General features: G+C 43.8%; 2 protein-coding genes across 3 annotated transcripts in view; both read left to right on the forward strand.

Annotated features, from left to right (window-relative positions):
* Positions 1-6,107, forward strand: part of c21orf62.L (chromosome 21 open reading frame 62 L homeolog) — a 14,523-nt gene extending 8,416 nt beyond the window's left edge. The window contains exons 1-2 of one of the 2 annotated variants that reach the window (XM_041581565.1): positions 1-191; positions 4,987-6,107. The exon at positions 1-191 is cut by the window's left edge and continues 37 nt beyond it. In XM_041581565.1, the coding sequence (XP_041437499.1) occupies positions 5,011-5,697 (687 nt within the window). In that variant the 5' untranslated portion in view covers positions 1-191; positions 4,987-5,010 and the 3' untranslated portion in view covers positions 5,698-6,107. The remainder of the gene's footprint in view (positions 192-4,986) is intronic. The other variant, XM_041581564.1, reaches the window with a different exon arrangement.
* A 7,490-nt stretch (positions 6,108-13,597) lies between these two features.
* On the forward strand, positions 13,598-60,443 carry paxbp1.L (PAX3 and PAX7 binding protein 1 L homeolog). Its single transcript, NM_001096036.1, has 5 exons — positions 13,598-13,859; positions 20,114-20,242; positions 20,332-20,505; positions 26,905-27,094; positions 60,128-60,443. Exons 1-5 carry the CDS (start codon positions 13,616-13,618, stop codon positions 60,138-60,140), a joined length of 750 nt encoding a protein of 249 aa, NP_001089505.1. The 5' UTR covers positions 13,598-13,615; the 3' UTR covers positions 60,141-60,443.
* The last annotated feature ends 505 nt before the right edge of the window (positions 60,444-60,948 follow it).

The raw sequence follows: 60,948 nt of genomic DNA on the forward strand, positions 1-60,948 counted from the left end.
CTGCTTTAACCGAATGTATCCAGCCAAAAGCTTCTCACATTCATTTCCTGCTACTGGTGCTGCTGCTGCGTGGCAGGGAATCCAAAGATAGATCAAGGGGAAGAAAAACACAATATGAGAACCAGTTGAAAAGTAGAGTGGGATTTCAGCTCCCGGAAAGCAAATGGAAAGCTGAGCCGATGCATTGTGTGGTGAGTCCACAACTTCATGCAAGATGTTTCCTTTTGCTATGAATCAAAATAATTCATGAAATCAACGGCTTTTATAAAATGTTTAAAAATGTTCCTTCGGGCATTACTTTTACAGCAGGTGGGGCTGGCAGGTTGGTGCTGAATTTTGTAATGATGCCGTACATCCATAGGACAGCTCCCGAATCACCTTAATATTGTTTTTATACGAGCTGCGTTATGGAATTGCTTCTGGGATGGCAGCAGAGCGCGGCCAGATGTGAGACTTGGGCTTGAAGTTGAAGCCAAACAAAAACACATGGAAGAACAGAGAAATCTCAGATTCTGAAACCTGGATTCTTCAGAGAAAAAAAAGAAGTGGGGTTTGAGACAAAAGCAATTATTTTAACCATGAGAAATAAGTTAACGTGAAATGCTTATTTAGCCCTAAGCAGGAATAGTAGATACCATCAGCCCAAATGTCTTTATTGTTGTTCATTTCTATTACTAATGCCTTTGGTTTCCATAAAATGACATGTTTTTTTGTATGGCTTTTATGGATTTATCTTATCACAGTTACGCTTCTAAATAGTCTTGTTAAGATTTAAACATTCTGCAGTGTTGTAAACAAAAGTGTTCATGTAGGAACCCTGCCAACTGCAATTTGACTGTTCTGTTATACAGATAGCTAGAATCTCAGCCATAAAGCAGGACAGGACTGCTGCTTACAATGGGGCTCAGATAGGATCTGTGCAGCCACTGGGACAGAATGCTCTGTTATACAGATAGCTAGAATCTCAGCTGCCATAAAGCAGGACAGGACTGCTGTTTCCAATGGGGATCAGACAGGATCTGTGCAGCCACTGGAACAGAATGATCTGTTATACAGATAGCTAGAATTTCAGCTGCCATAAAGCAGGACAGGACTGCTGTTTATAATAGGGATCACATAGGACCCGTGCAGCCACTGGGACAGAATGCTCTGTTATACAGATAGCTAGAATCTCAGCTGCCACACAATGCTTACAATGGGGACCAGATGGGATCTGTGCTGCCACTGGGACAGAATGCTCAGCTACAATCTCAGCCATAAAGCAGAGGGTGACCTCAGCGAAATGCGTCAGGTGTGGCATCACTTCCGGTCTCAGCAGTGAGTGGATGTACAGGTGGAACATACTGTATTGTCACATTGCTGCAGTAGGTGATAAGTGGGATGGGGAGTAGTTGAGGGAGAGTGGGGGGAAAGATCAAGGAAAAATAGGAGAAGACAAGTGTAGAGGGGGAGGGTTACTAAATGTATTTGCTTCTGAATGTCCTTGTCCGGGACAAAGAATCTTTCATATTTCGACGTAGTTCTTATGTAGAAGCATTGATCCTGGGTTGGCGACTCTCCAAGTACTGGGCCCACGGGTATCACTCCAACTCCCCCTCGTAGGAGTTTGTCTATAATGGATTCCATTGCTCTGATCCAGTTCACCTTGGTCTCCAATGTTTGCCGACCTGGTATTTGCGGTCGTTTTCCAGTTTGCTGCCAATAGTGACCTTGCTGCTGATGTGTGTAGCTAGTTTGTGAGATTGTTTGGAACAAATGGCTCTGATTTTCATACCCAGGAGAAATGTATGGGAGGTTGCCTGAATGGTGAAGTGAAGTATCTCGGAGAGCTACTAATTTCCAGAATTTTCTGAGCTTAAGTCCACCAAGTATGTAGGAATGACCCTTGTTCACCACATCCTCTAAAACAGAGGGAGTAGTCTGGATTACCGATAAGTCTGCTGATACGTGTAGGAGTATAGTACCAACGAAATATAATTTTATATTCTCTTACGCTGGAGACTGTACAGACAGATGTTTTTTTTGGCTGTTTCCCACACGTATGACCAGGACTTCTCGGATATCGTGAGGTCTAGGTCTTCGCCCCATTTTGTCATGTATGGCTGATGTAAGTTAGTGTTGCCTGAAGAAAGACAGCTGTAAAGCAGAGAGATTAGGTGTGATGGGTAAGTGTTTGAAGCACATGGTTTCAAAATAGGTTGGAGATTGAATCGTTTGGCTTTTAACCTCAATTTCTACATAGTGTATGAGTTGTAGGCAGGCCCGGACTGGCAATCTGTGGGCTCTGGCAAATGCCAGAGGGGCTGCTATAAGGTGCCATAGAAAGCCACTATTTAGTGGGCTGGTGGGGGGCTGTTTGGGCCTCTGAGTGGGCTGATTGGGCCTCTGTGTACCTGAAATGCCAGGGCCTATTTTAATTTTAACTCAATCTGGACCTGGTTGTAGGTACCCAAAAAACGCTGGCCTCTTTTCCTTTTTTCAGAGTGATAGCCTGCAAAGGTCCGTAAATTTTGTAACCCCCTACATTTTCTAACATACGAAACATTAACTATACACTGGGCTCATGTTTGGGGCATTATAACAACTCTATTTTATTTATTACGATTCCCTGGACTTGTGTAATGTAATGTATTTGCTGAAACATATATGTCCATGTAACTTTATCATTGCCCGCCCTATGCAAATTAGGCAACACTAGCGCATCTTCGCTTTGATTGCTGAAGTAATGCTAGCGAAAATTCGCCAGCGTTCGGCACCCTGGATGCAAATTTGCACTTTATGGAATTGGCTTTGTCTTAGCAAAATTTACACCTGGCGAAGTGTTGCGATGGCAGCGAAGCCGTCGCTGGCGAATTTTCGCAGTTTATGGAATTTTGTCCCCAAGAGAGGTGATAAGTATGCCATATGGATAAATCTTTTTTGAGCTTGTCAATCAGTTTTGGGTAGTTAGCTTTATATAAGGTGTCATAAGATGGCGTAAGGTGAATTCCAAGATATGCTAGGGATTTCAAAATGAAGTTGAAGTAGTTTCAGTTCTGACTCGGATAATGCGTGTGATTTTGTGGGGTTAATTTTGTCTCCAGGTATTCGTTGGAAACGGTTTAATGAGTAAATTAAGTAAGGTGGTTTGAGGTGATGAAGTGTAAGGAGGATGCCATCAGTAGTGATGGGAGAATTTCCCCCATTTTGCTTCGCCCAAAAATTTGCAAATTTCCCTTGAAATTCGCATAACGGCAAACAATTTGTGATACTCGAAAATTGACCCCCGTGTCAATTTTGGATGCGTGTCCAAAAAGTCATTCATGTCAATTTTGACACAGGCGTTAAAGTCAATGGGTGTTATTGTCTCTTCGAACGCGCGTCCAAAATTTTTTGACGCCAGTGAATTTTTGCGGGAGATTCGCAAATTTATTCGCTGGCTGTGACAAGTGAAAATTCTCCAAAAATTCGCACTAGGCCATCGCCCATCACTAGTCATCAGCAAGGAGGTTAATTTTGTGTTCCTTCGTTCCCACTCGAATGCCTTTGATGTATGGGTTATTTTTAATAGCGTGGGCCGGGGGTTCCAAGGATAGAGCAAATATTAATGGTGACAATGGACATCCCTCACGCATCCCTCCTTTTATCTCAATCTGTTTGGACTTGAGACCCATATTGAGCAACTGTGCTGAGGGTTCTGCGTATCGTTGTCTCAGTCCCGTTAGAAATGGATGTGGTATTTGTAGTTTTTCCAAGACTGCAAACATATAGTTCCAGTCCAATCTATCAATCAATCTTTTTGTGCATCTAGGGATAGGAGTAGGGAGGAGGTCGGTCATTTTGGTGCCAGACATATTAGATGAATCGCCTTTCGGATGCTGTCTGCTGCTTGGCGCCCTGGTACAAATCCCACCTGATCCTTGCCCATTGCACCTTATTTTAAATTATTTTGCCTTTTAAAACAAGCATTAGAAGCACCTTGTTTGACTTAATTATCATTTTATTATGGAGATAGCGCTTTGTAGAAATCACTATAGAACTTTAGAACACACACAAAAAATCTGTGCATAGACTTTCTATGGTTCAAGACACACACAGATTAGTGTTGTAACACTTTGGTGTCTGCACTAAATATTAACAATATTGCACTAGGTTCTGTTATTTGTTTTTTTCCATAGCATGTGGTGCTGATCTATAATTGTATCTTGATTACTAGAATCTCAGCCATAAAGCATGGCAGGACTACTACTTACATTTGGGATCAGATATTATCTGTGCAGCCACTGGTACATAATGCTCTAGATACAGTAAATAGAATCTCAGCCATAAAGCAAGGCAGGACTGCTGCTTACAGTGAGGATCATTTACAAAGCAAGTGCACGGAACACCATTCAAATGCAGTGTACAAAATGACAGTGTATTTGTGGGCAACCCATGATTGGCAGCTTCTTTTAATGACATCATCCTATTAATACAACCAGAGAAAATGAACATATGCAAAGGCCAAGTACAATGGAACATTCTGGGGGTACCATTTTGTAAAGGTACAGCTGATGACTGCAGTTGTAACCTTCCTGTTCATGCCAGTGCTTCTGACCAGGTCATCTCCTTTCAGCGGCTCCAACTTGAAAAAGCTCCGAGGGTCCTGGTCCCTGTCTTGGAGCTTGGGTAAAGTACCTCTGCAGTGTGCATGTGCCCAGTAAAAGAGATCGGTCCAGAAAACTGGAAGCTGTTTCCATGGTGGTGAATGGTGAATACCTGGTCAAGAAGCACTAGAGAGGACAGAAAGGTTAGTGACTACAATCACCAGGTGTACCATGTGGTCTGACTGTGGTCGGTCTCATGGTGCCCGCCATTGACCAGTTTGTGATAAGCTGTTGCCATTCAAGTCAATGGCTTGATAGGTGTTTCTCCACTGATGAAAGTAAACTAGTGCAGCAAATGTGCTTGTGCTATAATGCAACGTAATAACATGTACAAATAACAAACTTGTGATCTTCCCTCTAGATAAATTATTCCATCCCCTAGTTGATGAAGGCTTTCAGAAGGTTGACCCCTACTGGAAAAAGCATTTCAATGTCCTGCAACCCCCGCCTTTTCTTATTCAGCTTCTTAAGCTTTGGTCTAACAAGAAACCTTGCAAGCAGCCAGAACAGTACGCTCTTGTTTGCCAAGGACAACAACGTTCGAAACTGCAGCTGCTCCAGCGACATCAAGAGCTGCGAGTACAGCCTGGCCAACTTGATGTGCAACTGCAAATCTGTCTTGTTCCAACGAAATAGAACCCTGTCCAGAATCAGTTACACCGGTGACCTGGTGGTCTGGTTCACGGACACATCCATCCTTGGCCAGTTGCTCAACTTTACCTTTGTGCATGATCTCAAGCTGTCATTATGTGGGGCTTTGCCTCTCCCAACAGATTACCTGGCTATCATTGGCCTCCGACGATTAGAAATCCACACTGCCAACTCAACTGAGCAGAGGCTGGTCATATACAACCATGACAAGAAACCCATGGACAAGACCTCCCAAAACCCCAGCGAAAAGACATCCTTGTTGCACATTTCATATCTGGATACCTCTCTTTTTAATGGACCATCCTTAAAGGCCTACAGTGTGGAGGATGTTTCCAGCATTAATGAACAGTTTCCAAACCTGCCATACCCCAACACATTCTCTGTAACAAATATGAGCTACATTGTAACACTAATCTACTGACACCTAGGCATGGAGTGACTGCGCAATGGCAGCCAATAAATAGACCCTATACTACGGATGTCAAACTCAGCAGTGCAGCTGAAGTTATCTAGAACCCTCAACATCTCCCAACAGCTGAGAACATGATGCATATTACATCATATATTATTAGTTACTAGGCTAAACCAGGGATCTTCAAATTGTGGTTCTTATAAATAAATAAATCTCAATGTGCCTCAAGAGTCATGGAAACAGATGATTCACAAGTGGAAGATACGCACATTGAATTCTACTGAGGCCACCTATGCTATGTTATACCCATTTTACCCATCATTTTTGACTGGTCATCCACAGGTTGATAACCATTGAGAGAACTGTCACCTGAACGTTTAAGTTTCCATCAATACATACTGATAGGACAGTGTTCTCCATTTTTGGTTCAAGCCCTTTGAGTTTCAACATTATGCCAGGGTCCTGCTTTGCTCCTAACAGGGTTAAAGATGAATTAAAAACTTTGGTATTTTCCATTTAGCAACACTTTCAAGCCCTGCAAGTGCTGGTGGGCCTAAAAGGTACTGGGGATTCATAGACTGGGAGCAATATAGACCAATAGATGACTGGTCAACTACAGGTTGGGAACCACTGATAGAAGTGTCACCTGAAGGTCTAAGTTCCCATAAATACATACTGATAGGACAATGTTCTCCATTTTTGGTTCAAGCTAAGCCCAAATTTGAGCTTTAACATTAGGTCAGGGACCTTCTTAGCACAGAACAGTTTCAAACAGGGGCATGTCTATAGAAGAAGCCAGCCATGTAAGTGCTGGTGGGCCCAAAAAGTACTGGGCATACTGGGAGCAATATTTATTATATATTTATATAAAATGTTTTGTGCCCAAAATTAAGGAGGGCCTAACATGATCTTGTGCTTGGGGTACAGTAAGTTCTAGTAACCTCACTGGTTAGGGAGGAGGGCAAATAAGGTTTCCCCATAAATCTCATTCTAATTAATGTTTACGTTGAGCCTCTAGTATCTGGAAACATTGGCATTTTATCTCCTCTAGACATTGCTATGGTTTGGGAACCACTACAGTAGGTGGGTCCAGACGCATCCATTCTGTGGATCAGGTTATTTTGAGATGGTACTGGCTGTTTATTAGTGTCTTGTGTTAAGTCAAGGGTTATCAGACCTCCCTTTTTAATAGGGACACTTTTATACAAAGACTTCAACACAGGGATTTCATTTTCTCGGTTTGTGACCCACAGTGCAATGTCACCTCTCTATACATGTAACCACCACTGATGAGTTGAGGTTTTACCCGTAATCATCTCTAAAGTACCTAAAGGATTGTTCTGCATCAACCCATGAATATTAAATTGGGCTTTGGTTACAAACCAGAAAAAAGATTATGGAAATTACTAAGGTTCTTAAATTTCTGTTTTCAGGTTTAATATACAGAAATGTCCTATGTTTTAATGTCAAAACTTTGGATGTTGTGGTTTATGCAGAGTTCATGCAGCTCAAAGGCTTTTTATGCCAATTCCTTCCTTGTTAAAACTGAAGAGTCGCTGTGGGAGGAGAGGTCAATGATTTAGTCTCACTCTCCCTCTCTAGCGTTAAAATACATGAGGGGTAATTGATGACCCTGCAGTCAGTTGTGCATAAAACCCTATTCATTAAAATGCACTCCTTGTACTACTACGTATATTTCTGCTTGGTGCCACTGCCTTCCTCCTGCCTCAAGTTCCAAATGATTTACTGCTGCACCTATTGACATGCAGCAAATGGCAACTGGGCTTAGAACACTTTCGGAGCAACTGTGTTAATATTTTGTTAATAACTATCTGTGGGGCCTAATCACGCTAGAATTCTGGGGAAAAAACATGGCTATTGTGCTCAAAATTGCACTTTATTCACTGCACCTGCGGTCATAAAAAATCCCTATAATAAGATTTGTGCAGTGCAATGAACTCCTCAGACCCATGGTGTATTATTTTGGGTATAGTAGACATAGGGGGCTCATTATATGGACATGGATGATCTGGCAGGAAAAGGTTGGGTTGAGCACTGTTGAGGGGTTTTGGCAGAGGCAGGAGGCCTGGAGGGGAGGGGGGCCATCCAGTCTGACACTGCTTGCACCCATAGGATTTACTGCAATCTGCACCATGTGCTCTCGGATACAAGGGAGCGCTTTATTTAATGATTGCCATAGCAGGAACTTTGTGTCCATTGGTGATCCAAGGGGATAGCCACATGCCATGCGCAGTCCACCCCTCACAAATACAACTCTGCCAAATGCCGGCACCTCTGTATTCAAGTGAAAAGCACAGTCCTTTGTGCCCACTGGGTAGGGACAAAGTACAAAAACATGGAATATAGTGCCCCCATCGCAGGCCATTAGTAACTCAGCTGAGAGAATGATAATGTCCTGATAAAAAAGCCACTGTAACAGCCATGAGTTGAAAGGGTCTAACTCTGGGGTAATGGAAGCCACACAGTTCTTTCCCAATAGGCAAAACACATAATATTCCCTCTATCAGTAAAGAACTGTTCTGCCTATAACATTCCAATGGGCAACAACCACTATCATCTGTCTGCTGCTAAGGAAGTGAGGGAAGAGACATGCAGCTGTTAGGAACAAATCCAAAGCCTGTAATGTTCTGCTCCAGAGGCTCACTATTAAACTGATGCACGGCAGCTGTTGTTTAGTCAAAGGGGTTGTTCGCGGCATATTTTGTAACAGTTTGCAATTGGTTGGCATTTTTATGGAATTATTACACTTTATGTTCAGCAGCTCTTCAGTTTGGAATTTCAGCAGCTATCTGGTTGCTAGGGTCCAGTTAACCCTAGAGACCAGGCAGTGGTTGGAATGAGAGACAGGAGGATGAATGGGAGAGGGTCTAGAAAGATAAGTGATAAGGAGTAAAGGTGGCCATACACAAGCCGATAAAAGCTGCCGACAGACCAAGTCGGCAGCTTATTTGCCCGTGTATGGGGGCCCCCGACGGGCTTCCCCGATTGAGATCTGGCCAAAATTGGGCCAGATCTCGATCGGATGGGACTAAAAATCCCGTCGGATCGCGGCTGCATCTGTTCGTTGATGCGATCCGACCGCCCGTTCCCATTCGTTAGGATCTGATCGTTGGGCCCTATGGCCCACGATCGGATCAGCCAGATATTGCCCACCTCAAGGTGGGCAAATCGGAGAGAGATCCGCTCGTTTGGCGACATCGGCAAATGAGCGGATCTATCCGTGTTTGGCCACCTTAACAGTAATAATAAAATTGCAGCCTGACACAGCAATAGTTATTTGGTTTATGGGTTCAGTGACCCCCCAACAGCCAGACAGCTGCAAGTTGGAAAAACAAGCAGAAGAAGAAAGCTAATAAGTTAAAAACCATTAACGAAAATAAAGGCCAGCTGAAGTTGCTAAGAGTAGGCAAGTCAGTACCATGGCCAGTATCAACAGAATTGGTTCAGCCCAGCTTAGCCTCTCCCAGTGCTGATGGAACATTCTATTCTGACAGATTCTAATACACAGAGCTTTCCAGTCATGTGTTTACGTGTGCAGTAGGTAAATGAGCCAAGGTGAGCAATGAATTCCCCATGATATAAACACTGATCAGCTTAGGCCGGCAGTACGTCTGTCCCATGTCTCTCTGACCTGCTTGATTCTGGGGTTTTTGAAACTGTGAGTAAAAAATGAATTTCTGAGTATATCGTTGAATAACTGATTGGATTGGACAAATATGGATTTATCCTCCCACTGCAGACTCCACCCCCCACAGCTAGGGTTGCCACTGGAAAAAAATACCGGCCTTCCTATATATTTATCTTTTTTCCCTATTAATAACATTGGGATCAGCCAACATTTTTACCGGCCAGGCCAGTAAAATACCAGGTGGCAACCCTACCCACAGCAGCACCTATCCCCATTCACCTTAATAGGGGGAAAGATTCCCATATCAACTGATATGTATCTATATTGCCATTTATTGTTTAAAAGGTCTAATTATACATTAAAACATAATTATTCTTGGCTATAGAATAATAACAGAATCAGAACCAGCAGTGCAGTGAATACAAAAGGACAAACAGATTTTTTTAATGACAAAAATAAAAACAATGACTGGATTTATATTGGATAGTTGCTTATAATTATTACTTCTTTTAATAAGCAAAATGGGTTTACTTACCCTTTAGAACGGGAAGCACAGACAATTCATCAATGCGGCTCAGTATCATGAATAGGAGCTGGCAATCATATGGGCTGTACTTTACTTTCTGGGAAAAGTCTGGATTATCATAAGGAGGGGTAACCTCTACTCCATTGGTCTCATTATTGGGCTTCCAGTTTTAGTGGCTGCTCCTGGGTAGTGACCCAATACAAAAGGTATTGGATGCTAAAATAAGTAGCTCTAACAGTATCATTGTCCAACCCTGCTCTGACTTATCCTAAACCCACGTCCAAGGCATAAGGTGGCGATACACCAGCCGACCCACACAATACCTGATCTGCCCACAGGCCAAATAAATGGATATAGTACTAGTGGCCTCTCATATTTATCTGATACTTGATCCACCACCTTCTACACTTAATGCTGGGGGTGATTGGATATATATATATATATATATATATATATATATATATATATATATATATATATATATATATATATATAGTCAATGCAGAAAAGACGGCACTCACGGGCAAAAAATCAAACAATCAATTAGGGTGAAACCATGCGGTTTATTGTGATCACAATAAACCGCATGGTTTCACCCTAATTGATTGTTTGATTTTTTGCCCGTGAGTGCCGTCTTTTCTGCATTGACTTTATGATTTTCTTCCAGGCTGGCACCCAGGCTATTATTTACTTTATGGTGTGCGCTCCACAAACGGATTATATATATATATATATATATATATATATACACACACTTGGGCAGCTGGGGCACATATTACATGGTTTCTTCTGGTCACTGCAGACATTGGAATCCCTAGTTAGTAATCAGATCATTATTGGAGCTGCCGGGAGTTCTCCCACTCACACCCACCCTGGACTTAACTCTCTAGTCACAGATAGGGGGCACCATTCTAGTATCGCCCACTGCTGAAATGATTCATCCACAAATGCCACCTTTATTTTCAGAAACAGGACAGATACAAATGAGTATTCAGATGATAATAAAAAAACGTGCAGCAATGAATGTCCTGGATGAGTTTCAGTTTTCCTTGTCCTTTAAATATCCCCTCCATTTATTCTAAGCCACGTTTGTGCAGTTGGAGGCCCCAGAGCCAGACATTTGCCCACCGAGGGATTTACATGCTCAGTCCAGTCAAATGCTCCCTTTGAATTTATTGTATGACGCCCACATTTCATCAGACTCTATCAGGATCCATTCATTATACACTGGAACACACACTTGGATGACACAGCACTTTTATGCACTTGCACTGTAGGTTCCACCAGGAGAATTTGTACTAAAAGCCGACCTGACTCCCGGCCTCAAGGCACATACTCCCTGGCTCAGTGGATGCAGCAGTGCAGGGTCTGCAATAATAACCACAGGCAGACATGGGCCCCCGCACAACCCCTTACGTACAGGTAGGGTTGCCACATTTTCTGGAAAAAAATACTGGCCAGGTGGCAACCCTACGTACAGGTGAATAGGAGTCTGAGTGATGTGACCATGTTAAAAGTCTCATTCAACACATTAGAAGCATCTCCCATCTTCCTCTCTCTCTCTCTCTAATCACTCTCTCATGTGTTCTCTCTAATCTCTCTCTCTCTCTCTCTCTCTCTCTCTAGCTCTTTTGCTCTAATTCCTCTCTCTCATCTCTCTCTAATTGCTCTTATCTCTCTCTCTCTCTCTAATCTCTCTCTGTGTCTCTGAGCAGTCTCGCAGCCTGTCTATTACACATGGAAGTGTTTTATACAATATGGGCTTATTCCCATTGGCTCCCAGCCCAGCAGTTCTACCTGGAGGTCTGTAGCGTCTCCCTGTCTGATGTGTGTGTGGGCGGCTGTAGGACTGTTTGTTGCTTGAAAACTTTGCAGAACAAGGTCTGGTTGCTGCCACCACCCACTGTAGGATTTATAGCATTAGCCACCAGGTGTCGCTGTTTCCTAACGTCCCTGCATTATAAGCCAAAGTCTCTTTCAGCCATGGGCCACTAGGTGTCGCTATTTCAACACTGCTGGTCAGTTTTACCATCTTTCCACGTGTCCCTTGATTTATGAACAATTTCATTAGTTTTAAAGGTTTATATTTCCTTAAGCTATAGACCTTTAGTGAATCTTGGCCTTTGCTTTTAGTCTTCAGCCCCCAGATTCCTTACTGGAACTTGACCATTAGGGGTCACTAAAATAAAAGGACATTGTTATAAGAATTGTCTTCAGTCTATTCCGCCCATGACCCACTAGGTGTCAGTATTTCAGCAGGGAACTGACATTCTGTCCTTCCGCCGCTAGGTGTCGCAATAGACTGAGACAGAATCACTCGATTTACAAATGAACCTCAGGTTTTGTCATAACGCAGAGCAAAGGGAAATATCATTTTCTGAGTTCATTAATTATTACAGGTGAATCAAAACTTCTGATAGGCTTGTTCTTAAAGGGCATGTAAAGGCAAAAAAATAAAATCCCATTTTTACTTTCTTTAATGAAAACGAACCCTATCTCCAATATACTTTAATTAAAAAATTTGTACCGTTTTTATAAGAAACCTGGCTGTATGTAGTGAAATTCTCCCTTCATTTACTGCTGTGGATAGGAATTGTCATACGGTCCCTAACTGCTCTGCAGGGAAACAATCATAGTTATGAACAGCAGGGGGAGCCCCCACCTTACTTCCCAGCCATGCAGAACTCAAGCAGCTTTGTTTGTTTCCCTGTTTTGATAATTTATGACGATCCCTAAGCAGCCCAGACCACACTGAGCATGTGCACAGTCTTGGTCTTGCAAAGATGTTTAACAAAGTTACAAGATGGTGACCCCCTGTGGCCAACTTTGAAAGCATAAATCATTTGTTTAATTAGGCTTGTGGTGCAGTAAGTTCATGTTTATGTTTAGTATACAAAATACAGCATTTATAGCCTTATTCTCTTTTAGACTTTACTTGCCCTTTAAATAGGCTGTTCACCTTTAAATTACCTTTTAGTATGATGTAGAGGGTGATATTCTAAGACAATTTGCAATTGGTTTTCTTTTTTTATTATTTGTGGTTTTTTAGTTATTTAGCTTTTTATTCAGCAGCTCTCCAGTTTTCAGTTTCAGCAGTCTGGTTGCTAGGGTCTCTTTTACCCTAGCAACCATCCATTGAGTTAAATAAGAGACTGGAATGTAAAAAAAGGAGAGGCCTGAATAGAAAGATGAGTAAAAAGTAGCAATAACAATTAATGTGTAGCCTTACAGAGCATTTTTTTTTTTGGATGGGGTCAGCGACCCCCCATTTAAAAGCTGGAAAGAATCAGAAGAAGAAGGTGAATAATTCAAAGACTATACAAAAATACATAATGAAGACCAATTGAAAGTTGTTTAGAATTAGCCATTCTATAAGATACTAGAAGTGACCTCAAAGGTAAATCACATGTTTATCTCGTCCAGTAACGAGGGCTGCTGTTTCCTAAAAGCCGCTCTCCCCTCTGGCCGAGAGGCGTCAGCATTGTTAAAACCTATAGATAAATGTTTTTTATGGTGAACGCTAGGTGTCGCTATTGTGCAGCAGTGTTTATACGTCACAGGTTACTCGTTGCACTACCCGTGGCTGCCGCTGGTAACTCCTCCGGCCACTAGGTGGCAGCATCTTTTTTACCTTCTCGTCTCTGATTAGTAGGCGTTTCCGTTTCTCCCGCGCCTTCTCTGGCTAGGTGCCGCCTCTCTCTGGTATTACAGCGATTCGTTCGGAGCGGTGCTGTGTGGCTCTGTGCGCCGCGATGTTCCGCAAGATTCGGCGAGTGAACGTGCGTAAGCGCAATGATTCAGAGGAAGAAGAGCGAGAGACCGGGACTTCATTCACGGCGCCCGCCGAACATTCCGAGCCGATGGTTTCGGCAGCTGAGCGCCCGGTTTCTATTCCGCTGCTCGGGCCGGATACTGGGCCTCCCCGGGGCAGGAAGGAGGGGAACTCGCTAGTGAGTAAGGGGGGCAGCCTCCTGAGCTTCCAGGACGATGTTGACGGTGAGCAGCTGTAGCCTGGGGCTGGTGTACGACTTGCAGCTTTGGGCCCTGTACTGGGGCTGTCTGGGAGTTGTAGTTCAGGGGACAAGGTTTGCTCTCTCTCTCTCTCTTGCTCTTATTGCTTCTAATGGGAGTTGTAGTGACTGTTGAGTTGATGGTTTGTTTGTCACATCATGTCCTGCCTGTGGCCTTTGCACTACAACTCCCAGCATCCCCTCTGCCCGTCAGTCCTGCTGAATTGAACAAGGGGAAGAGTCAGAGCTGACAGGACCGGGGCCAATAGAAATGAAGCAACTGTTTATAGATCAGTGTGTTCTATACAAGGATAAAGATCTGTACAGAGTGTTAATCTTATTGCTTCTACTACTACTATTATTATTATTATTATTATTATTATTATTCTCCTCTCACTACTGGACTCCTGACACTGGCTATGCCTCTGAGTGTATGACTATGAGTGTATGACTATGAGTGTATGAGCTGCATCATCTTACTGCTCCCATTATGTCACACAGATAAAAGTAGGTGTCAGGTGACCTGGTCTCATCCAAGAGATCATCACTAGTGAATTGTGGTCATTGCAGTGCTGGGCACTAGTTTTAAAGGACACGTAAAGCCTACATTTTCCTACCATGTATATAAATTGGGATATGTTCCCCACCCAAGCCGCATGTATATACCCCCTCCATTTACCCGCACCATCATATTTTCCTAAAACAAATAGCAGCTTTCACCCCATGACCATTTTCCCTCTGACGCATCATCAGTAACATTGAGACATGTATTCTGTAAAGTTCATGCAATGCAGAATGCAGGTTACACAGGCACAACATACTCAGGAGAGGTGGCTAGGAAAAAAATATAGGATCAGACAGCCAAAGCAGAGTTTCTATGGGAACCACATCATTGGCTGTTAGACTGGAGGGTGTGTTTAGTGAAGAACTGAGCATGCTCATAAGTCAATAGCCAAAGCAAATTCCTTTGGCAGGGGCAGAGTGGGCTAGAGGAGTTGGAGGATTTCTAAGTGATTAAGGTTAAGGGGTTGCTGCAGCCTTACTGTAAGCCTTTTAACAACCAGAGTGGCAGTTATCTAAAGATTTCAAAAAGGCTGTTCACTGATTAATAGGGATGCACCGAATCCACTATTTTGGATTCGGCCGAAACCCCGAATCCTTTACAAAAGATTTGGCCGAATACCGAATCCTAATTTGCATATGCAAATTAGGGGTGGGAAGTGGAAAAGATTTTTTACTTCCTTGTTTTGTGACAAAAAGACATGCAATTTCCCTCCCCGTCCCTAATTTGCTTACGCAAATTGGGATTCCGATTCAGTTCGGCTGGGCACAAGGATTCGGCCGAATCCGAATCCTGCTAAAAAAAGGCACAATCCCGAACCGAATCCTGGATTCGGTGCATCCCTAATGATTAAGCTTTTGTGAAGGGGGTTTACATATCCTTTAATTGTTTTTTATGTATCTATGTAGCACGCACATGTTATACAGCACCTGGTAGAGCTGTGATCAACAAGCAGTGACTCATGAGTAACACGTTACTCACCAACCCCTTGGATGTTGCTCCCAGCGGCCTTGAAGCAATTGCTTATTTTTGAATTCCAGGCTTGGTAGCAAGTTTTGGTTGAATAAAAACTATGTGCCAAACAGTCTCCTGTAGCCTGCCAGCCGACATAGGGGCTACCAAATAGCCAATCACAGCACTTATTTGGCACCCCAGGAACATGTTTCAAGCTTGTGTTGCTCTCCAACTCTCTTTACATTTGAATGTGGCTCACAGATAAAACAAGTTGGGATCCTTGTAGTAGAGTATAAAGCTGGCCATAGGCGCAAAGATGTGATCGTACGAATCTCTGTTTCGTATGATTTTTGGACCGTGTGTGGAGAGTCCCAACACTTTTCGTGAGATGGTGATTGATCATTCAGATGATAAAACAGGTTAGAAGATTTCGGTTGGCTGCCAATAATATCTCTGCATGTTTTGCCGTTCTGACGATATCAGTGGGAGACTGTCACCAGCTTTTGTCAGACATAACATAACTTTCCTACGATTGCTGTCAGGGGCAGAACATCGGCTGATTTGTAAAACCAATAGAATATAGTGGGAAACACACCAATGCAGGAACTATGCTGCTACATAATAAATAATATAGGAGCATAGTTCCTGCATTGGCGTATCTGTTTCCAACTATATTCTATTGGTTTTGCAACTTCACTTTATTTGAGAACATAAAGTTTATGAACCTGAAATCGGAACAATTAAGAAAATCACAACCTGTTCCAGCGATTCCTGTATTATCGTCTGATCTGTTCTTTTACTACTTTATTTGATCTGATTGGTTAGTGGCAGGTTGGGAGATGGCATCGTTTGTCTGATATGAGGGTAAATCTGCACGTCTATGGCCAGCTTAAGTCAGTCTGACCCATTGATGCAGGAGGGATAGTTGTTGTAGGGATAGTTTTAGGGATGAATTGATCCTGAAAGCTGGTTGTTCTCAGTGCAAAATCAGAGTAGAGTGTAATTTGGAGAGATAAAAGTGAATATATAAAGCGGAGATGAGAAAAGGAAAGTTAGGATATAGAGTAGGAAAATGTTGCTTTCTGTATCAGCTGATAAGAAGAGGCAGGGGTTAAAGGAGAAGGAAACCCCCTGGGCGCAAAAATCCCTCCCCCCTCCCCTGTGTTGCCCCCCCTCCCTCTTCCACCCTGGCCTACCTGCCCCCCCCCCCCCGGGCAAATGCCCCTAACTTGTTACTCACCTCTCTGCGCAGGTCCTGTCCATGGAGCTCACAGGCGCCATCTTCTCCCAAGCGGTCTTCTTCATGGATTAATCGGCATCTTCTGGCGCATGCGCAGTAAGAGCATTTACCGGTACGGATCTACTGCGCATGCGCCGAATGTCACGCATTGCGCATGCGCAGTAGATCCGTACCGGTAAATGCTCTTACTGCGCATGCGCCAAAAACGCTGGTCAAAGCAGGAAGAAGACCGCTTGGGAGAAGATGGCGCCTGTGAACTCCGTGGACTGGACCTGCGCAGAGGGGTGAGTAACAAGTTAGGGGCATTTGCCCGGCGGGACAGGTAGGCCAGGGGGGAGGGTTTTTGCGCCCAGGGGGTTTCCTTCTCCTTTAAATGGACAGAAAACTTGTATGTGGGTACAATGAGGCACCAATGTGTGTGTGTATGGAGATGATGGTGCATTTAAGTAGTGAGCGACAGGGTACAATAATCTACTTATTCCCATGTGTTAGTGACTGATGAAGAATATGGATGAGGCTTTATATGGCTCTAGGACAGCATAGCTGGAAGACTGACTAGGGGGTTATGAACTCATATGGAGAACTGTTTGCACTGCCCCATTAAACCTCACCATCTAATCATTTAATTGCTTATCTGTCTATCATCTATCTGTCTCTCAGTCTAATTTAATAACTTAATTTCTCATGGGATACAGGTTACAGCATTTGAGCAAGCCTGTCTTTATCCCACCCTAGGTATTTATTGACATGGTTGGCTGTGAGGCATAGAGCAGGGTGTGGGCCGGATTTGGAAGGAATCATTAGTTGCATCTCAGACACGTTTGTTATGAGATGGAGAGCTGCCATACAGGATGATGTTCCGTGTAATTTTGTCACTGAGTCTAAACAGCTCGGGTTATGTCAGGGCAGGAGAGAACAACCTGGCTGTCATGTGTATCATGTATCAGAACTTCCCTGATCATATGTCCGTCGGGATGAGTAGACAATGGGGTCCACAGATGCAGATGTAGAATTAGCTGGCATTATCTGACTCGAAAGGTGTTATTTAAAGCTGAAAGACTTTTTCACTTCAGTTATTTTCAGGTTGTTTACCAGCAGTATACTTTTTTTTTTTTTTTCATTTGGTTTCCATTTGTTATTTTTGACCGTTTTTTAAAAAGTTTAAATTTGATGTTTCTGTCTCTGGTATTTTGGTGATCCAGGTGCAGATTCTGAACTGTTACAATTTGCTCCATTAGTTGATACATGTCTCAGCAGCAGCTGTGTAATATGAGCAACTATTGTATCAATTCTAACAGCTGCTTCAGAAAGACACAAGAAGGTGAAAAATGCAACAAACTTCAGTATTGGGAAAAGGGTCAGAAATAGAAAGCAATTGAAACAGTCTTTCTCTTACGACTCGGGGGACACAGGAACCACGGGGTTAAGCTCCTCCCTCCAGGAGGCAGGACGCCGATAGCAAAAGCTGAACTCCTCCTTCTCCCTCCTCTATATCCCTCCTGCTTAACTCCCCCTACTTCAGTTTTTCAGTGTCCTGCATCGACACAATGATCAGGGCAAGGAAGCCATCTTCGGCCAAGGCATATTACCGTATGTGGAATGCCTACGCATCCTGGTATGAGACCAAGGGAGTGCCCTTTGACCAGCTGGATATATCTCGAGTCTTGTTATTCCTACAGAGGGGTCTCGAGGGCGGTCTAAAATTGGCATCCCTCAAGGTACAGATTTCCGCCTTATCAGTGCTCTTCCAAGAAAGATTGGCACTGAAGGACGACATACGTGTCTTCCTCCAGGGCGCTGGCCATGTAGTGCCACCTTTCAGAAGACCTGCTCCGACATGGGATCTCAACCTGGTATTGAGAGCCCTCCAGGATCCTCCGTTTGAACCACTAGGGTCGATAGAGCTCCCGGTGTTGACCTGGAAGGTCATTTTTCTGATGGCCATTGCATCGGCCAGGCGAGTCTCGGAGTTGAGTGCTCTCTCAATAGATCCACAGTACATGGTTTTCCATTCCGACCAAGGTGGTTTTGCGAACAGTACCATCCTTCTTACCCAAGGTGGTGTCTGCATTCCATGTCAACCAGCCTATAGCGGTTCCATCTTTTTGTCCGAATCCAAAGAACGAAAAGGAAGTTCGTCTACATTCCCTGGAAGCTGTCAGGGCATTATCTACATATGTGAAGAGAACCGCTTCGCTCAGAAAGTTCTAATCTTTGTTTGTAAATCTCTCAGGTCCTTGGATAGGGACAGCGGCATCCAAGGCCACCATTTCAAGGTGGATCAAAGAGACTATTCGCCACACATACATAGCGGCCCACAAGAGCCCCCTGGAGGGGGTCAGAGCTCATTCGACTAGGGCCCTAAGCACTTCCTGGGCGTGGAGGAATGATGCCTCCGCTGATCAACTGTGCAAGGCTGCCACATGGTCCTCCGTGCACACTTTCACTACATTTTATTGTTTTGATACCTTTCCATCTGCCGAAGCGTGTTTTGGCAGAAAGGTCCTGCAATCAGTCGTTTGTTTAGACTGAAGCAGGCAGTTGGTCTCTGTTTCTCCCCTCCCTGAATTATCAGATAATGGGACTGCTTTGGTAAGTCCCCATGGTTCCTGTGTCCCCTGAGCCCTAAGAGAAAAGGAGGTTTTTAGTATAACTTACTGTTAAATCTCTTTATCTCTAGGCATCAGGGGACACAGGAATGAAACCCTGAAACAGGTCTCTCCCGTTGCCTTGACCTTTGGTTACGCGAACTTGTTATCTGCTTGCTATCTAACTGAATTAGGGGAGTTAAGCAGGAGGGATATAGAGGAGGGAGAAGGAGGAGTTCAGCTTTTGCTATCAGTGTCCTGCCTCCTGGAGGGAGGAGTTTAACCCCGTGGTTCCTGTGTCCCCCAATGCCTAGAGAGAAAGAGGTTTAACGGTAAGTTATACTAAAAATCTCCTTTTATTTTTGGTAAAAATAAAAGTGTTGGAAGGTGAAAAACCCCTTTACGGGGCAGATTTATTTATTTTTTGGTCAAAACTCTCAAATTTGAATTGTGAATTATCCAAACTCGATTTGAGTTTTTATTCGAATTTCGAGATTTATCATAATCCTGGCCCTTTAAAAACTCAAATTTGATTATATCACCACCTAAAACCTGCCGAATTCATGTATAAGTCAATGGAAGAGGTCCAGGGAACAATTTGAAGATGTTTGCAGCCTTCCTGACATTCAAGTTTTTCTTGAAGAAAAAAACTCGATACCAGTTTGGTCGAATTGAGTTGGTAAAATTAGTTTGCATTTATATATTCAATTTTTTTTAATAATTAATCGAATATTAGAATTTCGAGTATCGAATTCATGCAAGTTAAAAAGAAAAAAAAATCTAAATTCGACCCTTGATAAATGTGCCTCAAAATGTTGCATTTCTGTAGTGTTTGGAGCACCTAGTTCTAAATCAAATGCCTTGTCTGATAATAAGCACTTGTTTTTCCCCCACAGATGAAGAAATCTTTACAGTGAAAAAATCCAACTACAGCAAAAAAATTGTGAAGCTGCTAAAGAAGGAGTATAAAGATGATCTGGACAAGACCAAGCCAAAACCAATAGTCGCCAACAGTTCAGCAGATGGTAAGAGTAAAATTGCATTATGCGGCTGCTCCAGGTGGGATTTCTGTACTGTCCATGCAAGTAAATGTAACTATAATCTTGCTGCATAGGTGATGGCTTTATGAACAGATCCCTGCTTCCTAAGGATGGGATTCAAGAGAACATCATTGTTGGCAGCGATTTAGGGGAGGAGGAGATGGAAGTTGAAAGTGAAAAAGAAGAGGAGAAACCCAAAGCTGGCTCATTTACAAATGCAGTGTCTTCTCTAAATGTCTTACGCCCAGGTAAATGGCCTCTGTTTCTGTGTAGCTTCTCCCTAGCTGTCATTCCATATTACTGGGCATCCCATAAGCCCTGTATCAAGTTACCAAAAGCAGTGAGCTAACAGATATCTACTGATGCCCATGGACTTGGCCATATCAGATTGGGCCACACCAAACAATATAATATTCTGTGAGCCCCCAGTCTGATTATGGCTTCTGATATGAACACTTTTCTACCAATGTAATTTGCCATTTCTCTCACGTCTAGGGGGACACAGGGACCGTGGGGTAAAGGGTCCCGCCCATCAGGAGGAGGACACTGATGACATCAGAGCTGACAGCCCTCCCACTCTCCCTTTATCCCCTGTCATGCCCAGAGGGCGCCAGTTTTTCAGTGTCCTCCTCAGGAGGTTGGACCGGCCTTAGGAAGGCCCAACGATAGGACTCATCGGCTGAATGATTAGCATCAGCACCAGGGGTGATGCCGTGTCAGGCTTAGCCTGTTCACTCGTGCTAGCCCCCAACGCAGACCGGTGTCGACGCGAGAAGGCCCCAAGTGGAGGAACCGACTGGCGCACCGGCAACACATTCCCAGGGAGAGCCGAATGCGCAGCATTAGCGCTCTCCCTACCGGACAGGTGAGGCACACGCCCCCCTTATAGTCCCACCTGCCTTCTGCCACTATTCCCGCCGCGCTCCCCTTCGCGAGCCGTCCCTGCGGGAGGAGCAGTCTAGTCAGCGGGTCGCGCCCTGGTGACGTCACAGCGCGCGCCTTCCCTCTGCTCTACTCTTCGCGCTCTTTCACTCCCGCCTCACAGACAAGGGCCCTGCGTCGCTCGGCAGCTCAGCAGCCTAGACCACACGGACCACAGCCCTTCCTCTCTCCCTCAGCCTCTTAGGCTTCAGGTACCTGGGGAATTCGCGCATATTGCGAACACTCTCACATGGCAGAAGGCAGGGGGGAACTTTTCTCTAGGGGGGCGTTCTCTCTCAATCAGTCATGTTTTTTGCATGCTCTAAATGCCTCACCAAGTTCCGGGAGGGCCAAGTAGATCCCCTATGCTCTGCTTGTAGCAACCTCCAGGCACAGGCTTCCAATTTTACAGCCTCTGACCTCTCAGCCCCAGCAATCTCAGATCCTGGGCCTTCACATAGAGGGGACCCTACTTCCCTAGGCACCTCTGACGCACCAGGGTGGGCTGTTTCACTCTCTCAGTCCCTCTCCAGCCTGCAATGCATTCCTCATCTGGCCTCTTCTATTGACAAAATGCTGGCACAAATAACTGCCAAACCTGTGACCTCCTCCAAGCGCAAGCGATCACACAACCTGAAGGATGCACTTAGGGGGTCCCCTACACTTCCTTCTTCCGACGAGGAGGCCAGTGAGGGTGAAGTTCTTTCCTCTTCAGATGCGTCTGACTCTGGGGAAGACGAAGCGGCTGAAGCAGCCCCTGCGGTTGACAGCCTCATAAGGGCAGTACTGGAGACACTGCATATCCAGGAAGAGGATACAGCTCAGAAGAAATCGACTCTCTTCAAGAGAAAACACAAGACATCTGTTTGTTTTCCTGCTCACGAACAGCTACAGGCCATAGTCCTAGAAGAGTGGCAAAATCCAGACAGAAAGTTTCAAATTACCAAACACTTCGCCAAACAGTACCCCTTTCCCAAGGAATGTACCGACAAGTGGAGCACACCCCCAGTGGTGGATGCACCTGTCTCGCGCCTTTCCAAGGCCACCACCCTGCCCGTGCCGGATGCATCTGCCTTTAAAGACCCTACCGACAAAAAACTAGAGGGCATACTCAAGGCCAACTTCATTTCGGTGGGTTCGGCACTTCGACCTGTCCTAGCTTCCGCCTGGGTTACCCGAGCGGTTGAGACCTGGTCCAACTCGCTACTACAGATGGCACATGAAGGGGGCCCAAGAGACCAGATTGTTCGACTAGCCTCCTACATCCAGGAGGCCAACCAATTCCTAGCGGACGCTTCTCTTGACGCAGCAAGAGTTCTCGCCAGAGCTTCAGCTCTCTCAGTGGCGGCCCGCAGGGCTCTTTGGCTCAAACTGTGGTCTGCGGACCTTAGTTCCAAAAAGTCACTCATCTCCATTCCCTTTCTAGGCTCCAAACTATTTGGGGATGAGTTGGACAAAATAATTTCTCAGGCTACTGGGGGCAAGAGCACGCTCCTGCCTCAGCAGAGAACCAAGTCAGCATTCTCCTTCAGGAAGGGACAGTCCTTTCGGAACCAAAGTTTTCGCCACCACAAGACCAATCCTTCCGCAAGTTCACACTCCTCCTTCAAGACCCGTTTCCCAACCAAGGGGAAATCGACTTGGCAACATCGTAAACCACAGCCCAAGCCGTCAGGAGACAAGCATTCTTCATCCTGACTATGTTCCCACCAATCCTACAGCTGTAGGAAGACTAGGGGGAAGACTTCAGTTTTTTGCAGATACCTGGGTCCATCTCATCGACGACTCCTGGGTCACTCAGACGGTCTCCTCCGGTTACCGGCTAGAGTTTCATCAACTCCCCCCACGTCATTTCTTCATGTCCAGGGTACCAGTGCAAGACACGAAACGGCGAGCCTTTCTATCCATCATAGACTCACTAACAGAATCCGGGGTCATAGTCCCTGTTCCTCCTCATCAAAGGTTTCAGGGGTTTTATTCAAACATCTTTATTGTGCCAAAGAAAGATGGCTCCTTTCGGCCCATCCTCGACCTCAAACAGCTGAACAAGTGGGTAGTATACCACAAATTCAAGATGGAATCGGTTCGCACCGTCATCAGGGCACTGGAGCATGGGGACTTCCTGGCATCTCTGGACATTCGAGACGCCTATCTGCATGTTCCGATCTTCCCTCAACATCAAAAATTCCTGAGGTTCGCCTTCAGAAACCTTCATTTTCAGTTCGTGGCCCTGCCCTTTGGGCTGTCCTCTGCTCCGCGGATCTTCACGAAGATAATGGCAGCCATGGCTGCCTTCCTCCGAGTGAGGGGAGTGTTCATTATGCCCTACTTGGACGACCTCCTTCTCAAGGCCAGATCCAAGGACATAGCGGAACACAACATTCAATTCACCATACGGAGTCTGCAGAGGTTCGGTTGGACAATCAACTTCGAGAAGTCCTCCCCAACACCTCGCCAGTCCCTGCTCTTTCTGGGTCTGCAATTCGACACAGCCCGGCAACAGATATTTCTGCCTCCCGACAAGCAGACCAAGATCCAGGCAGCTGTCCGGTCCCTGAGGTCCTCCACGTTCCCGACAATACAGACGTGCATGAGAGTACTAGGGCTGATGGTTTCCTCGATGGAGGCGGTACCTTTTGCCCAGTTTCGACTCCGGCCACTTCAGACGACTGTCCTACAACGGTGGAACAGGACATCCCTTCGCCAGCGGATAGCCCTCCCGACAACAACGAGGAAATCCCTGAACTGGTGGCTAGCCCCAGGCCGTCTCAACCAGGGGAGGAACTTCCAGGAACCGTCCTGGCAGATAGTCACCACAGATGCAAGCCTCACGGGCTGGGGGGCGACGTTCCAGGGCCTATCCTCTCAGGGTCGCTGGTCCCCAGACGAGTCGAGTCTACCGATCAACATTCTGGAACTACGAGCCATCCTCAAAGCTCTTCTCGTATGGGACCACCTGCTGAGAAATCAAGCTGTCCGGATCCAGTCAGACAACGCCACGGCGGTGGCATACATCAACCGTCAGGGAGGCACCAGAAGCACTCTAGCAAATCAAGAGGTGGCCCTCATCCTCGAATGGGCAGAAAGAACGACAACCCAGATATCCGCAATCCACATTCCAGGAGTGGACAACGTGGAAGCCGATTTCCTCAGCCGTCACCATCTCGACCCCGGCGAATGGGAACTGCACCAGGACTCATTTCAGTTGCTAGTAGCCAAATGGGGATGGCCGCAGATCGACCTCATGGCAACCAGAGAAAATCGGAAGGTGCCCACCTTCTTCGCACGGCGCAGAGACCCTCTGGCGGCGGGCATAGATGCCATGACCATGCCCTGGCACTTTCGACTGGCGTATGTATTCCCTCCACTTCCCATGCTACCTCGAGTGTTAAGAAAAATCGCCAGAGATCCAGTCACAGTGATTCTCGTGGCACCTCTCTGGCCCCGGAGGTCATGGTACTCCGCTCTCCTCGATCTGTCCTTGGAGCCTCCTGTACCACTGCCTCCGTCTCCTCAGCTGTTACGTCAAGGTCCAATTTTTCACCACAACCCTCAGTTCTTTTCCTTAACGGGATGGCTCTTGAGGCGGCAGTACTAAGACAGAAAGGGTTTTCGGAAGACGTCATTCACACCATGATCAAAGCACGAAAACCGGTCACCTCCAAGGTCTACCACAGGGTGTGGGAAACATACCGTTCCTGGTGTAGCGCAGAGGAGGTTCCCTTTGGAGTTTTCAGACTTCCCTGGATTCTGAAGTTTCTTCAAACAGGGCTGGACAAAGGCCTCAGCCTCGGCTCTCTCAAAGCTCAAATATCTGCTCTATCCATCCTTTTCCAGCAGCGGATTGCTCTGGAGGAAGATGTTCGGACCTTTCTTCAGGGCGTCGCCCGTGTGTCACCTCAATTCAGGCAACCCCTGCCTCCATGGGATCTGAATTTAGTTCTGTCGGCTCTTCTCGATCCTCCCTTCGAGCCACTCGCTGATGTGGGGTTGGACGTTCTCACATGGAAGACGGCATTCCTGGTGGCAATCTCCTCGGCCAGGCGAGTGTCAGAGCTCGGGGCACTATCCTGTGTGGAACCATTCCTCGTTTTCCACGAAGATAAGGCTGTTCTTCGTACTGTTCCCGGCTTCCTTCCCAAGGTGGTCTCTGCCTTCCACATCAACGCGGAGATCATTCTACCTTCGTTTTGTAACAAACCGTCCAACGACAAGGAAGCGCGCCTGCATCGCCTGGATGTGGTCAGAGCTCTCAAATCCTACGTCTCCCGCACTAAGACCATTCGGAAGACTGACTCTCTCTTCATTGTTCCTTCTGGGCCCCGGAAGGGCCTCCCAGCCTCCAAAACCACCATTGCTCGTTGGATCAAAGAGACAGTGAGACGTTCCTACCTGGCGCGGAAGAGGACGCCTCCCATTAAGCTTCGAGCTCACTCCACCAGAGCCCTCGGCACCTCTTGGGCTTTCAGAAATTCGGCCTCAGCTGAGCAAGTGTGTAGGGCAGCTACTTGGTCCTCCCTGCATACATTCACGAAATTTTATCACTTTAATACCTACATGTCTGCAGAGGCAGCCTTCGGCAGGAAGGTTCTCCAGGCAGTAGTTTCCTGATTTGTCAGAGTTCTCCCTCCCTACTATGGGGGTGCTTTGGTACGTCCCCACGGTCCCTGTGTCCCCCTAGACGTGAGAGAAAAGAAAATTTATGTACTTACTGTTAAATTCTTTTCTCTCCAGTCGTAAGGGGGACACAGGGCTTCCCCCCCTGAACTCTTGTTCTTCTGTTTTTTCTCCATAGTGAGAGTGTGTTATGCAGTTACGTTCCTGTTTTTAGTTCTTAGTTACAAACTGGCGCCCTCTGGGCATGACAGGGGATAAAGGGAGAGTGGGAGGGCTGTCAGCTCTGATGTCATCAGTGTCCTCCTCCTGATGGGCGGGACCCTTTACCCCACGTGTCCCCCTTACGACTGGAGAGAAAAGAATTTAACAGTAAGTACATAAATTTTCTTATTTGTGTGTTATTAAAGGGGTACTGTCATGGGAAAAAATGTATTTTTTTTTTTTTTTTTTTCCAGAAAGAATCAGTTAATAGTGCTGGTCCAGCAGAATTCTCCACTGAAATCCGTTTCTCAAAAGAGCAAACTGATTTTTTAATATTTAATTTTGAAATCTGACATGGGGCTAGACATATTGTCAGTTTCCCAGCTGCCCTCAATCATGTGACTTGTGCTCTGATAAACTATAGTCACTCTTTACTGCTGTACTGCCAGTTGGAGTGATGTCATCCCCCCCCCATCAGCAGCCTAACAACACAACAATGGGAAGGTAACCAGGTAGCAGCTCCCTAACACAAGGTAACAGCTGTCTGGTAGATCTAAAAACGGCACTTAATAGTAAAATCCAGGTCCCTCTGAGACACATTCAGTTACATTGAGAAGGAGAAACAGCCTGCCAGAAAGCAGTTCCATCCTAAAGTGCTGGCTTTTTCTGAAAGCACATGACCAGACAAAATGACCTGAGATGTTGGTTCAGGAATGAAATTTTAGATTGTAGAGTGAATTATTTATAGTGTAAACAGTGCAATTTAGAAATAAAACCATCATAAAAATCATGAGAGAATCCCTTTAAGAGGGGACTATTACTAAATGTAACAATACTTACAATAGTGGCACATTTTTCATTCAAAGCTATGATTTTAGTAGCTTCAGTAACAATCTGACTTTCTCTAGGAGAGATACCAGATGCTGCGTTCATCCATGCAGCGCGGAAAAAGAGACAGATGGCTCGGGAACTTGGAGACGCCCCGTCTGTAGATGGAGAGGGGGGTGGTAAAAGCCGATTGGTGCGTGAAGATGAAAATGACGCAAGTGATGATGAAGACGACGATAAGAGGCGAATAGTCTTTTCTGTTCGAGAGAAATCGCAGAGGCAGAAAATAGCGGAGGAAATTGGTAGGTGTTACTGTTCTGTAGTATGTTAACTTTTAGTATGTTATGGAAAAGCCAATTCTAAGCAACTTTTCAATTGGTCTTCATTATTTATTTATTTTTATAGTTTTTTTTTTTTATTATTTGCCCTCTTCTTCTGACTTTTTCCAGCTTTCAAATGGGGGTCACTGACCCCATCTAAAAGCAAATGCTCTGTAAGGCTACAAATGTATTTTTATTGCTATTTTTTATTACTCATCTTTCTATTCGGGCCTCTCCTATTCATATTGCAGTCGCTTATTCAAGTCCTTGCATGGTTTTACAGTAATCTGCTTCCTAGCAACGAAATTGCTGAAATTGCAAACTGGAAGGCTGCTGAATAATAAGCGAAATAACCAAAAAAAACCCCCAAATAATAAAAAAATTACACCCATACTAAAAGTTAACTCAAAGGTGAACAACCCCTTTTAAAGAGGCAGAATCGGGGGTTTTGGCACTTTTCATTGCATTCTCAAGCTGTTTAGAAATGCAGCATCCAGAAGTAGCCCATGGCCTTTACTATAGCAGGCATTCTTGTGAAATGAAATGAGGTAGATTGATAAATATTCCACAAATGTGATTGTTTTTCCCTATAGTTGCATTTGATTTGCCTGTCATGATATATTTTTTTTCTCCCTCATAATTTTCACAGGAATTGAAGGAAGTGATGATGAGGCTTTAGCAACAGGAGACCAAGATGAAGAGCTCAGCCGCTGGGAGCAGGAACAGATTCGGAAAGGAATTAGTATTCCTCAGGCATGTATCATAGACATCGCTGTTAAACAAAAAATAGATTGTCCGCACTTCTCACAGACTCTTGTCCCAGGTGCCTGGGATCTTTTACGTTATGACTTACTAGATTTTTGAAACTCTTTTCATATAATTAGTGTTTAAAATATAGTATTTTTTTTCTTTCAATAGGTTTTTGAGTTTTAACAATTAAAAGAGATAAGCATTCGTTACATTCACATAAAATCGTCATATGTGAGGGCAAAATGTAGTATTTTTAATATAGTGGACTGTGTGCCCTGCCACACTTAAAAGTGGGATTTGTCACAAGGGCACACAATTTATCAAAGAGTGTTCTGTAATGAGTAATCTTGCAGAATTCTCCAAATCACAATTTAATAAAGGAGACTTTTGGGGTCATTTCCAGGATAATTTGACAGCTGTTAAAAAGGAACAGTAACCCCAAAACATTATAATGTATTTAAGTAACGAAAATATAATGTATTGTTGTGTGCACTGGTAAACCGTTTTAACTGTACCTCGATTTTTCTCCAGATTAGTATGGGGGTCACATTTGCACATAGCAAGCTGCTATTGGGAAAAGTGTTTTCCCTTTAGCTCTCAATCCTTATGTGCTGTTTCAGGGCACTGCCTCGTGACTTGTACCCCCTCTATTCACCATCATTGTAACAGGGGCAATGCAGATCTTGCTGTTAATTTTAATGGAGATGGAGTGGATATAAAACAAAACCAGTGGTTTAAAAAAAAAAAACTCCTCGCTCCACCAACCTAAGACTTTGGAAGCAACTTTTTTGAGGCACCCAGCAGGGATACAAAGTGCAGCCCTGCAATCCCCTTACGGATGCATTCTACTGAGCACATAATGGTTTTTAAGTTCTTTGACCTAAGAGGCAGGAAATTAAAAAGTTTAAAGGAATTGTTCAGTGTAAAAATAAAAACTGGGTAAATAGGCTGTGCACAATATAGTTCAATATAGTTAGTTTGACAAAAATGTAATGTATAAAGACTGGAGTGACTGGATGTGTAACATAATAGCCAGAACACTACTTTTCAGCTCTCTTGGTTTCCATTGATTGGTTACCAGGCAGTAACCAATCAGTGACTTGAGGGGGGAGGGGGGTCATATGGGTCATAACTGTAGCTTTTGAATGTGAGCTGCAAACTCACTGAACAGTTATGTCCCATGTGGCCCCCCTTAGAGTTGCTGATTAACTCAGAGTTAGAGAGCTGAAAAGCAGGAAGTAGTGTTCTGGCTATTATGTTGGACATCCAGTCACTCCAGCCTTTATACATTACATTTTTGGCTAACTAACTATATTAGAAATATTTTTTATTTTGCACAGCCTATCTATTTATCCAGTTTTTATTTTTACACTGAACTGTTCCTTTAATACATGGTTACTGTTGTGTTTCTATGCCGTTTCGAATGAGCAAAGGGAATATGTTTTTTGTAACATGTTAACCTTTTTCTTTTTAGGTGCAAGCGCCACTTCCGCCAGAAACAAATATGTTCTACCCAACTACTTACCAAGGCATACCTTACGGCACGACATATGGCATTCCCTACACTTACGCTGCTTATGGATCCACTGAGACCAAATCTCAGAAACCAGATAATTCTGTCTCTTTCAAAACTCCCAGTAATGAGATGACTCCTGTTACTATTGATTTGGTAAAGAAACAGCTTAAAGACAGGTAGGGCAGACTAACTTTCTATTGGGGCGTACCAAAACAGTCCACAGGCTTTCTCTTCCCCAGGCTCCACATAACTGGGCCTGCGAATGTAAAGCCACTGTGTAGCACCAGTGAACTCCTTGAAGAACACGGATGGAATCAAGATTTGAACCAATTTCCTTGGAAGTGTTTAAAGCCTAGTGAAGGGAGATTGCTTTCTTTGTCACGAGCACAGGGCTTTGCTAGTGCGAAATGACATTCTGGACAGTAACACACTTGAGGCCAATAAATATGAAGGAGCAGTGACTTTCATGTCCAGAAATGATGAGCCTCAGGTACACTGGTGCATTCCCTAATGCTGTGTTTCATCCATCAACCGAGGTTACACAACTTCGAAAACAAGATGGTTTAAGTTGGAGGGGGAGCCTAGAATGTAGATCCTTTTTGAGTCTTAATGCTTTTAAAGAGTAGAAGTGATGGGTTGTGCTGTGAATATTCTAAAACAGTACAGTTGATGTTTATACAGGTATGGGACCTGTTTTTCAGACCTGAGGCTTTCCGGATAATGAATCTTTCCTTAATTTGGATCTTCATACCTTAAGTCTACTAGAAAATCATGTAAACACCCATTAGGCTTCCAATTAGGATTAATAATATCTTAATTTGGATCAAGTACAAGAAACTGTTTTACCAGTATAGAGAAAAAGGAAATCCGTTTTTAAAATTTGGATAAAACGGAGTCTATGGGAGACAGCCTTTCCGTAATTCAGAGCATTCTGGATAATGGGTTTCCAGATAACTGATCCCATACCTGTATATTTTACAATGCCCACAAGAAATGGAGCATGGTGTAATAACGTAGTGGCTTATTTAAACATTAATAATTGCAGTGTCCTACATCTACACATGGTTTTATTTTGGACATGAAATGTGAAAGCTACACAAAAAGTAACTGTCCTGTAGCTAATCTGTCTTATTGAACAGCTTCTCTTTTAACGTAAAAAGATCAGTATTGTTAAAACATTTCCAGAACTATTTAAAAGTATTTAAACTTGTCTTGTGATATATGAAGATACGTTGAAGTGTATGATGTGGACGACTACATTGTAAATGGGTGTTCATACACATATATTAGTATATATCTTTCTTTTTAATAAAAGATCTTGTGCCTGTTGATAACTGTGCTCTGTTGTTGCCCTGACTAGGTTGGATGCTATGAAGGAAGTGCACAAAGCAAACCTTGAACAGTATGAGAAACATGTGCAAAGCAGGGAGGACTCCACCAATTCCATAAGTCGATTGGAAGGGTGTTCAGGGGGTAATGCCGAACGATACCAGTTTTTGCAAGAAATGCGAGGGTATGTCCAAGACTTGCTTGAGTGTTTCCGTGAAAAGGTAAGAATGCGACAATATCCGTCTTTCCCTTCAAAATAAAGAGGCCAGTGTGATATCCATTTATAATGTCAACGTGTCCTGTCTGTGACTGCCTGTGCGTGAACCGAATGTTTCCATTCCACTTATATTCTTCAACAGGGATGGTGTTTTCAGTCGACATGTTTACTGTAAGGCTGTTTCTGTTTGGAATTATACAAGTAAAACTAGCCTTACATTGGTCCATATAGCCTGCTGTCAACTGATTGGGCAGTTTATTTGCCCAATTGGGGGTCATAATGATGTCCTCAGTGATCAATATGTAAATGCTGGCAAATCCCATTGGGCTGTGGATGCTATTCTCTTCTGAGGGGGGGTTTCATTTCCCCCATTCCCCAACACTTTGCTATTCAGTAAGGAAAAGATGATTGTCCTATCATTTCCAGCAATGTCTTGACCAATCCTGTTCCTACATAGAGCTCTTTCTGGACATCTTTGGTCTTCTCAGGGTCTTTTGCTAGGTATGGGCTTCATTCCCCTACAGAATTAGCAGTTGCTTTCAGATAGGGATATTTTAATGGACAAGGAAAGGTGCAAGCATCCCCAGTGAATTCAGTCTCCATCTTTTTTTTTACTTTGCCAGTCATTTGTCAGCAGAATTAGAGTAGCGCATAGATCTTATTCTATTTTGTGTGCACAATTCTGCTCTACATTAAGGGAAATGTAAACACTTTTGCTCAGCCATACACTCACATTTTGATGGACTATATATGCCAACATACCCCAAAATACCATCAAAGGTTAATGCTTTTTTGGTTTGTAGTGAAAACATTATACACTGTTAACTAAACCGCAGTATCCCATCTTGTGTTTAATTACAGTGTAATGTCAGCAAAGCCAAATAAGCAACCTCCATATGTTATTATAACAGCAGCACGACAGATCTAGTGTTGGTAAACAGGATTGTATTTGGTGAAGCATCTTGCATCTGCTTATAACCCTCTTAAATAGCTATTACTGCAAGCTATTATTCCCCAATCCTAGGATATTATGGGTGGGATTCAGGCAACTTTGTCATAACTTTAGATCGGCACTCTGATTACGTACTAAACCTTATATAATCCCTGAATCTGCTGTTGCGCTTGCAAATCCCTGGATATTCCTAATTATTGCCATAAACTAATCTTAATACTAACAGCTGGCCTCCTACCTTTAGTATTCCTCATCAGCTCCACAACTTGCATAGCAGACTTCAGAGTTAATGTGCTGCAAAGTTTCCTTAAAGGGGAGGATCACCTTTAAGTTAACTTTTAGTAAGTTCTAGAATGACCAATACTAAGCAACTTTTCAATTGCTTGTCATTATGTATTTTTTTTATAGTTTTTTTAATTATTTGCCGCCTTCTGATTCTTTTCAGTTTACAAATGAGGGTCTGTGACCCCTGCAGCAAAAAAATTGTGTTGTTACTTTTTTTTTTCTATTCAGACCCTCTCCTGTTCATGTTCCAGCCTTTTATTTAAATCCGTTAATTTGGACCCTAGCAACCAGACTGCTGAAATTGCAAACTGGAGAGCTGCTTAATACAATGCTAAATAACTCAAAAACCACAAATAAAAAATGAAAACCACTTGCAAATTGTCTCAGAATATCACTCTCTCTACATCATACTAAAAATTAACATTTTGGTGAACAACCCTTTTAAGGTTTAGTAACCAAATAGCAGGTAGCATTATTAGGTCAGCTGCTAGAAAGCAGACATCTTATTGGTCGCTATGGGTTACTAGACTTTGGTAAACGTAGCAGCTTTTATTGGGGTTTAAGGAGGATGGGATCTTTGTTGCATTTCATCAAAACTAATTGGATAAAAGATTTGGTGCTACTTCCCTGGTTATGTTAATACACTACACTACTACTGGCTCACTTCATCCGGATAATAAAAAAATTACATTAATCCTCAAAGCAAACTCTAACTGGAGTTTAGGTGAGGCCACTCCCTCAAACTGCTTCAAGGTCTTTTAAGGAGTCCTGCTCCACCGTTTAGGAACTTCTACTGTTAGATTTGGCAAGATAATGAGTGAAACAAAGGATTGGTCATTTCATATTACTGTTCTGATCATATTCCTTTGACCCTACACACTGAAATCCTCTGCGTCATTGATTTTCTTTCCAAGATACAGCATCATCATCATCGTATCATTTTAGCTCAAACCATATTTGGAGTATATATCAAAGTATTTGGGCAACAGGAATACTGTAACATATCAAATACATGTAAAACCTACAGATAAAGTATTTCTGCCATGCCAGTACACAATATAAAATACTGCTCTCCCATCATCTTTATAGTTGTAGCGATGGACCAGGAAGTCCCAAGTTTGTTCCCAAAATGTAAAAGTTGCTTGGCATTGCCTGCTCCTGGAAGGTCTTTTACGCAAAGCCTTGGTATTATGAATGGTGTTGTATTTTTTCAGGTACCACTGATAAATGAGCTTGAATCTGCGATTCACCAGTTGTACAAACAGCGAGCCGCCCGCCTTGTCCAAAGACGACAAGATGATATTAAGGATGAATCTTCGGAGTTTTCGAGCCATTCAAGTCAGTCCATCTTGAAGGTTTTTATTATTCATTAAACATTGTTTGCATCTAGATAAGCCAATGAGTGCATGCTTCCCTTAACATTCTAATGTGTTGGCTGCCTAGTTCCTGCAATTGCTTTTTCAAAGCTTAACCTGTATGGGTCTCCTTCACTTTCCAGCCTCATGGTGAAGTGTACGTTTCTTTTCTTGGGGGAGGAAAACTTTTTTTTTTTTTTTTCAAATTGTAGCACTTAAAAAATTATATTAAATGGGACTGTATCATTCTTAAAAAGTGACCACGTTTAATTAAAATAGCCTTTTATTATTATATAATTAAATGTTCTCTTCCAATTTGCTCTGAAAGGGTCACTATTCCCTTAAATATTCCTGCACAATTGCGTAGGACAGAGAATACATGTGCTGGTAATGTGTCGTGATATTTCTCTGGACAGGGCTGTGTACAAACCTTATTTCTGCAATTGCAGTGACCATTAACAATGCCACTTACCTCTAAAACGATTAGGGATGCTCAGAATACAGGATAAGATTTGGGATTCAGCCTTTTTCAGCAGGATTAGGCGAATCCTTCTGCCCAGCCGAACCAAATCCTAGCTGGCATATGCAAATTAGGGGCGGGGAAGGAAGTCGTGTGACTTTTGGTCACAAAATAAGGAAGTAAAAGAATGTTTTCCTCTTCCCACCCCTTGTTTACACATGCAAGTTAGGATTCGGTTCGATATTCGGCTGAATCTTTCACGAAGGATTCGCGGGTTTCGCCCGATTCAAAATGGTAGATTCGGTGCATCCCTAAAAACGATACATCCCTAATAACATTGCCATTTCTCCTTTTGGCTTCTTGCTTTATAGTGGGGAAAAGGGTTTAGCCAGTCAGCCTGAGACAAAGGCAGCAGATAGTAGCAAAGTTGCGTATAGGAAACAAGACAACAAAGAAAACAGTTACCGGTACTTATTTGCTTTTTGCCTTATAAAATGCTTGTACGCTGGTCCTTTAAATGCCAATTTAAAAAGTACTGTCGTCTTCTTGGAAGGCTTATCTACAGCGTATGATCTTACAGAAACATTGTCCTTGTAGTGCAAAGGCCTGCATTCTGTTGAACGGTAGAAGCAAGTTATTCGGAGTCATATCGGAAAGTGCATTGCTCATTCCAGTAAAATAAATGCCGCAGTAGGAAAAGTAGGGCATTCTATAATTAAAGGAGAACTAAAGACTAAAGAAGTAGCTAGAAATGTTGTACATTATGTTTTGTGTTTCTGTACCAGCCCAAGGCAACCACAGCCCTTTAGCAGTAAAGATCTGTGTCTCCAAAGATGCCCCAGTAGCTCTCCATCTTCTTTTCTGCTGATTCACTGCACATGCTCTACGCTGCTGTCACTTACTAAGCTTAGGGACCCACTCACAATATACAGTACACATAGAATAGAAATGTATATGTATAAGGCTGATTAGTAATTAATACAGATAATTACTACATGGCAGCACAGAAACCAGTGCAATTAGCATCAGAATTTAATAATCAGCAAACCTGTAGCATCATCTTATATTACAGGGGAAGCTCATTTTCTGCTGGATAATTAGTGACGAGCCCTAAGCTTAGCTTCTCAACAGCCAATCAGAGCCCACTGAGCATGTGAGTGTCACAGACACTTTCCAAGATGGTGACCCCCTGTGACAAGTTTGAAGTCCTGGATCATTGCTGCTATTGAGAACCTAAAACTTAACGCTTCAATCTTTGGAGACACAGATCTTTACTGCTAAAGGTCTGTGGTTGCCTTGGGCTGGTACAGAAGAACAAAACATAATGTACAACATTTCTAGCTACTTATTTACTTTAACTTTCCTTGTCCTTTAAGTAAAACACAGCTGAGGTGATCTTTTGTACTTCTGTGACAAGCGAATGAGAATGGCATGAGGATCTCAAATTCAGAACCACTGGTTTTAAGTTCACACTTTGGGTAAACTGTATGCTCTCATTTTTGCATTGTAAAATATTTTAGACAGCAGTTTTCCACTTCAAGAATAATTATTGAGCATAGGAACTGATGTGTAATATTGGGGGTTGAGAAAAAAAAGTCTTGTTTCTCACTAAAGTCCCTTATTTTATATACACATTGACAGATAAAGCTGTAATGGCACCAAATCTAGACCCATTTGGGCGGGACCGGGCACTTTTTCAGGAGCATGCAAAACAGAGGAGGATCGCAGAAAGGGAAGCGAGAAGGTAAGAAACTGAGAATTTAAATCTCTGAATAGATTGGAAAATGAAATATCCTCTGCCATATGGATTTATTATTGGTATGACTGTGAAGGATGAAAATACACTTGTAAATTATGCAAGTCAAATACAAAGGATGTATAATATATGATCAATCTGAAAGCATGGTAATAAAGCATTAGCAATTTTGTCTAGAGGCCTTCGCAAATATAAGCTAGCGTTCCTATTTACAAAAAACAAAAAGGTAGCTGGAGCACTTAACAACTCAGCTGCGTTCCAGTACGGAGCACCAATGGAAGCCAGGTATAGTGGATTTTGAATATGCTTAATAAATTTCTAAATATAGCGTGCCCAGACATGATAGGGACCATGTGCATGGCCCCTATCATGTCTGGGCACGCTATATTTGGATTTTGAATATGCTTAATAAATTTCTACTTTTTTAATGAACTATACCTGGCTTCCATTGTTGCTCCGTACTCTACAATTTTAGCGTTCCTATTTATGCTTGACCTAAAACGCCAAGAAATACATTGACATTTGATTTAAATCCGGTTGTTGACTTGGACAGAGTTATTGCTCAGGTGCATCTAAGCATCAAACAGTCATGAGGTGAGGACTGAGATTTTTCTGTTTGCCTTGGAGGGGTGGAAGTGCATGATTGAAGCTGATATGCTAGCCAATGATTTCCTGGGCGTTATATCTATAGCACAAACCTTACCGGTATTTACCAGTAGGTCTTTCCAGCTGACACGAGGTCACCCATTCCCATTGGAAGAAAGGAGGTTCCGCCTAAATATTGTGATGGGGTTTGTTACAGTGAGAGCTTTCAAGTTGTCGAATTCTCTCTCTGAATCAGTGGTACAGGCTGATACATTAGATAGCTTTAAGAAGGGGTTGGATGGTGTTTAGCAAGTGAGGGAATACAGGGTTATAGAAGATAGCTCATAGTACAAGTTAATCCAGGGACTGGTCCCATTGCCATCTTGGAGTCAGGAAGGAATTTTTTCATTCTTCAGATGGGCTTTTCTCTAGGTCTGCTTGGGGGACACAGGGGCAGTGGGTATAGCTGGTACATCCAGGAGGCAGGACACAACTAATAAAAAACTGGCTCCTCCTCCACTGGCTATATCCCCAGCAGGCGGAGCTTCACTCAGTTTTAGTTGTGTCCTCTGGAGGAAAGGACATATTTTACTCTGAGGAGTATTTTAATATTTTTATCACATTGTTCAGCCAGACTGACACCAGGGCTTTGATCAGGGATGCCTAAAATTCCGCGCTCCCTTCCTCACAGGCACCCGGCGCCTCTGATGACATCACGCCGCCACTTGGCGCGCTATCGCCCTTGGTGGGCCGCCATTTTGTCCCAGCTCTCTGACAAGGGAGTCACGCTGGCTTTGTCCCCTGCACGCAGTCCCTATTAAGGGACTAATTAGTTAGTACTGCCCTCTGCTCTGCCTAGGCACCCTGCCTACAGCTCCAGAAGACAGTGGAGTACTATTGGCTGCTTCTGGCAAGACGCACACAAATTCCAGCAGCACACACACAACTGTTCTCCCCCTTCCCTGCTTCTACCCTTGCAGGTTAATGTCCCAACTTCCAAGAACACTGCTCTACCAGTCCCTGGTGCCTCCTCCTTCAAGGACTCTAGGGACAAGAAGCTAGAGAGCTTCCACCGCTCTCACCTTTCTGCCTCGGGCAATTCGCTAAACACTGTGTCCCTGCAGGGATATCACTATCACTCAAATGTGAAATAAATTGTCATATTAAGATATACCCTTAAATCCATATGCCTCCTCTTCTCCTTGGATAACACAGCATCCCCAGTACATGATTAAACAACTTAGGAGCAGCGACAATCCTTGCCTTTTCGCCGCCTGATGCAGCCTTCTTTGCCGCCCCCACCCCTCCTCACGGCGCTCACCTTTTCAGCTTCGGATCGGTGCACTTCGCTAGTGCAGAATGCGCAATTGCTTAGGGGCCCCTAACAATAATTTATTTTCTCCTAGGTCTGCTTGGGGGACACAGGAACAATGGGTATAGCTAACACCACTAGGAGGCAGGACACAACAAAAAAACAGAACTAATCCCTCCTCCTCCTGCTATACCCCAGCTCCCAGGCGGAGCCAGTTCAGTTTTAGTTGTGTCCTCAGGAGGTTAGGACATAGGCTCCTTCAGGAGTTAGTTTTTATTTTTTATTTGTTTCTTTGTTTTCTATTAGTTTTATCACTATCTGAGGATGGAATGGGCTTCCACACTGCGTGTTTTGCCTTCATTACCTCCTCCAACTGGATGTCTCCGGGGTCTATTGTGCCCTGGCACTGACCACCCAGACCCAGGTTTTTATTCCCCCTTACACTAATGTGGGGATGAACCGTCTGGCCGGCAGACTACACAGAACTGGGCAGGTAAGCATCTGTTTGTTTTACCTTGCCCTGTTTCTTCCATGGTGGGATGCAACTATGCTGGGATAGGTGACTCTCTGTTGTGCCTGAGTACTACCTCCCATTATGCGCAGGCATTTGGGGTCTGCTGTGCTCATGCAGCTCTTCCCCTCTGCCTTGGCGCTTCTCACAGCCCCTCTGCCAGATGCATTCGGATCGGTAAGGGACTTGTCTCAAGGCGCGCAGCGCGCCTTCAGTTAGTTTGCGCCGCATGGCGCTTCCTCCACTTCCGCCCAGCAGTTCCTCAAACCGGAAGTGCGCGCGCATAGCGCGTCACGCTGGGAAGGCGGTCTCTGTTGCTTCGCGCCCTTTCTAGTGTGGGACATACTGCGCACCTCTTCCCACACGGAGCAGTTCCCTGGCATCTCTCCTTCAGAGCACACGGGTCTCCCTGCCACACGGCCCCCCCCTCACTTCTCTGCTGGGCTATTACCTTTAACCTCTGCACTGCCTTACCTTCCACACGGCCTGGTTCAGGGGTAACCTGTATTCATTAGGGGGTTTAGTGTTTAGGGTCCTCCACCCTACTCCTGGGACATCTAGCTAGTGGGATTAACCCCTGCTCCCTTGCAGACTCAGTGTTTTTTCAGGAACAGTTTTTTCCTTGACTTAACTTCTGAATTCTTTATCCTAGCACCATGTCTGAGGGTTCCAGTGACAACCTTTTTCCACGGACGGCTGTAACTGCTAAAGTGACCTTTTTAGCCTGTGCCAAATGCCGCAAACGATTACCACTTGGTAACAAGGAACCTCTCTGCTCCACGTGCATGCCACCTGAGCCTGCTCCGGAAAATCCGGTACCCAGACCTCCGGTAAGTCTAGAAAACCAAGGGGCTCCAGCTGTTCCTGCTTCGGACCCCCCACCTCAGGGCTCCCCTCCACCGCCTCGGTGGGCCTCCCAGTTAGCCTCTGGCATTCCCAAACTGGCTGATTCTCTCGACAGACTGCTTGCCCGCTTGGATAATCCCAAGCCACCTAAGCGTAGGGCTCCTTCCCCATCTGCAGTGGACAGCGATGAGGAGTCATTCTCTCATTCTCCCCTCCACATAGCCTCTGGAGACGATCAGTCTCTCTCCGACGGCGAACTTTCCCAGACTTCGGATCATGAAGACGAGGATTCCCCAAAGCTATCCTCCTGAGGCTATTGATTCCCTTGTTTCCTCTGTTTTGGAAACCTTACACCTACAGGAACCTGGAACCAGTTCCGGTTCGTCCTCGGGCCTCTTCAAGCGGAAGAACCGCCCTTCTCCCTCCTTTCCTTCCCATGATCAGCTCGATCAGATCATTCAACAGGAGTGGGACAAGCCCGAGAAGCGGTTCCAACCCAACAGACGCTTCCTTAAACTTTATCCCTTTCCTTCGGATCTCACTGAGAAGTGGGCTTCTCCACCTTCGGTGGACGCTCCTGTGTCTCGTCTTTCCAAGAACACAGCCCTGCCGGTTCCTGACGCAGCGTCCTTCAAGGATCCCATGGACAAGAAGCTTGAAGGTCTCCTGCGTTCTCTGTTCACCGCTACCGGCACCTCCTTACGTCCGGTCTTCGCTTCGGCATGGGTGGCTAGGGCCATGCAGTCCTGGTCGGATGCTCTGTGTCGAGCTATTGCCGCTGGGGTTCCGCGTGAGGAACTTTCAGAACTTGCTTCCCAGATCAAGGAGGCCAGCGACTACCTTTGCGAAGCATCCCTCTATGCAGCTCAGGTGATAGGCCGTTCTTCCGCTATTGCGGTAGCCGCCCGTCGATCTCTTTGGATGAAGCTTTCGTCTGCAGATTTTTCATCCAAGAAGTCCCTGACTTCCATTCCATTCAAGGGCAAGCTCCTCTTTGGTCCCGACCTTGACAAGCTCATCAGTCAGGCTACGGGGGGCAAAAGCACTCTTTTACCCCAGCCTAAGACTCGCCTCTCCTTTCGCAAGGGGAGGAATTTTCCTGGCCCCCAGAACAAGTCTTCTAGGTCCTCCCCCCCTAGACAATCCTCCAACTTCAGAGGGCGTTTTGGGAATAAGGCCAAATCTTCATGGCAGTTCTGTAAGCCCTCCTCTAAGCCTGCCAACAAGACCTCTTCCGCATGACTGCCAACCCTTCGGGCCTCTGCCCGTCGGGGGTCGACTGCAGCATTTTGCCTCTGCATGGACCACCCTGACTTCGGACTCCTGGGTACACGAGGTGGTGACTCGGGGTTATCACTTAGAATTTTCTTCCCCTCCACCTCACCGCTTTTTCATGTCCAGGGTTCCCCTAGATCCACTCAAGGCTCTAGCGCTCAGGGCGGCCATCGACAACCTTCTTCGTTCGGACGTCATCATTCCGGTTCCACCAGGAGAAAAATTCAAGGGCTACTATTCCAACCTTTTTGTGGTCCCCAAAAAGGACGGTTCTTCACGCCCAATCCTGGATCTCAAGGAACTCAATGCGTTCATCCGGCCGCGGAAGTTCAAGATGGAGTCTCTCCGCTCTGTCATTGCTGCGATGTCTCCGGGCCAGTTCCTTGCTTCCCTCGACATCAAGGACGCGTACCTGCACGTTCCCATTTTCCCTCCCCATCAGAGGTTCTTGCGATTTGCTGTCCAAAACCAGCACTTCCAATTTTCCGCCCTCCCGTTTGGGCTCACTTCAGCCCCGCGGGTCTTCACCAAGATCATGTCGGTGGCCACGGCACTGATCCGGACTTCAGGGGTGTCCATCACTCCCTACCTCGACGATCTCCTCATCAGGGCTCCTACCTTCTTAGCAGCCCAACAGGCAGTCCAACTGACCTTGGACCGGCTGCAGGAGCTGGGCTGGTATATCAACCGCGACAAGTCTTCCCTATCGCCAAGTCAGTCGATGGTTTTTCTGGGGATGCTCTTCAATACACAGACACAGACGGTGTCTCTGCCGCTGGACAAGGCCCTTCATCTTCGCTCCTTGGTGCTGTTGTTTCTCTCGAAACCGAGGCACACGGCGAAGTTCTGCATGAAGGTCCTGGGGGTCATGGTGTCGACCATAGAAGCAGTCCCCTTCGCACAATTCCATCTCCGGGAACTTCAATGGAACATTCTCTCAGCATGGAAACGCAGATCCCTTCTTCAGGAGATTCGCATATCACACAGAACGAGAGTTTCTCTCCACTGGTGGACTCTCTCCAGCCACTTGACCAAGGGCAGGCCTCTCGGGGACCCGCGGTGGCGCCTCCTCACCACGGACGCCAGTCTCTCCGGCTGGGGAGCAGTCCTAGAGGGACGGTCAGCACAGGGTCTCTGGTCCTCCGCGGAGCGACGTCTCCACATCAATCTTCTGGAGATTCGGGCCATCCGCCTGGCCCTGTTCCACTGGCAACCTCTTCTAGCCGGCCAGGCGATCAGAATCCAGTCCGACAACGCCACAGCCGTGACCTACGTGAATCATCAAGGCGGCACCAGAAGCAGGAGCGCTCTCAACGAGATCGGCCTCATCTTTCGCTGGGCGGAGACACACCGGGCGCATCTTTCCGCGATCTACATACCGGGGCTTCTCAATTGGGAGGCGGACTTTCTCAGCCGCCAATCCCTGGACCCGGGCGAGTGGTCCCTAAACGACGACGTTTTCCTGCAAATATCCCAGAGGTGGGGCACTCCAGAGGTCGACCTCATGGCCTCTCGCCACAACCGCAAGGTGCCTCTCTTCTTCGCATGGTGCAAGGATCCACTGGCCCTAGCGGCGGATGCCCTGACGGCTCCTTGGGACTTTCGTCTCGCCTACGCCTTCCCCCCTCTGCCCCTTCTTCCCAGAACCATAAAGAAGTTACAGAGGGCGCACACAGCTCTCATCCTCATCGCCCCCAATTGGCCTCGGCGCACTTGGTTCTCGGACCTCGTAAACCTATCTGTCGACGAGCCGTGGCCTCTTCCCGCCATCCCAGACCTTCTTCATCAGGGACCAATTCTTCACCCAAGCCCCGTCAAACTCCAATTGACGGCGTGGCTCTTGAAACCGCTATCCTAAAGAGAAAGGGTTTTTTCCGACGACGTTATCCTGACCATGAGAGCTGCTCGCAAGCCTGTCTCCGCCAGGACTTACCACCGGGTCTGGTCCACTTATGAACAGTGGTGCCTGGCTCAGGGAGCGGAATTCCTTCGCTTTTCCGTCGCCAACGTGTTGGCTTTTCTTCAGGAAGGGCTTTCCATGGGGCTCTCCTCGGGCTCTCTGAAATCCCAGGTTTCGGCCTTGTCTATCCTGTTTCAGAGGCGTCTTGCCTTCCACGTCAAGACCTTCCTGCAGGGAGTTGCTCATGTTCGGCCTCCCGTTCGGTCCCCCGTTCCGCCCTGGGATCTCTCTCTGGTTCTCCGTTCTCTTCAACGGCCTCCGTTCGAGCCCCTGTCTTCCATCTCTCTTCAATGGCTCACGTGGAAGACAGCTTTTCTCGTGGCCATCGCATCGGCTCGACGAGTATCTGAGCTGTCTGCCCTTTCATGCAGATCTCCCTTCCTCATTTTTCACGAGGACAGGGTGGTTCTACGTACCATTCCTTCCTTTCTTCCTAAGGTGGTTTCTTCCTTTCATCTCAACCAGGAGATCACCATTCCCACCTTTTGCCCTTCCCCGGCTAACCCTAAGGAAGTGGCACTCCATTCGCTGGATCCAGTCCGGGCGCTCAAATACTATCTTCATCGAGTGGAGGATGTCCGCAAATCGGACTCCTTGTTTCTCATTCCCTCCGGGACGCGACAGGGTCTTCCTGCCTCTAAGGCGACCATTTCCCGCTGGATTACACAGGCCATACAGAGGGCCTACACGGCTCAGGGACTACGACCCCCAGCTAGGATCAGGGCTCATTCCACCAGAGGTGTGAGTACGTCCTGGGCTTTCCGGAATCAGGCTTCAGCTGAACAATTGTGCAAGGCTGCCACTTGGACTTCTATCCATACTTTTGCCAAATTCTGCCACTTTGATACCTTTGCGGCATCTGACACCCGCTTCGGTAGGAAGGTACTGCAAGCCGCGGTGGCTGGTTCCACGTCGGCCTCTACCTCCCACCCGTGATTTTTGGGACAGCTTTGGTATGTCCCCATTGTTCCTGTGTCCCCCAAGCAGACCTAGGAGAAAAGGAGATTTTGTGTACTCACCGTTAAATCTCTTTCTCTCCAGTCGCTTGGGGGACACAGGACTTCCCTCCCTGGTGAGGCCTTCACGTGTTCTTTCAGACATGGTCTCTAGTGCAAATCTTTTATGTATATAGTTACTGGCTTCATGTTTTTTGGTAACCTCCTGTTCCGTACTTTGGTACACACTGAACTGGCTCCGCCTGGGAGCTGGGGTATAGCAGGAGGAGGAGGGATTAGTTCTGTTTTTTTGTTGTGTCCTGCCTCCTAGTGGTGTTAGCTATACCCATTGTTCCTGTGTCCCCCAATCGACTGGAGAGAAAGAGATTTAACGGTGAGTACACAAAATCTCCTTTTCAGACGCTAACAAACTCCCAGAACAAATACCAGGCTTATGTTCCACGGGCAGAGCATTGCACACACGGGCAGAGCATTGCACACACGGGCAGAGCATTGCACACACGGGCAGAGCATTGCACACACGGGCAGAGCATTGCACACACGGGCAGAGCATTGCACACACGGGCAGAGCATTGCACACACGGGCAGAGCAGGGCACACACGGGCAGAGCAGGGCACACACGGGCAGAGCAGGGCACACACGGGCAGAGCAGGGCACACACGGGCAGAGCAGGGCACACACGGGCAGAGCAGGGCACACACGGGCAGAGCAGGGCACACACGGGCAGAGCAGGGCACACACGGGCAGAGCAGGGCACACACGGGCAGAGCAGGGCACACACGGGCAGAGCAGGGCACACACGGGCAGAGCAGGGAACACACGGGCAGAGCAGGGCACACACGGGCAGAGCAGGGCACACACGGGCAGAGCAGGGCACACACTGGCAAAGCAGGGCATGTGCAGGCAGAGTATGACACACACAGGGAGCATAGGGAAGGCAGCACAGAGCAGGAGACATGGAAACCGACCAGGACCAGTCTAATATGTACTACATACAGTGACACAGTGCTGGAGCTCTATTAGCATTTTGTATAAAGTGTGAACAGGTGAACAATGTGGGCAGTTTCAGTCTGGGTCTCAGGTGTGAACAGTACAGGCTTTATGATGTGAACAATAGAGGAGGCACAAGTGTGAACAATACAGGGGGATCACAGGTGTGAACAATACAGGGGATTAGAGTCTGAATGTGAGGTATAAACAATGCAGGGGCCAGTTAATCTCTGTAGTGATACCATTTAAAGTTTACACATGGTAAGCAAACACAGCAGGTAGATGGGGGGGCACAGAAGGGGGGGGGGGCTGTGGGCCATACAGGTATGGAATATGTTATCCAGAAAGCTTTGAATTACGGAAAGGCCGTCTCCCATAGACTCAATTTTTAAAAAATTATGATTATTTGGATAAAATTGTTCTCTTTTTCTCTGTAATAATAAAACAGTAGCTTGTACTTGATCCCAACTAAGGTATAATTAATCCTTATTTGAAGCAAAACCAGCCTATTGGTTTTATTTAATGTTTAAATGGTTTTCTAGTATAACTAAAGTATGAAGATCCAAATTACAGAAAGATCCATTAGCTAGAAAACCCCGGGTCCTGAGTATTCTGGATAACAGGTCCCATACCTGTATTTTATATAGTGAACTTATTGCACCAGCCTAAAGTCTCAGCTTGTCAATAGCAGCAATGATCCAGGACTTCAAACTTGTCACAGGGGGTCACCATCTTGGAAAGTGTCTGTGACACTCACATGCTCAGTGGGCTCTGATTGGCTGTTGAGAAGCTAAGCTTAGGGCTCGTCACTAATTATCCAGCAGAAAATGAGCTTCCCCTGTAATATAAGCTGATGCTACAGGTTTGCTGATTATTAAATTCTGATGCTAATTGCACTGGTTTCTGTGCTGCCATGTAGTAATTATCTGTATTAATTATTAATCAGCCTTATATTGTGACATTTCTATTCTATGTGTACTGTATATTGTGAGTGGATCCCTAAGCTCAGTAAGTGACAGCAACACAGAGCATGTGCAGTGAATCAGCAGAAAAGAAGATGGGGAGCTACTGGGGCATCTTTGGAGACATAGATCATCGGTTGCTCTTAAATTAACTTGGACATGACTGTTTTTGCAGAACGCGCCGCAGACAAGCTAGAGAAGTAACTGGCACTGGCAAGATGGCAGAGCACCTTGAAGGTCTGTCTAGTGACGATGAAGAAACGTCGACTGATATTACAAACTTCGACATGGAGAAAGGTGAGCTTGTTTGTATTGGTTTTGTTTGTCATAAAGAGTGTCTGCCGGATATAACTGGCTCAGTTGGCCCTTTAAAGATACAGTAACACCAAAAAATTTGTATTTTTTCAAGTTATTCAAATATACTGCAGTGTTGCCCTGCACTGGTAAAACTGATGTGTTTGCTTCAGAAACACTACTATAGTTCATATAAACAAGCTGCTGTGTAGCAATGGTGGAAATTGTAAAAAAGTCTATATGACTGACATGATGGTGATGAAAATTTACTAATAAAAACCAATGTTATAAAAAAAAAAAGTCTATATGACACAGATTAAATAGTGGATAACAGATAACACCATTATGTTCTACAGAGTTTATCTGCTGTGTAACCTGAGCCTTTTCTCCTTTGAATGGCTGCCCCCATTGCTACACAGCAGCTTTTTAAATATAAACAATAGTAGTGTTTCTGAAGCAAACACAGCAGTTTTACCAGTGCAGGGCAACACTGTGTTATATTTGTATTGCTTTAAAACACTTTCATTTTATGGTGTTACTTTTCCTTGAATCCATAGAACCATACATTTAGCTGGCCGTTCTATTGTTCTGTTCTGGATTGCCTTGTTGCTAGTTTACACTCCAGAAATCAAGCATTTTTGAAACTTGGGTATGGAAAAAGCTTTCTCTTATTAGGCTAGGTTGTATTTTTAATTTCTACGGTTTCCTTATTATAGATAATTCGTATTTGATTATAATGGAGTCTATGGGAGTTGAGCTTATTCATAATTTGGAGTTTTCTGTATAATTGATTTACGGAAAACAGGTCCCATATCAGAGTCCATTGCAAATTACGGCCAGTATTGAGATAATGGCATTACTCCCTACACTGACGCTTTTTAATCTTTTTCGGCTAAAGTGCTCTGCCTACTGGCAGCATAAATGGTTGATGTTTTTCTCTCCGCACACCGTAGCGAAGAAGCTTTTAGTAGAGAATTTCTCCGACTCTTTTCTCCAGGAAATTATTCCTGAAATCAAAAAAAATACGTCTTGTGTTTTTGATAAAGTACAGTTTTCAAAATTGAGTTTCGTTTTTAATTTTCAGATCGAATTTTAAAGGAAGCGAGCAAAGTGTTTGAGGACACGCTGGAAAATTTCCATTCCATCGACTGCATCAAGTTTCAGTTTGAAACATGGCGTTCGACCTACTATAGCGCATACAAAGATGCATACATCGGCCTTTGTCTGCCAAAGCTGCTCAATCCCCTTGTGCGACTACAACTTTTAACCTGGAATCCCCTGGAGGTATGTTTCTGTAGACTGTGGCGTATGTTGCTGTAAAATCTTCACTATTAACCCTAATGGGAGGATCAATGTGATCAGGAGCGATTTCTAAAAAAAATGTGCATTTTTAATTTCAGGCAAACTGTCGTAACTTTGAAAGTATGATGTGGTTTGAGTGTCTTCTCTTTTATGGCTGTGAAGAAAAGGAGTTTGACAAGGAGGACGCAGACATTGTACTCTTGCCGTCACTGGTTGAAAAGGTTATTCTCCCCAGATTTACAGGTATTAGGGATTTTTCTTTTTGTTTTCATTCCGTTATTCCAGAGTGCTGACATGTAAACACAGAGTTACAAATGATTGTTCAAAAGCTTTATTTTTATTGCCTCATTAAAAGCATTAAGTTATTTATTAACCTGGCGCCTGGATTTTGAACATGTGCCATTACCTTTGGTAAAACAGTGGCTGCTTAGGCAAAGGCTAAAATTGCAAGATGAGACCACCTTTATATTTGTAGAAACTTGGCAGGACGAGCAAAAGAAAAAATATGCTTACAGTTTCCAGTAGTTTCATTGTTCAGAGGAAATAAAAAGTTACAATAGCCTTTTTTTTTTTTTACAATGACTGGTATAAGTTGAAAAGCTTTGATGAGCAAAATATTTTAAACCCTTTGAACAAATGTACCTGAAAAGGTAGACTTTACGATCTGCGTCATGGAATACTGTCATGGAAAAACATGTTTTTTTCCAAAACAAATCAGTTAATAGTGCTGCTCCAGCAGAATTCTGCACTGAAATCCATTTCTCAAAAGAGCAAACAGATTTTATAATATTCAAATCTGACATGGGGCTAGACATTTTGTCAGTTTCCCAGCTGCCCCAGTCATGTGACTTGTGCCTGCACTTTAGGATGGAATTTTTTTCTGGCAGGTTATTTCTCCTACTTAATGTAACTGAATGTGTCTCAGTGGGACTTGGCTTTTACTATTGAGTGTTGTTCTTAGATCTTCCAGGGAGCTGTTATCTTGTGTTAGGGAGCTGCTATCTGGTTACCTTCCCATTGTTCTGTTGTTAGGCTGCTGGGGGGAGGGAGGGAGGTGATATCACTCCAACTTGCAGTACAGCAGTAAAGAGTGATTGAAGTTTATCAGAGCACAAGTCACATGACTGGAGGCAGCTGGAAAATTGTCTATAGCCCCATGTCAGATTTCAAAATTGAATATAACAAAATCTGTTTGCTCTTTTGAAAAATGGATTTCAGTGCAGAATTCTGCTGGAGCAGCACTATTAACTGATGCATTTTGGAAAAAACATGTTTTCCCATGACAGTATCCCATTAAGGGGGTTATTTACTAAAACCCGATTTTATCTCTATTTTAATAATAAAAAAACAAGACCAAACCCCCTTCCCTGATTTGACTATTTATTAAACAAAAAAAAAACTTAAATTCATCAGATCTGGGAAAACCAATAAAATTGAGCGAAACCTTGAATCATCTTTTTTCCCCGAATCTTTTGGGGGGTTTTGCCAGCGCAAACCACAGTATCTTCCAATTGTGATAGGAACATCTCTCATTGAGTTATATATGACCTCAACAGGTCTGAGATGGCGGATTTTTAGATTCCGGCTTTTTGCAGCAGCGGGTGGTATACACGTTATCCAGAATGCTTGGGACCTTGAGATTTCCGGATAACCATTCTTCGTACCGTAAATCTACAAAAAAATTTATTAAACATTAAATAAATCTAATAGACTGGTTTTGTCTCCAATAAGTATTAACTATATTATTTTTATGTATTTATATACAAGGTACTGTTTTATTATTACAGAGAAAACAGAAACATTTTTTTAAAAAAATTGTATTATTTGGATAAAAAGGAGTTTTTCCGTAATTCTGAGCTTTCTGGATAATGTTTTTTCGGATAACGGATCCCATACCTGTAATAAATCGTGAAAAATTCTAGTTTTTTTCACCACAAAAAAAATTTGAGTTTATGCCCTAAAAAGCCAGACCAAATAAATCTGAGTTTAGTAAATAACCCTCTTAATGTTTAGAAATAAGGTTAAACAACTGTTAAAACTTATTAAAAAAAAAAAGAAAAGGGTATCCCTTAATAACAAGTAAAGAGCATTGCAGCATGCCATTTTTTAGAGATTTTGACAGACTGGAAAATGGCCAAGGGAACTATACTGTATCTTACTTGATTGGATCTATTTTGATTTCTCTCTCAAGGTATCACTGAGAATGTATGGGACCCCTTCTCTACAACACAGACCAACAGGCTTGTAGCGGTCGTTCAGAAGCTAATAAGTGGATATCCTACTGTTTTAAACTCTGAAAATAAATATACAGAGGTAATTGCTCAGTTGCTACTTAGTGTATTTTGGGTAGTCACGGGGGGTCCCTCAGGAAGTGGGTGCATTTACATGCAAGCCACGTGATTTTTAAGGGTGGAGGATATTTAAATAGCAAAACCGAGTTAATTTTTTTTGTGGATGCTTTTACATGTAGTTGCTCAATCATTTCTCATATCACATGTTCAGGTTCTTTTAATATGATGATGATGATGTCAAAGGAATCTATGGAGTCCTTCAGCAGAACTGGAGCCTTAGAAATCTATTATAGGGCTGCATCCAGCTCTTGGGCATCCAGTTGGACAACCTTGAATTAAAGGAAAACTATACTCCCAAAATGAATACTTCCATAAAAGTTTACATCATATTAAGTGGCATATTAAAGAATCTTATTAAACTGGTCTATATATTTAAGTAAATCTTGTCATTTTACATCTCTTGCCTTGAGCCACCGTTTCATGATGGTCTGTGTGCTGCCTCAGAGATCACCTGACCAGAAATACTAAAACTCTAAGTGTAACAGGAAGAAGTGTGGAAGCAAAAGACACAACTCTGTCCGTTAATTGGCTCATGTGACCTAACATGTATAGTTTGTTTGTGTGCACCGTGAATCATACGATCCCAGGGGGCCCTTATTTTTTAAAATGGCAGTTTTCTATTTAGGATTACCCAATGGCACATACTACTAAATATTATATTTACATGAAGCAGGGTTTTACATGTGAGCTATTTTATTTTTTGTGCATATCTGTTACTTAGGACTCCCGGAGTTCTCTATTTGAGTGTGAAAGTTTGCTTTAAGCTTGATACAAACAGATTTTGGCAGCAGCAATATCTTGGTTTACCACCCTTTTTTTTTTAATCAGTGAGTTTGTCAGATGAAATATTATTAGTGAGTCATAACTTTGACTTTGTGGAAGTGTTTTGTATGGTTGGCGGGAATACCAAGCCCAGTAGGGTCAACCTGCATCTCCCCAGTTGTTGGACTAAAGATCCCTGTCATTTTCTGTAATGCTGGTACTGGTTCACTTCAACAGCATATTCATTTGAACTCCTATCTTTCAGGCATTTCTCAAGGCGCTGCTAATGAGAATGAGGAGGACGTTAGATGATGACGTCTTCATGCCATTATATCCCAAAAAGTAAGTAAAAATAAGCCATAGAGCACTATAAATAAATAAAATACAGATATGCATGCAATTGTACCTGTCCACACTAGTATTCTTACTAGAATGCTGATGTTTAATCAGAAATCTAATATACTGCAGATGTAATGATATAACTATTGTAGTTTAAAGGGAATTTGTCCATGTACCCTCAGGGGAGATAGGAAAAACAGGGTAAAATCAGTTGTAAAGGCAAACAGCTGGTTTATTCCACTTGCCAAGCTTCGGGGATATTAGAGGTTGTTCACCTTCCAAACACTTTTTTCGGTTCAGTTGTTTTCAGGTTGTTCCCCAGAAATAAAGATTTTTTTTCAATTGCTTTCCATTCTTTAATTTTTACTGTTTTTTCCTAAATCTAAGTTCAAGGTTTGTGTCTCTGGTGTTTGAGTCTGGCAGCTCAGTAATTCAGGTGGAGATTCTGAGCTGCTACAATTTGCTGCCTGTAATGAAACGCAGGGATTTTGCTCAGCAGGAACAAATATAAGAAATCTATCAACTAAATGTATCCATTTAGAACAGTTTACAGGGTCAGCGACCCCCCCCCCCCCAGAGCTGTTTTAGAAGGTGAAAAATTAGATTTACACTTCAATATTAGAAAAACGGTCTCACATAGAAAATAGAAAGTAATTGGAAAAAGTTATTTCTGGTGATCTATCTGAAACCAACTGCACTGAAAAAAGTGTTGGAAGGTGAACAATCCCTTTAGGGTTAGTTTACACGAGGAGATTCGGGGAGATTTTGTCGCCTGGTGACTAATCGCCTTGTTTTCTGAGCGACAATCTCCCCGAACTGCCTCACCGTGTTTTCCCATAGGCTATAAAGAAAAGTCGCCTGCGCTAATGCACACACACGGCGATGCGTTTTCCATAGTCGCCCAAAGTTGCCTCAGTGAGTCGCTCAGAAGACGAGGCGATTAGTCGCCAGGCGACAAAATCTCCCTGAATCTCCATGTGTGGCCTTACCCTTAAGGTGCCTGGATGCTATGCATCCTTGTTCAAAAAGAATGCCCATATTGTAAAATACATGTAATGGAGGCAAATACCACTATAACTGAGAATTGATTTTTATAGAATACTGTCCTGCATATTAACGTAAGGCAAAATGTAATCAGGACATGATAAATCCTCTATAACGAGTAAAATTGCTCTAAAAATATTTCATTCTTTTTGTCCAGTGTCATTGAAAATAAGAACTCTGCGCCATGTTTATTCTTCCAGCGCCAGTTTTGGTCGTCTGTAAAGGTAACGAGCTCAGTGGTTATAATCTGCCATTTACTATTAATGTTGTTTTGCTAAAAGTTCATGTTTACCATCGCTTGTTTTTTTCTCAGCAGGATTCACAAAATGCTTACGTTTTCCGTTGCTTACTTTAAAGTTTTGCCTTTCTTCATCTCTGACAAGTCTTATTTACTCACTCACTTCATGCCTTAGTTGAAGTGCTTATCTGAAAATGTTCTAAATCTTTGTTAAAACAGTTAGTGAGGCTTTTGGTGTGAAGCGTTGACGCTCTGATTCAGGGAGATTTAGTCGCCTGCCGATAAATCGCCTCTTCTTGGGGGGCGACTAATCTCCCCGAACTGCTTCCCGCCGACTAGAATCAAAATCACTGGCGGGATGGCACTCGGAGTGTTTCGCGTTCCGAAGTCGCCCGAAGTTTCCTCTTCCGGCTATTTGCCATCCCGCCGGCGATTTACACTCTAGCCGGCGGGAGGCAGTTCGAGGAGATTAGTCACCCCAAAGAAGAGGAGATTTGAAGCTGGGTGACTAATCTCTCCGAATCAGAGCGTGTTTCTCTGCCCTAAAGGAGAACTAAACCCTAAAAAATAAATATAGCTAGAAATGCCATATTTTATATATTGAACCAGCATCTCTCTAGTAATGATCCAGGCCTTCCAAGTTGTCACAGGAGTTTGCCATCTTGTATTTTGTTAGTAGCGTCTGTGACACGCACACGCTCAGTGTGGTTTGAGCAGCCGCTGAGAAGCTCAGCTTAGGGGTCATGAAAATGAGGTCATATGAGCTGATGCTACAGGGCTGATTATTAAATCCTAATGCTAATTATGCTGGTTTCTGAGCTGCCAGATACAACACACATTCGCTCACTATTTTGCAAGTTGGTCCCTCAGGTCAGTGACAGCAGCCTAGATATCCGTAGAAAAGAAAATGGGGGGCTTCTACGGGATTCTTTACTGCTAAAGGGATGTGGTGGCATTGAGCTGGTGTAGAAGCCTAAACGTAATGTACAACATTTCTGCCCTACTTCTTTGGTTACGGTTTAGTTCTCCTTTAAACTCCTTTAAAATTATGGATTGATATTTTCCTGCTTGTTTTCACAAAAAGGGCATGGTTCACCATTTAAAGTTAACTTTATGTTTTAGAATTGTCAATTCTAAGAAATTTTTCAATTGGCCTTCATTATTTATTTTTTATAGTTTTATTATTATTTGCCTTTTTCGTTTTGACTCCTTCCAACTTTCAAATAGAAGTCACTGACGCCATCTAAAAGCAAATGCTCCGTAAGGCTACAAATGTATTGTTATTGCTATTTTATTACTCACCTTTCTATTCAGGCCTTGCTGATTCATATCCCAGTCTCTTATTCAAATCAATACATGGTTGCTATGGTAATTTGGACCCTAGCAACCAGATTGTTGAAATTGGAAAGAAAAAAAGCTCAAATAATAAAAAATGAAAACCAATTGTAAATTGTCTCAGAATATCACTCTCTACATACTAAATGCTACTTTAAAAGTGAACAACACCTTTAATGGAGCTAGGTCTGAATAGTCCAGGAGCAGGCTTCATATAGATCTATTAATCTGATACTGAATACTGTCCTACATTGTCCTACATTGTCTATTGTCTGTTTCAGTTACTAGGGAATTTCCTAAAGTGGCATGGAGTGCTCTCCAACAAAGCATTGCAGGAGCTGTCAGTAGATGGACTGCTAAACAGATACATCCTGATGGCATTTCAGAACACTGAGAATGGAGAAGACAGTATTAAAAAAGCCCAAAGTGTAAGTGAACATCGAAGTAGATTTATAGTATACACCATGTGCTTTACATGTTTTCCTTATAATATGAGTTCAAAGTGAAGTTTCTTATTTCTTATTCCATTAACACTAATTAGATTTGCTGAACCGTAAAGATTCCGTGAAGAACTGGTTCTGGATATGGATAGAATGTTGGCTCCATGTGTTTCTTCCAGCTGACACCTAGGCATAATTATACATTTAGTCTGATTGCTAATCTAGAAAAGCTGGCACTTTATTAAACCAGAACTATTTCAGCTGGATCAGGCAGAACAGCAAGAGGTTTGCTGGCACCAGCAGGAGGGCCCCAAGATCAGATCTGCATAACAGGGTGCAGGTGGTTGTCACGTGTTTACTGTTTGAGATCATATTTTTTATTTATTTCAAATGATTCATCTCCTATTCTGCCTCTTTCTGGCCAAAAGCTAAAATAAATTCTATCTCATTGTTTGGGTAAGTGATCCCCATTCAAAAACAGTTGGATTGTAAGAATTTCGTTTTATTTTTTTTTTATTTTTTCTGCAAAAACTTCATTTTCTGATCTACCTTCATTGTTGTAAATAAACCCTTGGGCAATCTAATAGCTGGACAAAAAAAAAGTATAAATAATTCAAAAAACATAAAAAAATGAAGACCATTTGCATTTCCTCATATTAGGCTTTGTTTTTAACATGAACTACCCTTTTAATGCAGGGCTACTCAATAGGTAGATATTGGTCTCTTAAAAGAACTCCCACAGTTAAGGGCAGAGACACGCGTGAAGATTTGGGGACCGTCAGCCGGTGACAAATCGCCTCTTCTTCGGGCGACTAATCCCCCCGAACTGCCTTCCCACCGGCAATTTAGATTCTAGCCGGCAGGAAGGCAGTTCGGGGGGGGGGGGTTAGTCTCCTGAAGAAGAGCAGATTTGTCGCCGTGCGACTAATCTCCCCGAATCTCCACATGTGTCTCTGCCATAAGTGTGATTAACAGATAAATCCAATTATACCATATAATCTCAGTAATTGTGACCATCCAGAAACAGGAAGTGCTGACATTGTAAACCGGAAGTGACCATTACAAATAGGCATGATCAGGGGAAAAAGGAGTAAAGCAGGAAGTGCTGTCATTGTAAACCAGAAGTGACATCATTAGAAGTAAGTGTGATCCAAAAAAGGATTAAAACTCTATAGAAAAGACCCGCAAACCCGGAGAACCGCCGACAATCGTCTATACCCGCTCCCGAAAGTTCTACCTGCAACCCACAGGGTACCACAGGTTTTTGCGGGTAACCCGCTGCAGGACTCTAACACCAAGTACAAACATATAAAACCAAGTCCTTAACACACCTGGCCAAGTTATACTAGTATCCATTCCCCATAGAAAATGCAGTAAAGATGCAGTCCGCAATGATATAAATTATTCAGTGGTAGCCTCCAGTAGTAATGACAGGAAACAAGAGTATTAAACTTCAGTAATCGCTACCAGCACTTACCCTAAATAATCCATGGCTAAACGCTGAATACAAAAATGGATCTTACAATTTTTAGTATAAATTTATTAAAGAGAATACAAAAAATGATCAGTAAATTCTTCCATAAAAATGTTTGATTACATGCAGAACTAAATCAAAAGTCAATGAAGGGAAATTGGGAGCTGACCTGTAAATTTAAATAAGGTTTTTCTGTATGGGAATATGCCTGATTATATCTTGGTGTAGTCAGAAGGCAGCTGCCTTCAGAAATTATAGTTTAGTGGTGACAGTGGGATACCGTTGTTTGGCTGGGCTCCCAAATTTTATTCTTTTTCCTGTTCTGAGAGCAGCATAGCAAGAGAGAGCAGATTAAATAGGCATAAGGTTCAATTTAGTGGGTTGCCACTGATTTATCAAATCACTTTTTCAGTCTTGCCAGCATAGCAAATAGCATTTGTTCTGTTGCAGGCGCTTCATGGCTCATTAGTGGAGATGCATGGTGACCTGTTTCATATTCAGCAGCACTGAAGTATAGATAATTAATTAATCGTTCTCCATTATTCTCCAGTTTTATTGTGAACTGTGGTTATATTTGGATGTTTATTATGTTTGCATTATATATAAATATATCCAGATAAACCTTGCCTTTATACAAGCTTGAGAGGGCCAGGTAACATATTGCATTATACACAGTCATATGAAGAAGTTTGGGAACCCCTCTTAATTCTTTGGAGTTTTGTTTATCATTGGCTGAGCTTTCAAAGTAGCAACTTCCTTTTAATATATAACATGCCTTATGGAAACCGTAGTATTTCAGCAGTGACATCGAGTTTATTGGATTAACAGAAAATATACATCATAACAAAATTAGGCAGGTGCATAAATGTGGGCACCCCAACAGAGATATTACATCAATACTTAGTTGAGCTCCTTTTGCAAATGTAACAGCCTCTAGACGCCTCCTATAGACTTTGATGAATGTCTGGATTCCGGATGGCGGTTTTTTGACCATTAGTCCATACAAAAGTTCAGTTAAATTTGATGGCTGCCGAGCATGGACCGTCTGCTTCAAATCATCCCATAGATTTTCCATGATATTCAAGTCGGTGAACTGTAATGGCCATTCCAGAATATTGTACTTCTCCCTCTGCATAAATGTCTTTGTAGATTCCCAATTATGTTTAGGGTCACTGGGGTTCATCTATCAACACTGGGCAAATTTGCCCATGGGCAGTTACCTATAGCAACCAATCAGTGATTAGCTTTCTGAAGCCAGCTGCAAGTAGAACAATGAATGCAGCAATTTGATTGGTTGCCATGAGTTACTGCCCATGGGCAAATTTGCCCAGTGTTGATAAATGACCCCCATTGTCATGTTGGAATATCCAACCCCTGCGTAACTTCAACTTTGTGACTGATGCTTGAACATTATCCTGAAGAATTTGTTGATATTGGTTATTTTTTGTGTAAATCCAATTATATTAGAATAATCTCAATAATTATACCTTTCCCTCAAACTTTTGGGTAATCTATCAAATAACACAGTTAACAGCATTTAACAGATAAATCCAATTATACCAGAATAATCCCAGTAAGGGCAGAGACACAAGGTCAGATTCGGGGAGATTGTTCGCCTGGCGACAAATCTCCTCTTCTTCTCCCTGTACTGCCTTCCCGTTGGCAAGAATCTATTCTGGTGAAATGTTTGCCTGTGTATTTAAATAGTTTTGTCTTGAATTTGTATCCCCTTACTCTGTAAAACAGTGTAGGAGATGATGGTGCTATATAAACAATAACAAATATCTGATCCCACTGAAGATCCTACTCACACCCGCTAATAGTCTGTTGTGTGTAAGAAGTCCGAGCAGAATTTCTGCATACAACAATTTTTTCCAGTTCACTTCCAGTACATTGGCAAGTGGTTCCCGAGCTGGTGGGCTCTAGAGCACACAAAGGCCAGTAAGGAATTCTCTCGAACGCTCAACCTATTTATTTTTCTAGATAAAAGAGACTTGGGTTGAACACTTGTTTGCCAGCCTAGAACTATGACTGATAATGACCAAAGGTTGGACCTTCAAGGTAGAGTCCTGCTTCAGGTTGGGTACCCGCGGAATACCTGCAAAGTAGTCTGGTTTTGAGTGGAAAGATCCCAGTCCCCTGACTATGCATATAATCCTCGGGTTCCATGCCTGGGTACCTGGGCCAATTGCAGGCTGCATTCCCCCCACCTCCTTCAGTTAAATTAAAGGATTTCCTCCCTGACCTGGTGGATGCTCCAGAGTGGAATCACTTCCCTCACCAGTGGCGTCACTTCCAGGATTTGTGGGTCCTGGGTCTGGACAAAGATTGGGGCCACTGTCAGTAGGTTCTGGCATTGTGAACAGGGGAATTTATAGAGGGCCAGTGGGTCCAGGTTCTCGCCTAGCTGGTCTTATTTGGGCACGGGTCTGCCCAACTGGACTCATGCAAGACTCTACTTCAAGGGGTGCTTGGACTGAAAAGATTCAACAACCACTGCCATATTACTGGGTATGCAGCTACACACAGTATTGTAAATGAGACCTAAATTGTTACTGTCGAGCGTAATAAAATGCATGTTATTTCCACTGGTTTCCCTATGTTTATAGCAAAGTAGTGATCTTCTAACCACTGGCCCTATAGGGAGAAAGAGGACAGTGAAAGGTAAAGCAGTATGTACAAGCTGATTTTAAATCTATAGAATTTAGGGAATATATTTAGAGCAAATCTCTGTATGTCTCACCCATGTCCTTTAGCAGATAATTCATATTGATTTTTCTCCTTTCGTCCTCCAGGTTATTGCATGTTTTCCAAGACAGTGGTTCTCCAGTCTTAAGGGAGGTAAAACCATTCCGCAGCTCGAAAACTTTGTCCGATATCTCACCCATGTGGCTGGCACAATATACAGAAGCAATGTTGGGTGCTCCGACATAGAAAGAAGAAATGCAAGGTAATTCACTGGGTCTGGCTTGTAAACATAGTTTCCCCTTTTCTTTCTAAACGGGGTTCCTATATGGTGCCCTTTTCCTGGCTGGAGGTTCCTGATCTAGGTTAATGCAGTGAAGGAAAGGGTAACCGACTGCATTTTGATGCAACTTTCTGTTGCAGTTAATATGTTCTTTCATTTTCATGGCATCCCTATATCTACTGCATCTGTGTCCTTGTTTTCTCCTTTCCAGAGAGCAAATCAGACAGGTCGTAAAACTACTAGCAAGTATCCGGGCCCTGGAAAGCGCAGCGTCTGTTGCAAATGATTACAACGTGAAAGACATCAAAGCTCCAACGGAAGGCAAATAAACTTCTCAGAGGGTGCCCGTTGTACATCCATTCCTTTCTTGTTTTTTGTACATGATGTAAAGTTTCTTAACCTGTATAGTAGATATTATTATTTTAATGTAGTATCGCCTTGATTTTGCCAAGGTCTTGTTTTTTTTGTTTTTTTTAAAAAAATCGAAAGAAACATATACGATTTCCTAGTGGTTTGAATGTATGTTTATAAAAAACACTGCAGTTGGTTTCCATGCTTTTGTGCCTGTACAGAAGTGAAAGTAGCTAAATTCAGATTATTTATCTGTCCTGACATAAATTGTATATAGTTACTTGCATGTCTAAAATTCCTGAAAATGAATTGCACAGGGCTCCTCTGTATAGATTTGCCCTGCTGGCCTTAGCAAGTAGAGGAAAGCAAGGATCTGTGACCATATCTCACAATAGAGTCCTGCGTGGAAGACCCGAACACGCAACCCGCGTATTCACCCACTTTAATCCACTACCCGACCCGGACCCACAACTGCCTTATCCGCAACCCGCCGGCCACCATCAAACCGGAAGTGATGGTGCTGCAAACTGGAAGTGATTTCAACAAAAGTGGGCGGGGACAGAAACAAGTTTTGTAAAATATAGACAATATGATAAGATTTAGATGAGACCTGCAGACCCGCGGGTATACCCACACCTGAAAATCCTCCCCTCATTTCACAGGGTGACATTTGTTTTGCGGGTACCCGACCCGCTGCAGGACTCTATCTCACAATGTTAAAACACCTGCCATGCTTTTGGGTTGTATGATTTTTTTTTTAACAGAACTGATAACCAGTGATTTGTAAGGAAAACCAAAGTGAAGTCCAGCTGCCGGATTCTTGCCTCACTCTTGGCGTTGGACTAAAAGGCACTGTAACTGAACTGTAACTTATGAATTTCCAACAAGAGAACTGTCTACTAATCAAGTGAGATTCTTTCCTTACAACTTCTTGCAAACGCTGCATTTTTCTGTGCACAAACTGCTGCTCCTTTTCCTCTCTACAAGCAGTGCTGACCAAATCGCATTGCTGCCTTCTCTCTGGAACGTCCATTTTTCAGTTCTGCTTTCTGCATCGTACACGGAAGCTGTGGGTTTGATCACGGAAAACAATGTGCACGGGAGCTGTGGGTTTGATCATGGAAAACGAATGAGCTTTCACTTGAAATCTCAATTATGAGATTGTGGGGAGGTAATAAATTTCTTGTGTTTTCAACTGCTGCTCTTTTTTATGAGTCATATTGGTCCAGATTTTTACAGCTCATGGGTGTTATTTTTACTGTATTTCAGCCAACAAACCTATTGTTACATAAATAAGGTGATGCAGAGTAATATTCAGGTGCAGTTTGCATCCGGGACTGATAGGGCTGCCTTTTCAGTTCCTGTCTCTCACAATTGTATTGCAGTATCTATGTTTGAAATATGAAGAGCTCAACCCCCTTGAATTTCACCTGTGAAGGTGCCTGGTGCTCACACTGGAAGACCCTCACCTGCTTTGGGTCAACTAATACATAGGAAAAAATCCAGTAGCACACTGCAATTCATGAAAAATTGTTTAAAGGAGAAGGAAAGGCTAGGAGCACTTGGTGGTGCCAAATGTTAGGCACCCCCAAGTGATTATATCGACTTACCTGTGACCCTGGGCCGTTGCTCCTATGAGCAGAAAACTGCACCGGCCCGGGGTTATACCAGTGAGCACCACGGAGTGATCCTCTTCTGTGTTCTTCTATATTCTAATTTCCCGGGGAAATTGCATGCGCAGTAGAAAGAAATAGACGATTTTTTAGTTAAAGTTTGGCTTTTCCCTCTACTGCGCATGCGCTAAGGAGGAAGACAGAAGTAGAACGCTCACTGGTATAACCCCGGGCCAGTGCAGTTTTCTGCTGATAGGAGCACCGGCCCGAGGTTACAGGTAAGTTGATACGATCACTTGGGGGTGCCTAACAAGTGCTCCTAGCCTTTCCTTCTCCTTTAACGTTTTATTTAGCCCATGTACATACAAAAAAAGGAAACATCCTGGATGTCAGCAGGAAAGGGTGGGGTTTGTGGCCACATCTTCACAGCACCCTTTATAACCTTTCCATAGAAATGTTTACACTAGGCCTGATAAAGGGCCCAGGGTGCTCCGAAAAGTTGCCCCCTCCTTTTTTTTCTTCTTTTTTTTATTTTTTTTTTAAATCGAAAACACTTTTTCACGAATTGCAGTTTTACTATTTCCAATTGCATTGCCGTATGTCATAATTCAGTCTATAAAGGTTTCTCTCAAATCATGTTTGTATTTAATAAGGAAGTGACTAGCACTAGAAACGCATTAAGCCGTTCTCTTTCCTGACAGATTTATTTGTTTGCATCCCAGCAATGGTTTTATCCAGAAATCTTCAATAAAACTTGATTTTTATTTATACACTCGTATTCAAAAGTCCTGCATATGTTCTGGTAAGCCACGTGTGCGCTTCCGATGACCCTTTGCATTCAATAAAGCTCTTTGAGCCACAGTCAGTTAACCCCATAGTTGCATGGTTCGGTGTAGCCTCCTGAAGTTGTATTTTGCAAAGTTTGTAAAAAATACTGCAACCAGTCATGAAGCCACCTTGGTAGCTACCTGCATCTATCACTCTATATCAGTGGTCCCCAACCAGTAGCTCGCGAGCAACATGTTGCTCTCCAACCCCTTGGATGTTGCTCTCAGGGTCCTTTAAGCAGGTGCTTATTTTTGAATTCCAAGCTTGAAAGCAAGTTTTGGTTGCATAAAAACTGAATATAGTGCCAAGTAGAGACTCCTGTAGGCTACCAGTCCACATAGGGGCTACCAAATAGCCAATCATAGCCCTTATTTTGCACCCCAAGGGACTTTTTTATGCTTGTGTTGCTCTCCAACTCTTTTTACATTTGAATGTGGCTCACAGGTA

The sequence above is a fragment of the Xenopus laevis genome, chromosome 2L, assembly GCF_017654675.1.
Source record: "Xenopus laevis strain J_2021 chromosome 2L, Xenopus_laevis_v10.1, whole genome shotgun sequence".
NCBI classification, from domain to species: domain Eukaryota; kingdom Metazoa; phylum Chordata; class Amphibia; order Anura; family Pipidae; genus Xenopus; species Xenopus laevis.

Coding starts and splice junctions, on each gene's coding strand:
- paxbp1.L (NM_001096036.1), top strand. CDS start 13,616: ATGTTCCGCAAGATTCGGCGAGTGAACGTGCGTAAGCGCAATGATTCA. Junction 13,860..20,113: donor CTTCCAGGACGATGTTGACG/GTGAGCAGCTGT, acceptor TTTCCCCCACAG/ATGAAGAAATCTTTACAGTG. Junction 20,506..26,904: donor TCTAAATGTCTTACGCCCAG/GTAAATGGCCTC, acceptor GACTTTCTCTAG/GAGAGATACCAGATGCTGCG.